We start from the raw sequence: 72,089 nt of genomic DNA on the forward strand, positions 1-72,089 counted from the left end.
ATTCACAAATTTCATGCACCAGGCCTCTAGTATGTAATAAAATAAGTAAAATACAATGTATCTAGCTCTAGTTTGAATCAATCATACAAATGACAAGGGGGAGATTTCCATATAACTTAATAAATAGACAGTGTAAAAATGTTTCTTGCTGAATAAATGCCATTCTAAAGTTTTCTTTCCATCAGGACACTTTCAGAATCAACCGAAATTAAAGACATCTTATCCTGATATAGTATCAGATACAGCATTTTATTAACATTTAATGATGTTCTGCAATCTTTTGCAATATTTATTGCTTTGAAAAAAAATGCAAACATCAAGATTAAATTACCAAAATTTCTAAGAGACTGATTTCATAAATGATATAATAGACATGTTATATATATTAATTTGTCAATATTGATGCATTGCTCATATCAAAAGAACTGTGTTGGGCCCCATGACAATTTTCAGAAATTCTTAAGAATATTTTTCTTTTTCTGACTAAAACGGTCCTAAGAATATTTGGTCTTTTCTATGACAGTTCATTTAACTTAATTAAAAGGAACAGAGAAAAAAAACTGGATGTTTTTGTGGAACTCAGATAATCATAAAAATGCAACGAAGCCCCAACAAAAGCAAAGATAATTAAGTAGAATGTTGCTGTCTATAAGTTTATTAAAGGTTGATATAATACTTCTACTAATTGTTCTATATAACCAGTTAATTTTTAGGAGGTTAACTGGAATTCAGCTAGCACAGTTTTTAAATTTCGGTGGTAAATGTTGTGGCTTCCAACCGTGTGAGAACACAGCAACAACAACCACAACAAATGGCACTAGGAAGCAGGCTCTTACCAGGTATCTAATCTGCTGAAGCCTTGACCTTGGACGTCCTAGCATTCAGAATTATGAGAAACAAATGTCTGTTGTCTATAAGCCACCCAGACTTTGGCATTTTTGTTACAGCAGCCCAAACAGACTAAGACTGCTCCATAAGGGTATGGACTTAGTTTTGTTTACTACTCTATCTCCGGCTCCTACAGCACTTGGTATGTGGAAGACAAACAGTAAATACCTGTGAATGGATGAATGTAAGAATTCACAGTTGAAAAGATGATTTATTTTTATTTTGAAATAGATGAATCTGGATCAGCGAAATCTATTCCGTAAGTTATCCGTGCCCTTCTGCCTATTTATTGAGACGATAAAGCTCATAACACGGGAACCAATTACATTCTCACTAGTTCTTATAATGTTTAAAACAGGCGGTAGTGATCTGAGAGGCCCTAACTGACGGATACCAAAATGTTATTGTATGGCTTCCTCATGCTTTCAGCAACAGGAACAAAAGAAAAACAAAACAACCTAAACCACCAACAAAAAAGAACACAGAAACTCAGGCTGGAGGAGGTAATACCTGTACTTAAAAGACGATCATATGTTTTGTGATATTTTGATCTTTATAGCTGAAAGAACTGAAAGAAGAAAAAAGGTATACAGGCAGTCCTCGGGTTACATCGGACTTGACATACACCATTGTGGTTATGTCACCATGTTTATTTAAAAAAAAAGTTCTGTCATTTCGATGTATGAACATATGTGCTTTATGTTTTTTTAGTATTTATTTATTCATTTGCCACAAGGTCAGGAGTTATCTTCCTTTTAAATTTTTGTTACTGTTTCACCTCATTACTGCTGTGTATGTGCTCCCTGTGAGTGATGTAGGTGCTTATGTAGGTGGGTTCCGACTTACGGATCTCCCACGTAACCCAAGGACCTCCTATTCAAAATATAATCATAAACTGCTTCTTACCATTTAAGTATACCTCCCATGGTAACTATATGATTTGACTTATGACACAGAATTATTGTTCTGGCAGAAGTAACAGGGCTTTGGCGAATTAGCATCATTTTTCTAGCTGAGATGGAAAAAGTCAAGGTGAACAGGAGAGGAAGAGGAGGCACATGCTTAGTAGATGGGAAGAGAGTCTGGCCTTCAGCACACTGCACTGTAGCCCTGAGCACAGAGCATGGCATAGGCGCTGATGCTCTTCCAGGCATAGGCGCAACATCAGGCTCTAAGGAATGTACCAACCCTGCTCCGAGCAGTGCCCACTGGCCAAGAGGACCTGCATACAGATCAGCTTTTCTGTCAGTTAATGCTGTAGCTATGAACACTCTTCTCAGGAGTGAAGTCATTTGATGGCAACTTAACTAATGATACACTGGAAAGAAGAGGTCAGGAGACTTTCTCATGCCTCTGCACCTTAATTCTCCAATTTGCTAGAACAAATGGAAAGTTCATAGATGTTGTCTGTATAAATAAGGCGGTACCAAACCAAAGTTCACTTGGAAGTAAAACTAAAAAGTGAGGTGGTTTAAGTAAGTAAATTTGAAGCTCAGACTATGGTATTCATTGTTACAGTTCCCTGTAAACTAGGCCAAACATTAATCGCTGCAGACAGCCTCCAAACTATAACAATGCAGTTAGTAAATAAAATTTTAAAAATACCCAGTTTTAATATATACTTCCACCCTAGAAACTGTTTCAACATAATTGTTCCCTCCTTCATCTCCACAGAACTCTGACCTCATGTCTTTGCCCTTGTGATTCTGTTAGGAGTATTAGAGAATGACTATGTTTAAAGCTTTTGTTATAATGATGATGATTTGTATACCTACAGAAAATGACAGAACTGGTAATAGGAGAAGGGAGGGCTAGAGACAGCTATTCCATTAAGCAATTAGTCATTAGCCACCTGCTATGTGTACTGCTCTGAATGATCTCAGGGACTCAATGGTAACTAAGTCTTTATCCAAGAAGTTTTACAATAGAGTAGGAGGAAAATGACAGACACATGTCTGATTATAATACATCTAGGATGAGATAAGATATGTGACATAAGAGAAGGGAATTCATAGGATCTGAGGGTTCAAAGAAGATGATATTGCATGTATCTGTGGAGTCCAATATGAGAAAGGGACTGTAAGAATGGCTATTATAGTGAGAAGGAACTCCAGAGGCAAAAGGAAGAATAAGAAGGAACAGGAAGAAGTTCAGCGTAAAGATCACAGGGTATATGCAGCAGAGCAGCAGTGGACGGACTGAAAGGACATGTTGTAGAAGGCCACGGATGTTAAGATGCTACATTTGAACTCAATAGGCAAAAGTCAGTATTAGAAAGAATCTAAGCAAGGTAAGGGTATCACTGTGTTTATTTATTATGAATGGCAATCTAATAGCAATGAGGATGAACTGAGATGGGGGAGTGAGGATATAGGATGGCTCATTAGGATGCAATCATCATAGTCCAGTCAAGCTGTGATAAGAGTCTGAATAAAGTGATGATAATCAAAACGGGCAGGAGCAACAGAATGAAGATAGAATAGAAACCTGGATTTGCAAAGGTTTGGCTACAGGGATACCGGAGAAGGGCACGCCAATGACAATTTTGCAATACTGAGTTTCAGTGAACTCCACACCCTCCTAAGCACTTTATGTATGTCATTCATACATTAATAGAACAAATGAAAAACAATCCTATTTATTTTTTTTTTTACATACGAGGAAACTGAGGCTTAGAGAAGATGAACAAGTTGTACTATAGTAAGTACCAAAACTGGGGTGTGGATTGAAAACTACTCAATTATATTATACCTTTTAGGAGGATAAGCATGGTTATACTAATATTAATAGCAAAACCATATTTTTTATTCCAAGGTTGTTCCCTGATATTTCCAATTGGTATCAAATTTTCAAATGCACGGATTTTTAATCTATTAACCTTATTTATTTAATTTTTCTCACTTCTATAATACACAGTTAACTGACAATGTTATAGTACAAATAAGATTTTGATGCAAATCAGGCATCAAAATAAATTTTAAAAAATAAAAAGAGAGGGAAATTTAATCAGAAATATATGATATAACAATACTCAAAATCAAGATAGGAGGACAATCTAGGGGGAAATGTAAAAGTTATGTTTCATACTCTGGTGTTTTCTACATAGATGAAAACAATGAAATGAGAAGGTTACTTGACATATTTTCTAGAGTTCTCCCCTCAGATGACAGAATTTGAGGCAGAAAAAAAGACATATTTTAATGTTACCTAGGGATAGAATCTCAATGAAATTGTGTGACTTTCAGGCTACTGTTTCTATAGGGAAATGATGAAATCTGCCTATATTTTCTGACTGTATTGCTTCCAAATATCTTCCAATAAGTGTATCAACAGGGCTAGAAACTAATGAGACATTACATTATGACACATCATAAATTTTAACCTGAAACACGTTTTACATGCTTACCTTTTATAAATTGATTTCATATGAACACACAGACAACAGAATGAAGAGATATTCAGAACACTGTTCCTGACCTCTAAGTAATGCTACTGGAATAAAATGGACTTCTTATTTGTTTCTGACTTAATTTACATTTACTTTCCTTCTTTGGGTCATAATTTACTAGACATACTTGTTAAAGGAAGACAAAGATTTAGAGACTTTGTTGGTGACTGAACTAAGCACGTATATGGAAACCGTCATCTGTCCCAAGTAAGTTAATGGGCACAGGAGGTGACATGATGTGGAAAGAACACAGATTCGGGAGCTGGTCACCCAGCCTCTCTAATCCTCCATTCCCAACCAGACTAAAGAATACCCACTTGGCAGTGCTGGGTGAGGAGTAGGGACTTTGGGAAGGCAGCCGGCAATGTGCCTGGAACACTACAGGCCCTCCAAAAATGCCAGCTATTATTTCTGTTAGCTTCCTAAGGAGGCAACCACCAAGCTGGATTGAATTAGAGGCAGAGAGACATTAAGAAGAGAAGTGTAGCCGACCAGAAGTGGCTCAGCAGCTGAGCATTGGCCTCTGAACCAGGCGTTCACAGTTTGATTCCAGGTCAGGGCACATGCCTGGGTGGTGGGGTTGTGGGCTCAATCCCCTGGGCAGTGGTGTGTGCAGGAGGCAGCTGATCAGTGATTTTCTCTCATCCTTGATGTTTCTACCTCTCTCTCCCCCTCTCTGAAATCAATAAAAACATAGTTTTAAAAAGAGAAGAGAAATGCAAAAGAGAAAAAAGTGTGTGAGAGAGAGACGGAAGAGAAAGATCATTTTTCATATATTAAAAGTTCTGGGATTAATAGCAGAACTTATTATGCATACCACTGATTAAAAATCATAAAACACATTGGTGCAGTTGGTTCTCAAGCAAATCCATACCATCAGCCCCATGTTTACTTTTTCTGGAGGTTATATATATTTTGGGATGCCTCCGAGCTTATTTTTCATTTTTGAGAAACATTTACAGAAGAAGATGGGTGCATGGTTTTATCCACATGGATCTCTCTCTGGCTTCTGCTTGTGGGCATGATAATGCTCTGCTGATGGGTGGGGAGAGCCATACTAGATATCATGTCCGAGGATGTTCAATGCAGCCCTAAAGATAAATCAGTTCACTAACTAAATAGAAGGGGTGATTTTGGCCAGTAAACTCTTCTCACAAGAGACAGGAAAACTTATAGCTGAACACTGTTCTCACAGCATGGTGAAATGTGAGAGTGTTAAAGATGAAATAGATAGGAGACAACAAAACCAATGGTTAGCTACTTGCTAAAATATTCCTTCTCAACATGCTCTTGAAAATGCTGCTAGACAAGATGTGGGGAAATCTGTCAAGTCCAGAATTGGGTTGTTGCTTTAAAATGAGGTCTTGCAACTGAGGAGTCCAGGAAAATTTTGCTTGTTGTATCTTTGAACGCAGGGGGACATTGGAGTATTTCTGTCATGACCAGCCCAATTGGTTCATCCAACTCATCACATAACTTTTAAACTATAATTCTGTCTCCCATGTAGTTCTATTTATACAGAGAGAATGTACTGATCACATGGAATTGGTGTTTCTGTTCGCATTGACAGTGAATTCTTAGAGATTCAAAAGAAAGCTTCTATCTGTAATTTATTTTCTTACATCGCTCAACAATAATGAGCTATCACTAAACTGTGTAATCATATCCTGTGAGGTAATTCTTCATTTAAAATAGTAAATTAGCATTCTAGTAACTAAAAATAATTATAATTATATATACACAGAATATATATACATACTAGAGACCCAGTGCACGAAATTCGTGCACGGGGGTGTGTGACCCTCAGCCCAGCCTGCACCCTCTCCAATCTGGGACCCCTCAAGGGATGTCCGACTGCCCATTATCAGGCCTAAACTGGCAGTCAGACATCCCTCTCACAATCCAGGACTGCTGGCTCCCAATTGCTCTCCTGCCTGCCTTCCTGATTGCCCCTAACCACTTCTGCCTGCCAGCCTGATCACCCCTAACCACTCCCCTGCCAGCCTGATTGATGCCTAACTGTTCCCCTGCCAGCCTGTTTGCCACTAACTGCCCTCCCCTGCAGGCCTGGTCATCCCTAACTGCCCTCCCCTGCAGGTCTGGTACCCCAAACTGCCCTCCCCTGCAGGCCTGGGTCCCCCCCAACTGCCCTACCCTGCAGGCCTGGTTTCCCCCAACTTCCCTCCTCTGCTGGCCTAGTCACCCCTAACTGCCCTCCCCTGCAGGCTTGATTGTCCCCAACTGCCCTCCCTTGCTGGCCTGATTGCCCACAACTGCCCTCCTTTGCAGTCCTGGTCCCTCCCAACTGCCCTCCCCTGCTGGCCATCTTGTGGTGGCCATCTTGTGTCCACATGGGGGGCAGCCATCTTGTGTGATGGAGTGATGGTCAATTTGCATATTACTCTTTTATTAGATAGGATATGTATGTATATATATATATATGTGTGTGTGTGTGTGTGTGTGTGTGTGTGTGTGTGTGTGTGTATGATTATAAAGAGACATCAATAAAATGTTATCCTTTGGATAAGAATATCTTTTAAAAAATGAGTTTGGCCCAGCTGGTTGAGCATCGACCTATTAACTAGGAGGTCACTGTTCAATTCCCAGTCAGGGCACATGCCTGGGTTCCAGCTCAATCCCAAGTGGGGTATGCAGGAGGCAGCCGATCAGTGATTATCTCTCATCACTGATGTTTCTATTTCACTCTACATCTCCCTTCCTCTGTGAAATCCATAATAAAAAATTTTAAATGAGTTTGTGCATCTGAGCTTTTGGGATCCTCAGAGCCCTGGTTTCCATTAGAGCTTTTGGCACAACATCCACAGTTTTCACAAATTTCCTGATACTGACCTCAGCTGGGTACACAACTTTCAGTTTTCAACAGTGCATTTCCTGCTCATTATTTTCTGATACTTGCCCAATATAGTTGGATTTTGATCCACACAGTCTGACTTGAAGTCCATTAGCCTAGGTTCTCGAATTCTACTGCCAAAGGAAAAAAGAAAATATTTGCATGGCTCTAAATGCAGTAGTATATGCTTTAATGAGATCTAGCCTATATTCATTCTCTAACCCCATGCCATCTTCTCCTTGAAATGTACACATGTACTTGGGCAAATTACGTTTCCTCTTAAATACTCCTGGCCTCAATTTCCTCATCTGTAAATTAGGTATAGAATTGTAAAGGTAATACTAGAAAGGACAAATTAGTACATAATACATAGAAACACATTTAAATTCCTTTCTTCCCAAGAGTGCTAAATTTTCAGTGATCAGCTTCGTATCTCCATAATACCCTCTCAAAATGACAGAAACAATACATTCACACTATCTTTGCAAATTATCAGATAAATCTAATACATCTTTGTTTAGCAGATTAGCCTTGTCAGGCCATGAATATGTGTCATTCTCACCCTTCAGACATGATTGTATTGACATATGGAACAGCTGACCATGTTTTGGAGACATTAATTGAAATTATGAAAGGAGAAGCTTTGATCTTCCAGCCTACAGTGTGTCTGATGAACAGAACTGATAGCTCTGTGCTTCAGTATGTGTGGTAATTTTTCCTAAAAAAAAAAGTTATGAAAATAAGTCTTTATTAAGTATGTTGAAACTTCAGAAGAGTTATACTAAATGTGTATTTGTCCTGTGTTAAATTTCTGAATATAAAAAAGGTTCTTTTAGTTCACAGAATTCCACTGTACCCATTAAAATCAGATGATTGCAAAATTATTTAAACTATGTAGACCAGAGAAAAATCTTTTTTTTAAATCCTCAAATTATTTTCAAGGCAAACAAATATAATAAAAAAACAGATAACTGTAATATGAGTATTAAGATATATCAACCTCATATGTAGAATCAGAGAATATAGAGGCAGAATTTATTTTAATTATCAAATTGAATGCAGTAATGTACCAAAAGACACTTTTAGATACTTCAAGAGAAACTGAAACTCTTGTTCACAATTGGAGGGAATGTAGAATGGTACCACCACTATGGAAAAAAGTATGGAGATTCCTCAAGAATTTAAAAACAGAACTACCATATGGCCCAGCAACCCTAATTCTGGGTATATATCCAAAAGAATTGGAAAAAAATGTCTTATAATATAAAAATTGATCATAAAGTCTTATAAGGTTCACTCATATCAATTTTAACAATGTGCTTTGCTTTTATATGAAATTTTCTCTGGGTTTGTTCTTCCTGCAAACTTGAAAAAACAGATTTTTGAGATTTTCATGGCCTATTGAATAAATGTAACCTTAAAAAAACATCATTGCATGTTTATAGATTCCTGCTATTTATGAAGTATCTGAAAAAACTATATATATATTTTTAATTCCATAATTAGAACCTTACATGCTTATAGCTCCTTAGGACCTATTATAAGCTATAAATAAATAATATATACACTGGAAAGCCCTAGGTTACACTGTCCAACAATTATCATATACACACACAAAATAAATAAATCTCTAAATTACAGGCCTGTTTTATATTAATTATAAGGTGCTAAGTCCCTACTGGTACGGAGATTCTTATTTTAGGAATCAGTGAGCTCCAAGTATTCTGTAAACCCTGATATTGTATGAAAGCATGTGGTAGACATTTTTCCAGACAGTGGTTCCACAGCTTCCCTAGATTGCTAACCATCCATCACACTGCCCCATCGAAACATAAATAAAAGAGTATCATACTTAAACTACAAAAAATATTAGGAAGAAGATAAAGAATTAAATGTAACAATTGTAGTCAGAAAGTCAAAATTAGGTACTTCAATATGTCTATCTCTCTCCACTTTTTTTTTTTTTTTTTAAGAACTGAAATCAGAGTTATTTATAGTGCCAATGTGTAATAAGACTTATTCCATTAGAGGAGAAGGCCATTGAAAGACACCAGCTATTCTCAAATTTAAGTGTGCTCAGTTACCTGGGGTTTCTTATACTGGGGAGGTCCCGCAGAATCTGCCTGCTTAACAAGCACAGGGGGTGATGGAGATAATGGAGATATAAGTAGTCAACAGAACACCTGCTGAGAAACACGGCTTTCCTTCCAATCCATCAACAATTTCTCCTTAAAAGATTTGTGCTATGTTGTAATTTGTAAATCAGGCACCCTGGGGCAAGATTCTGTTTGTTGCATTTTTTTTCCCCAAAAAGCAACCAAAGTTCTTATAGTACCTATAATAGAGAATAAATATATAAAAAAATAAACACTTACATGCCAAAGCTACTTTCAATATTTTTCAGAACATCAAATGACTAGAAGCTGGTGCACAAAATTTGTGCAATCGGGGAGGGGGGGGGTGGGGAGCGTGGGGAGTCCCTCAGCCCGGCTTGTACCCTCTCACAGTCTGGGAGCCCTCGGGAGATGTCCGGCAGTTGGACATCCTTAGCGCTGCCACAGAGGTGGGAGAGGCTCCCTCCACCGCTGCTGTGCTCACCATCCATGAGCCCAGCTTCTAGCTGAGCAGCGCTCCCCTTATGGGAGCGAACTGACCATCAGGGGACAGCTCCTGCATTGAGCGTCTGCCCCCTGGTGGTCAGTGCATGTCATAGTGACCAGTCATTCCACCATTTGGTCGATCTGCCTATTAACCTTTTATTATATAGGATAATCTCAAAGGTCATTTTATTAACTATCAATCACTAAAACAGTAATAAATAAAAACCAGATAATCCAAAGTTTAGATATTACGTAATGTGAGATTAAAGGTGAAAATATAAATACAATTTATTTGATACTAGAGGCCCAGTGCATGAATTCGTGCATGGGCGGGGTCCAGCCAGCCCGCCCCTATCGGAGCCAATCAGGCTGGGCCAGCTGGGGGCAGGGGACCTGGGAGGTTGGCTGGCCAGCCCCACCCTTGATCGGGGTTGGCCGGTCGGCCTTCCCCCAATCAGGGTGGTGTGGGGGGCGGAGGGCGATCGAGGGCAGGGCTGGCCAGGGAAAGGAGTCGCGACTGGCCAGAGGAAGGGGCCTCGGGTGTTTGGCCGGCCAGCCCTGCCCCCTGGTCAAAACTCCCTATCAAACTCCCAGCAGAGGGGACAATTTGCATATTAGCCTTTTATTATATAGGATTCCAGACTATGCCTCAGTTTAACAAGAATATTTTTTACATCCCTAGAATGTTGGGGTTATGTAACCACTAAGTCTTCAGAAAAATTGTGTGATCCCTTATTAATTCTCAAATATTCAATTAGCTTTACATGTCTGGAAAAAAAAAGAGGTTTTATTCCAAGGTCTAAAATAAACAGGCCATATAAATTTGACAGCTCATTATGATTTGTGAAAGAGTAAGAAATCTAAAGAAATCAGTGATATAGGGTAACATTTTTAACCATTATTTCCAACTTATAACAGGTCATTTGTAACTATAAAATCTTGAAATATATTATGAAAGGTAAAATGTACTTAATTTGTAAAACTTCAAATGATATAACCCTGATAATTGCTAAAATGAATTTTACACCCTGCAGGGTACAACTCACAACACCAAATTAAAATGCCTCAAAATATAGCCATCATTCTAATCATTTCCCCATAAGTCTAAGCAATACAATTAATTCTCTGGCATTTACTAGGTGTACCGGTTAATAATGCGGATTTTTTTCAATAGGTGGAGTTACACATATGTTGATATATATGGGATTTGATATGTATGCTATTTTGTTGTATTGACAACAAGCTTCAAAACTTCATATGTCAAATTTGCTGAAGGTGTTAACATCATAGATATTTTTACACTTAAAAATGTCGAATTTCATGCCAAAAAAAAGAGCATTTGCCAGAAGTTTTAATTCATTATTTTGAAGAAAAGTGCTACTGAATACTTCGGGAAGCTTATGGTGAACATGCTCCATCTCAAGATACTTATGAACTCTGGTTTAAACACTTTAAAAGTGATGATTTGATGTGAAAGACAAAGACGTCCAGGTCAACTGAAAAAGTTTGAAGACCAACAATTACAAGCATTATTGGATGAAGATGCGTGTCACACTCAAAAACAACTTGTAGAAAGATTAAACTTTGCCACATCAACTGAACGAAAGACAAACGGAAAACTGAAAAGTCATCAGTAAAATGTTGCTTCAACGGCACGAAAGAAAGTCTTCTTTGCATCGAATTGTGACTGGCGACGAAAAGTGGATTTATTTTGAGAATCCCAAATGCACAAAATCATGGGTTGATCCAGGTCAACTATCAACATCGACTGCAAGGCCAAATCGCTTGGGAAAGAAGACAATGCTCTGCTTTTGGTGGGATCAGGAAGGTGTGGTGTATTATGAGCTTCTAAAACCAGGTGAAACCGTTAATACTGATCACTACCGACAACAAATAATCAATTTGAACCACGCTTTGATCGTGAAACGACCAGAAGGTGCCAGAAGACACGGCAAAGTAATTTTGCTTCATGATGATGCACCATCACACACTTCAAAACCAGTAAAAGACACGTTAAAAGATCTTGCCTGGGAAGTAGTAACCCACCCGCTGTATTCACCAGAACTTGCTCCTTCAGATTACCACTTGTTCCGATCGATGGCACACGCACTTTCTGAGCAGCACTTCAAAACGTACAAAGGAGTGGAAAATTGGGTCTCTGAATGGTTTGCCTCAAAACAAGAAAAGTTCTATTGGGATGGTATCCACAAATTACCTGAAAGATGGGGAAATGTGTAGCTAGCAATGGACATTACTTTGAATAAAGCGCTTTTGATGTTTCTCTTGAAGTTATCGTGTTTTCTTTGATTACAAAATCGGCTATTATTAACCGGTACACCTAGTATGCAAGTTTTCTACAGTGAATTCATATGAACTCAGACATCATCAGGCAATCTTGATGTACTTGGTACACAAATTATCTTGTCACTCAGGAACTGCCTCCTTCATTCAAAAACACCCGCATATCTGTCTCGTTTCCATCATCCTCAGGCATGGCACAGAGCACCGGGACGACGGCTGACAGGGAACTGGAGTCACCCTGGCCGGTCTGCAATAGTCTGACAAGAATGGGTGGCATTTAAGGTCATCTGAAAAGTATGGAGACCCCTAACCAGAAAAGAGTGCTGGATAAAGCTGCTTTTCACACATCACTTCTGGGTCCATGTGCAATAGTCAGATACCTCTTAAGCAGCATGCACATAAAAATACAAACTCAAATGTTTGCTATTTGAATTGGTTTCCAGAATCGGTAGGAAATATGGTGTCACCTTGGCAGTATTTTGCATGTGCCCCCCCTCACCCTGGTTTCTAAATGTCAGACTTAAAACATCCAAGAATATTTTTCCCTACATTTGCCTCAGCCATATGTATTGTGATAGAAGGGCGGTAATATTTGTTCACACTATTTTAATTCATCAAAATTAGAAATGAGATGCTATTAGGAAAACTCATAAATGCAGTAAGTTAAAAACCCACAGCAACGGAGTGATTAATAAGGATTTCAGACAATGCCAATTTCACATAATATATTAAATTTGCTTATGTGAAAGGATTCGTTTATAATATTTCCTAGTATAGCATTCCATTTTACCACTTCCAAACTCATCTCTACCCGACTGACTTTCATTTTAGACCGCAAGGCCATCCGGGACCATGTAGAGGTATGAATGCTGCTCCAGGGACAGGAAAGAGAATGTTTCTGCCTCAGGGGTAGGTCTAGAGCAGTGGTCGGCAAACTCATTAGTCAACAGAGCCAAATATCAACAGTACAACGATTGAAATTTCTTTTGAGAGCCAAATTTTTTAAACTTAAACTTCTTCTAAGGCCAATTCTTCAAAACAGACTTGCCCAGGCCGTGGTATTTTGTGGAAGAGCCACACTCAAGGGGCCAAAGAGCCGCATGTGGCTCGCGAGCCACAGTTTGCCGACCACGGGTCTAGGGCAGGTGAACAGTCACTGAGGTCTGGCCCAGTCCAGAAAAGGTTCAGGAGACCACAGCTGCTTTCGTTCTGGCTCTGTGTCCATCATCTTCTCAGAAACGCCTGAAGATCTACTTAAGTTAATGACCTTATGCTTCTCTCTCAGAAAAGTTCAGGCATGTCACACACCCTCTGCAGGCGATGGAGTTTTCCCCGACGCTTAGACCTTCAGCTGTCCTCCATTAACATCATGGACCTCACACAAGTTACTTGTGGGTACCGTCTCACCTTCCTGGTCCGTAAAACATGGATACTGATCATTACTTTGTAATGTTGCTTTGAGGATAAAATAAGACAAAGTACATAAAGCATGTGACAGTGCCTGGCATAGAAAAAGTGCTTAATTGTAGCAATAACTGTTAACGACTAATGATAATTCTTAGTATTTGAATAGCCATCGTAAGTTTGATCCATGGAATAATCTCCATTTCCAGCAAACAGTCAAGCATTGCTGTGGTGACATTTTTCCTCTATAGAGAAGATAAAGCCAGACAACTTGGCATGTAGCATATGTTCTAAAATTGTATGAAGATACCAAAGGCAATGGGAAAGCAGACGAGAGCATTTTAAAGATTAAAATGCCTTTTGATTGCTCTGTGTTATGTCCTGGGTTGCAGAGAGGCACTGTCAGAATCAGTAGCTTTATAAATGATGTGTTTTGTACAGCATAAAAGGCATGGCGAAGCATATTTCAAATTTTGTTTTGAAAGCACTGATTACCATACATCTTTGAAATTAAATTTTCTCATGGTTCACCTTTAAACTCTTACCCTGCTCTCAGAGAAAAATAAAAGGAAAATTCTTCTTCACCATTCCACCCCAAGTTAAACTGCAGATAAACATTAGAAATCACACAAATGAATTATTTTACCAGTCTAATATCTCTTCACTGAATACTCTCCTCCTTTTTTTGCCATTACTACAAGTAACTGAGTATCACCTGTATATTTTCATAAATATAATGGAAAGGCTAGTGTTTCCAGCAGCACTTTGCTTCTGCTTATCTGGTAATGCAATAATCAAGATTTCATTATAGCATAATAAATGTTTGAGGAGTGAGTGAATGGAATGTCAGATCTAATTCTCTGCTTTTCTTTTGATTAATATTAAATTTTCTATAGTTCTCTCTTCTTTGTGACCACTTCGCTTGATAAATAGTGAGCAATTCTTCCTCAGAAATCTTTTTTACAATATACTTTGCCCGCAGGTTGAAGATACCATTGAGTTTTTTTTCATTGTAGATTCGTGAATTATGTATAAAAAGGGCACTTCTGGCATATGTTCATTCAAGTTGAGTAAGATTAAGGTGAGTAAGATATTTTCTCACAGTTGTAATTACTAAATTCCCACTGTCACAACAGAAACCTTTTTCAAAAGTAAAAAGAACCAACTGTAGTAAAATGATCCAAATATATATATAATATTATTTCTTGTACTGTGTGGTACACAGTATACAAAAAATGTGGGCTACAAAATAATCATGGTGCTCATTTAGGATATATGAATGATGGTACTCAGCATGATAATCATGATACCGATCTACAGATGCCTGGTGTTATCACCTAAGTTTCTAAAGGATGGTGCAACTGGTTTTAAAATTTAACTAATGCCATATCATAGCACACATTTGACTTGTTCCTTGTTTCCAAAGAGTCCTTTGGAGAACCACTTCTAATCGACACACCCAAAATTCCTTACGGGGTTTTCCACGACAATGAGTATGAAAGAGACTAGAAGTGTTTACAGTGAACTCTTGGAAAAAGGATCTCCTACTGAAATACAATGGAGTGTTTCGTGCAAAGAAGAGTTCGAGCAACTAAGCAATGAAAAGGTACCCAGAGTGAGCATGGGTACAAAGTTCTTTGACTGCTATGGGTTCAATGCAAAATATCTTGCCCAGCTGGTATGGCTCAGTGGATTGAGCATCGCCCGATGCACCAAGAGGTCACCGTTTTGATTCCTGGTCAGGGCACATGCTAGGTAGGGGGTGTGCAGGAGGTAGCCGATCAATGTTTCTCCCTCATCTCACATGGATGTTTCTACCTCTCTCTCCCTTTCCCATTCTCTTTCTCAAATAAATAAATAAATAAATAAATAAATAAATAATAAATAAAAATAAACAATTATATGTATTAAAAAAGATACTTGTCTCTATTGGTGGCACTCACCTATATCATTGGCTCTTAGCTCAAAAAAACATCTATCATATTGGCAACTTGCAAGTGCTATTATCTGCACTTTTCTCTGGTCCTTCCCAGTTATGTAGGCGGATGTGATTTTGCCCTTTTTACTCTGAGGAGTCTTAAATGAGTCCTCTAAGTAACAGCTAATGTGGGTTTCTGCCATTTTTGCTGTGTACCTGAGCCCAGGGAGGTGTTCTACAATGGGAGCCATGAGGAAATCCTGATCACATCCAGTATCATTCCGGGTGCACAGGTGCTGCAGCTTGAAGTTGAGGACCGGCACAAGGTATAAAGAAGCACACTGACTCCACCTGCATCTCAGCCCCAATACCAGCACCTGCAGTTCCTCATTGGAAGGCTGCCCACAGACTGCCAGAACGTCTTTCCTATATCCCCAGAGACAGGTAAGCACCGGGCAGTCATGGCACCTTCCTCCCCTGAGCCCTTACCAAAGGGATGAAGACATGTACATCCTCAAGTCCCATTGCCTCCTCATTGGAACGATTCTGTGGTGAGCCTCCCATGTCTCCAGAGCTGTCCTGCAAGACTGCGTTATGCTACCCCCACTTCCTATGAGATTTTCCTGGATATCTTACTCTTGCTTCTCTTCCTTCCATTCCACGTCTACTTCCCCACCGTGCTCCTGGATTTTGCCAGGAACACTTCCTAGTAAACCTCCTCCACATAAATCCCGTCTCAGGTAGAGCTTCTGGAGACAGGTAACTATTAATAGTATTGCTAAGGGTGATTGAAAATAATACAAAGATAAAAAATAGTTTTCTTAAAAGTTATACAAAATGATAGAAAGCACGGATCAAGCACACTAAGTCCTCATTTAATGCCATCAATAGGTTCTTGAAACTGAGGCAAAGTGCCATATAATGAAACCAGTTTTACCATAGACTAATGGATATAGACAAATGTTAAGTTCCTATAGCATCTCATCAATGTTGTAACAAAATAACAATGAACAAAACGACATTATTCAAAGACCTGCTGTATGGAAACTTAAAGGGAAACAAAGTTGCCAACTTCTCAAAAGGCCTTGAGTGTCAATAAGCTTGTAACTTATTTGTTAGACAGTCATTTCCCATTTGAATGGTTTTAAGTAGGAGAAGCCATAGCCTATGTTTTTAAAAGTTTAGCTTGAATAATGCAGTAAAACTACCACTAAAGTCCTACAACTTTTCTGTTCTTTATGGATATAATGTAAGTGGGACCTCTTCAAAATTAGCAGAGATGCAGTGCTTTGTAATCGTTTCTCTCCAAATATGGTCTGAAGTGTATTGAAGAAATACTGACGACTAGCCAGAATCTGTCTACTCTGAAAGGCAGGTGCGCTCTGAAAGTGAGCACACACACACACCCCTGCACACACACACACCCCTGCTCTCAGTCAAATGCTCACCTGTCCCTACGGGGACTGTGGCCGCGTGCAAACACTCACACTTCAAAGTCATATGCAAGTTGACATTCGCCTGCAGATGACTTCTATCCTCTTCCTTAGTATCCCATTGTTCTGTATGGCTAGCAATCCAAGCTATATGCTCCGGTACACATTTCTAAAGCATCTTTTATCTTTAGACCACAAGATAACAGTGAAATGTTTCCAGGCATTGACATATATATTTTCATGACCACAGTGACATTCTCTTTGAGGCGGCATTTCCAACTTCAGCTAACAGTACCCGCCATTATGATGGCTTTCTGATAAAGGATATTTGCTATTTATTTCTTGCCTACAGATGGAGTTCAGTACTCTAGGGCCTGGAATGTTGCTGCCTGACCATTTATAAAGGTCCTCATGTTTGAAGGACTTGACATTTAAACCGACAATTCTCACCCTGAGTGCACAGAGGAATCAATTGGGAGTTTAAAAAAGAAAATATGAGTCCCACGCTCCATCCCATCCTAATACCTGGCAATGGTTTGTTTTTAAAAGCTCCCTGTGGTTCTCAATGCAACCAACACTTTAGACTGGTAGGTCTGAATCTGAGTTACATCGTGTTTTTGGTTTTTTTTATCCTTTCCATTTCTTTCTTTATAAAAACAACAACCGTTTTCATGTTGACATTAGTGCAGGAGTCCACCTTCTCCCCTGACTCGATTTTAATATTAAAATTGAGAGTTGGTCCAACAATTAAAAACAATGATACATTTGTATACTTCCTATCAGTTTATGAAGTATTCTCACAAATATCATCCCTATGAGACAAAAATAGTATTTATTTTAATCATTTTAAAGAAGAGGAAACAAGTCCTAAGAATGTGTATGGGATGTATGGCAGGCCGTAGAATAATAAACAGAGCCAGATACAACTGCTAATTCCAGGCACCGAGGTCCATCTATCAAGGAATACACCACCTGGTTTGATGCTTGGAAACGTAACAGTCTAAGGGGAGGAAAAGACGAATTGGTGAAGGACAGAGGATTTTTAGAACAGTGACACTGATCTCTATGATCCTATAATGGGGAATACATGACATTAAAATGCTGTCCAAACTCACAGAATGCATAACACTGAGTGAATCCTAAAATTAACTATTATGGACTTTGGGTTTTATGATGTGTCAATGTAGGTTCATCAATAGTAACAAATGTACCACTCTGGTGGGGGATGCTAATAACAGGCAGGATGTCTATGGGCAATCTCTGTACCTTTCTCTCAACTTTGCTGTGAACCTAAAACTGCTTTAAAAAAATTGAGTCTCTTGGAAAAAAAAGTAACATCCTTCAGACCCGCTTTGTTGAACCGTAAAACAAAGGGGTCTGGAATGTTTTAATGTGAGCTAAGGAGAAGATCATTATTACTGTAAGGTTTAATCCTTTCCCACCATCTTTCAGCAAATTGGCATCCATATATTGAGAATTCTCCCAAGTCAGCTTGTGATAAAAACCTTCAAAGACTATAGACTATGTTTCTCTTGTACGTGTTCATTATGTGGGTATAATTGTGCACCAAGGTGGATACAAAGGCACTGATAATGGTAACCCAGGCTGATGTAGAAAGAGATGCAAGCGCTTTTGGAAAGTATTAGCCTTTTCGCCAAGGTACAGAACTCCAAGGTAAAGAATGTGTGCCTAGTCAACAATGTCCCTCAGTTATTAACCACCCTACACAGTCTAGACTAAACAACCCATAAGGGCATATTCAAACTTGTGTCCCCACCTCCAATTCAGTGCCTGGCAGAGAGTGGGCACACACTAGATATTTGGAATGATGGAATAATCAAGGTGTGTGTGTGTGTGTGTGTGTGTGTGTGTGTGCGTGCGTGTGTGTGTGTGTGTGTGTGTGTGTGTGTGATGGAATGGGATAGCCTCTAGGAAATAGATTTCTAACTGTATTTTCCATTAGCATCCTCACCAGGAAGCTGAGCTTTGAAGAGTATTGAAACCATGAGTCCATGCAAATATTGCTTGCTACCTTTTTTTCTCCGAGGAATCCACTGCTCCCCACATCCTGTACCAACCAAATTTTCCTTTGATGCAAAGTCGCTATAAAAATCATTTTTATCCCCATTAACATCCCACTTGTTTCATAACAATTGAGATAATATCACCTCTAAAAGGCAAAATATAGAACACAAAGGATTAGAAGCCTGTGCAACAGATGTCTACAAGTTAGACAAGATAATTTCAAGAAAAACCCATGAGGTAGAGATTTCAAATAAAAACAGCAGCACAGCTACATACATGTCTCCATTACTTGGCCCCCTGTTCTGATAAGAATAGAAGCAAGTATTGAGCTCACTTTTTTTTAGGGCGCTGAGCATCTCTTAAAGTTGAAAAGCCAGCGTGGTATCTGCGTTCTCTTCCAGGATATGCTGAAGCCTTCCCAAGATGAATGGAGTAACATCCGGGATGCCACGGAAGCCACCCTGGCCTTGGAGAGGAACCTGAACCAGGCCCTTGTGGAGCTGCAGGCCCTGAGTTCCACCCGCACGGACCCTCATCTCTGTGGCTTCATGTAGAACCACTTCCTGGATTAGGAGGTGAAACTCATCAAGAAATGGGTGACACCTGACTAAGCTCTGCAGGTTGAGCTCACCTTTTAAGCAGTGAAGCAAAAGCAGGGTCTTAATAGTGGCAGGAGGAGGAATTAAGTAAGCAAGGAAAACCATTTGTTCAAGCCAGTTTCCCAGCCCCTTTTACCACTTCTACGTTTAATACACCTAGAAATGACAGGAGTGAAAGACTAACTCCGACTCAGCATATACACACTGAGTTCTGCTCCAAGTTTAACACATCAATAGGGCAAAAAAAGTAGTTTCTTTCTAGTTAGGGAAATATAAGCTGCATATAAAACATTCATGTAAAAATGCAATTATAAAAGTACAGTTATAAGAGTAGAGTAGAAAGAATGAAAAAAAGAGAGATTATCATGAGTCACAAAGACTTGGTAAAGCTTTCATAGAAAAAGAAAGAAGAGTGTTTGAAGAGGCTGAAGAAAAAAGAAAGCAAACCAGTTTATATATAAGTTAAACATAAAAACCAAAATTTTACATAATTTTATCAAACAGTCTTTTTATTTAGAGCCTTGTATCATCACTGATACGGTGTCTTCTCTATAACTATCAGAAGTATGAGTTATATAATAAAATCAAGAAAATGAAAAGCAACACAAAATGTGCAATTCACTTGAGATAAATAATACAGTATTTGGCATAACTATAAAAGGAAAATACATCACACAAGACAAAAATGGTTAAATCTCTACTTCTCATGCCATTTTTCTATCATTCTTTTTGATGACTGCATGTCTACTTATGAAATGTTTAAAAATTATTACATTTTGTTTCTGTCAAAAGAATTCTGAATTATTTGAATTTCATACCTTTTCCTAAACCATAACATCTGACTAGATTCTTTATATTATTGAATTGTTGTATGTTATCGAAGATATCACATTGGACAGTATTTGCATTCAGACCTAATTCAGAAATATAGCAAACTATCAGCAAAGAGAAATGAAGTACATATATTGATTTTATTCCAAGTATGTAAACCTGTACAGTTGACCCTTTAACAATAAGGGTTTGAATTCGTGCGAATCCACTCATATGCATATTTTGTTCAATAAATTCTGTAAAAGTACCTTTTTCTTCCTTATGATTTTCTTAATAACATTTTTCTCCAACTTAACATATTTATTATACAGTATAATATGCTAATTAGACCAGACAGCCTAACGACCTTCCGGACAACCTTCCAGATGAAGCCAGGGCTGCGAGGGCCGAGGCAAGCCACTGTGGCTGGGAGGGCTGAGCCTCTTGCACGAATTTCGTGCATCAGGCCTCTAGTAACATATAAAATACGTATGTGTTAACTATTTATGTTATCAGTAAGGCTTCCAATCAGTGAGTGGGCTATTAGTAGTTAAGTTCTTGAGGTGACAAAAGTCGTACCCAGATTTTCAACTGCGCAAGAGTTGGTGTTCCTAATCCCCACATTGCTCAAGGGTCAACTATAATCAGAATATTCCTCTTCAACACCTCTATTTAGTCTCAAAAGCCTAAAATGGAGGTGGGGAGGTAGAGAGAGGGTAAAGAGGGGACCAATGGTGACAGAAAGAGATTTGACCTTGGGTGGTAAGTGCATAATAAAATATACAGATTATGTATTACAGAATTGTACACTTGAAATCTATATAATTTTATTAACCAATGTCACCCCAATAAATTCAGTAAAATTTTTAAAAATTAAAATATATAGTATTTTTAAAAGCCTAAAATGCCCCTCAAAAATCCAAAGGTATCTACTCAATTGAAAAATAAGCTCTTTCCAATTAACATGTTAACACATATTTTTTCTCGGATAATGTTAATTATTTTAATATTCCTCTGTCAGTCAAACTAAGTAATCTAGTTCAGCTTCACTTGTTGAGATTTACACACAGGTCTGCCTACAAGAACAAATATCTCCTCAAATAATTCCAAGTTGGAAATGATTCTTGAGGAAGCGTATATCTCTAACACTGCATAAATATGGAAGCCATGTGGTGATATAGAAAGAACTCACACTTGTACCTTAGAAAATATCACATCTGTTAGACTTATACAGCCAGGTTGGAATTAATTAATTCTATGCCATTAGTGTAGTTTTGATAAACATGTAAGCTTTGACATCAAATCTAGATTTGTAACTTTTTTCAGACAATATATTTCACGATCAAACAATATGTCCATAAGGTCTGATTAGATCTTGTCCACTACCTCCATACATCTGTCCTGGTGCTCATCTCAGCCTATATGGCCTGGAAGTTATTTTGTCTCTTTAGAAAACTCATATATGCGTTAGCTACCTCAGAACGGTTCAGGGGAGGCAAGTAACAGAGTTTTGGTAGAGACCAGAAGCTAAAGGGGATTTGGGCAGCAGTTGCCGAGAGTGGAGAGAAATGGTCCTACAAAAATGGTGATTCAAACTCAGAATTCCAGTATCCTGAAGCTGTTAGTCAAAACCAGGTAGAACTAATAATTCCTCCCTCACAACCGATGTTTTAGCCAGACATTTAGCCCTTCAAAATGCCCTGAATATTCGCTTCCTTCTGCCAGAATCACTCCTCCCAACCTTTACTAACTCTTCTTCATCTTCAAGACTTAAAGTAATTATCATTTTGTTTAAAAAACATTATCCAACTCTCCAAGTCATGTTTGGCTATCCTATTATCCTGTTATATTATCCTGTAACCCCCTCCTTATTTTAACATTTAGTATACAATACTATATTGAAATTGCCCATTTATTTAGGTATGTTCCACATCAGACAGTAACTAGAAAAATAAAATAACCTAGTTGGCTATCAGGCATACAAGGTATTAGTGTTACATCAAGAAAGGTGTCTAGCCCAATGACTGGCCAATAGGAGAACAAGGAAGTATTTGTTATCTGAATAAGGAAGTTTAAAAAAAAAAAAAAGAAATGTGTCCCAGAAAACCAGTAAACTAAGGCATGGATTGTAGGAATGAATACATAATACCAAGACCTTGTTAACAGGTTTAGGATATAGGACTAGACCAGAGAAGAGGAAGGAGGCTCATTGCTGGAGCCCAAGGAGAAATTCAGAGCAAAAACTGTAGACACACTTAAGGATTCACTAAACTACTAGCATAAGGGCCCTTAAATGTCCCTAGTTTCTGAACAAGAATGATTCTCCAGCATGGAGTGGAGTTAATCCTGTAACTGGGGATGAAATTTTGAACTGCAGAAGAGAATTTAATTAGTCATCATTGCCAAGGACATCCCGATCCTGAAAGTGGTGACGTTTCCGAAAAGTCCATAGTAATAGATTTAGCTAATTATTTATACACTGCTATGGAGTGAAAGTGTGCATCCCCCCAAACTTCATATGGCAAACCCTTAATTCTCAATGAGATTGTATTTGGAGTCAGGACCTTTAAAGAGGTTATAAAGGTTAAATGAGGTCATGCGGGGGCGGGGGGGTCTAACCGGATAGAACTAGTGCCATAGGAAAAGGAAGAGACACCTTATCTGTCTCTTTCTCAGTGATGTGAGGACACAAGGAGAAGGAGGCATTTACAGTTTAGGAAAACCCTCACCAGGAACCGGGTCAGTGTGCATCTTGGTCTTGGACTTTCCAGCCTCCAGAACAGTGAGAAATAAGTTAATTTAGCCACCCATACCGGTTGTTGTTACAGCGGCCCCAGCAGACTAATATATATACCAAAATTAATTTTTTATGTATACTATCTCAAAATAAATTGAACAAAGTGTATTTGTCCTGTCAGCATTATTTTACCGCCATGCAGGAAGGGAAAAAGAGCAAACCTGGATAGCTACTGCTGTCGGTAAACAGATTGTACTCCTAAACTCACAATGAGCTCATTAACACTTCTATTTCATCTGCTATGGAATTTGCCCATGATCTGCTAACAGCATCCAACAGTTTAGTGGCCAATACAGCTGAACTTGCAATGAGGCTTTCTGGGCCCATCCTGCATCTGTCATTCTGTAAAAGTCATGATATAGCTGTTCCCAAAAATGCATGACTGATAAGGTTACCCAATAACTGATCCAAGAAAGCACAAGCCAAGGTCTTAACGATGATAGAGGATCTCTTGGCTGTTGCTACTGCTAGTCTGGGTTGTTGTTGTTTTCCTTTTGCTGATGAAAATGACTGAAATGTCCTAAAAATCCTCAGCCACCTGGGTGTGGAGGGTCCTTTAGGACAGTCTCAGCAACTATTGAAGCGAAGTGGTTCCCTTGGTTCTAGGTTGCATTACTGTCTTCATGAGATGGAAGCCCTACCCAGAATGTCACATCTGGGAAACCTTTTCAGACTGTGTAGAGCCTTGCTGCTGCCGATGGATGAATGCCATACAAGGAAGTTATTGAGATGTGAATTATCCTTGTAACTGAATTACTATTCCCTGAAGCTGTAAGAGCAGAGGCTGTCTGGGTTCCAGAGCCGCTGTATCATATATAGCATTATAAAGCAGGCCCTTCCCTTCAGCCTATTTGTTATGGTTAAACAATCATACACTATATTCCGACATCTCACTATCACAACATTCACTATAGGATAGGGTTTGGTATCGGGTCAGTTTATTTTGGACTCCATCCAAGAGAATTTAATTACAAATATCTAAAGTACCTTCTTATGAGATGATCTTACCGGTAAATTGGTCCCAAGGAGAGTGCTGTGTTAAAGTTCCCAAAGATATGGCCCAAAAATAAAAAGGAGAAATTTAAGTTTCTTCTTTTATTTATGTACATATGCTGCTCTACCCATACCTTTCAGCCTAAGCAACTTTCTTAGAGTTTCAAGATTTTTATTGGAATTGCCACTGCACTTAAAACATACAAAGGGGCCCTGGCCGGTGTGGCTCAGTTGACTGAGCATTGTCCGTTGAACTAAAGATGGCAGGTTGGATTCCCGGTCAACGCGCAGGTTCTATCCCCAGTTAGGGCTTTTGAGAGGGGCAGCCAATTGATGTCTCTCTCTCTCTCTCTCTCTCTCTCTCTCTCTCTCTCCCCCCCCTTTCTCTCCCTTTCTCTCTCTAAAATTAATACAAAAACTAAAATAATAAAAAACATACACAAACACACAAAGGGAAGAAGTCCTACTAGTTTGCAACCTCAGCCAATAGTAAAATGGAAAAAACAGTAATAATTCTAAAAGAATAATTCATTTTTCTTTTGCATAAAGCTAGAAAATCCTATCTAGAATATATTCTAAATATTTTTTCTAACTGCCTTATAGTAAACATTCAAAAGAGGTACATAAAGTATTAAAGTACCAAATAAAAGTAATGAAGGGGTTCTTTCTACCACATACAAATCCCAGGATGCTGAAATAAAGTTTTAATGCACACTCTTTTCCCTTTTGGCACCCAAAACCAGGGTAAATTTTGGATATTAAAAAAATATCTGTATAATGCATTTACTAGTATGTTTTTCTAAGTACTATAAAAGTTTAATAAGGTATATTTCAAAACTGGAAAACGTATCTCAAATACATCTTAGATCTTTCACATCAATGACTTCTTTGTTCTTTATTTTGAGATTTATATCAATTACTAGAGGCCTAGTGCACGAATTCATGCACCAGTGGGGTCCCTTGGCCTGGCCTGCAGGATCGGGCGGAAACCTGCTCTCTGACATCCCCCGAGGGGCCCAGATTGCGAGAGGGCACAGGCCAGGCCAAGGGACCCCACCAGTGCACAATAGGGGCCAGGGAGGAACGCAGGAGGTTGGCCAGTCAGGGAGGGCCTGCAGGAGTGCTCCAGGACATGTCCAGGCCATCTCACTCAGTCCTGATTGGCCGGACCCCAGCAGCAAGCTAACCTACTGGTTAGAGCATCTGCCCCCCTGGTGGTCAGTGCACGTCATAGCGAGAGTTTGAGCAGCCTTAGCATACCATTAGCATATTATGCTTTGAATGGCTGAACAGACAACCAGCATATTAGGCTTTTATTATATAGGATATAAACAGTTACTTGGAATTATAAAAACATAATCTGGTTAAAACAACTATGAGTTCACCCACAATCTAACATAACTTGTGGCATAAATATGTGAGACTTTGCTTAGAGTTTTGCAAGCTTGAATATACATCTCTAAATGAAAGGAAAACTGTTTCATTTTTCCCCCTATGTGTTGTATAATTTCTTGGCACAAGAGATATAATTTATATGCAAATTTTATGAGTACAACTTTCAGAGTTTAAAAAAGTAAATATTTTTAGTAACATCATATACCCATATAAAGAGTATAGCATTTGCCTAAGTGCTCTTTGGATAATAGCAGTAATTAAACATACAAAAACATATATACTTAGGCGCACACAAAGTATTTGTCAATTACAGTTCCTGCTATATTTACTGAATTCTACAGATTATAAAGAAACTAAGGAAAAGTTTTAGAGTTTATTATGTTATCCACAATTTTATGTCAAAAATAACACCTATTTAATTAAAAACATGGAAAACAAAAATTGTAACCAATTTATTTTTAATCATGTCCAGCTATAGGGACAGTTTTTGAATAGTTGATTTATTTTTAAGGGGGTTATGCTTAGTATTTTTGTTTTATTTTTAATTTTTTTTTACTTATGACTTGAGAGAGAGAGAGTAAAACCAAGAGAGAGAAAACATTGATTTGCTATTCCACATATCTATGCATTCATTGGCTGATTCTTGTATATGACCTGACCAAGGATCGAACCCGCAGTCTTGGTGTATCAGGACAATACTCTGATCAACAGAGCTACCTGGTCAGGACCTCAGTATTTTTTTTCTTGACATATGAAACATTTTTCAAAGTAAATTTGCTTCTATCTTTTAAGAGGCCTTCTGATTTTGATAAATGATATTTTGAGCATAGGAACATCTTTCATAATCATTCCTATAGTATCTCTGTTATTAAGCTTTCTATAATTACCTTGCAAAATAACAAAGGAGACTGGAAATACTAAAACTATTAACAGCAGTGCTAAGAGGAAAAAAAAGCAGGGTGAAGGGAGGATTTAATGGCCAATATGATAATAAATCTTGAAAGTTAGAAAAACAATGAGCCATTAATGGTAACAATAAACGGTATAAACTTTTAAAATATGAAATAAAACAAAAATATATATGCTCATTTTTGCATTATTTAGGTGTAACCTATGTGAAGGACCAGATTGGAGTGTAATCTCTCTAAACACATTTAAGCACCTAATGTTGTCTGCTACCAACATTTGCATAAATGGAGAATTTCTCTAAATCAAGTCAAAATAAAAATAGAATTATTACATAGGAGGAGTCTGTAAAGCATTTAAAATAACTTCATTGTGTTTTTCTTAAATTGCTAATTACATTATAGTAATTACAAATGTCACAACTTGGATATATTACTTTGAAATTGTCACTTAATTTTGGGGTTTTTTTGTTGTTGTTTTTTTGGAGTATTCTGGTTTTGAATTCTTATGACCTTTCATGACCCTTTGCCGGCTGCACGTTTAGGATGTGAGAGTGTGCTCTGTCCTGCCAGCCTCTTGAGCTGAGCAAACAGGACATGCAAAGGAGCCTGAGCAGGACAGGATGGTTGCTGTCCTGGGTTCCTGAGCTGCTCCCTCCCAGGACTTGAAGCGCGACCAGACAGCTGAAACTGCAATCCCTGCATGAGTAGCAATTCTGCAGGTTAAATGGTGAGAGAGGATCTTCACCCACATCCAAAAAAGCGCACTGCTAGCAGCATCCTTATGCGTGCAAAGGAAGAAAGAATGAGTTCTCTAATCTAACCTTGAGAGGTAAATTGCCTTTTCCTAGCACATAGGGTGAACTCGCACACTCTTTGAAAGACACTTGACTTCCAATGTACATTTAAAAGGAAATTGCCCCTTTAATAAAGATCCCCAGGTTCCCAGCTCCATTCCGTAGAACTGTAATAAAAACACTGCTTTAACATAATGATCCCTCCACGTGCTGTGTTTGCTTACTGTGTCTCTATTGACAGGCTGTTTTGCCTGAGGCACATTTATTTTTACTCTGTGGGAAATGAAATAAATATATTAGTTATTTCTTATCAAATGGCATTTTACAGTGTGTTGTTGTGTGTGTGTTTTTTTTTTCCAAATATAAAATCAAACACTTTCCAAAGAGTAGAACTTTGACATAACTCAAATAAAAAATGACTACCTTCATTCAGCCGGCAGCAGATATGAATAAGATAACTTTCATATCAAACACTGGTTTAGTGCTCTCTTGATCAACAATGAAAGGACAAGGACACTGTTAAATTATATAAATCATCCCTCAGAATTTATGAGGTAATAAAAGCTGAAAATATAGGTTCACAAAAAAAGAGTTTGTAAAGTAGGATTCAAACCCACTTCAGTTAATGTATCATATATATTAGCAACAAAAAGTTTGACTTCAGGATTTTAACTTGCACTTATCATTTATTAGGACATCATATTTATCTTAATGCAGTTCTATTTATCGTAAGATAAAAGAGAAAATCAAAATTCACTTAATCACTTCAGCATTCATGAGATAAACTTTGGGCATTAGATTTCTAATCTTTTATGGAAAATACTATTTAGGGTATACTTTTCTTCCTATTATATGCCATTGTTTCAAAGTCTTGCTTTTTTCTTAAGATCCTATTGGCCAGGAATAGTTGTATAACTTCAAAAAAACACACAAACTTGTCTGCTTTCTCAAATCAAAATCAAGTTCCATCTATAAAACTGCCCACAATTAGTGCCATTATTCCCACGCACAAGGACTTCTAGGAAAGAATATATTGAAAGGCAGTTTTCACATCACTTTCCATTGAACAGAATGTTCCACAGTGGAACAGTGGTTAAAAACTATCTCAGATTTCCTCTAAGTAAGAAATAATCCAACACTAAAATGAACAATAGTAATGGAAACTTCAGAAAGAAAAATGGCAGTATAGAAAGAATTTTGGTGTTCTTCTGAGTAATAAGAGAGGTAAGTGTAATTTTAAATGGAGGAAATACATACTTTTTGTTAATATAATCACTCAAAATACTGTGTTAAAGATAGACTGTCACCTGGGTAATCAAGTAACCATGAAACACATATTTACCTTTCATTTATTCCAAAACTATTGATGCCATTGTAATTGGCTAATTATTAATAACAGGAAAGGAGAACAGGGAAGGCCAGATATTATAACCATGTTCCCTGCAAAACACCAGGGGAAAAGGACTGGACAAAGGGATGCCCAGTGAAGTTGGCATGACTACGGAAGGTGTTTTCTGTCAGTCACACCTGGGAGCAGAGGTCATTGGCCAGAATGGGTGTGGTCACTATAAGCCAGTGCAAACTTTGGAATACACAATCCCCTAAACAAAAAAATTCTGTCTTTTGGCTCTTGGTTTTTGGCTTTTGGCTCATGGGGCTCTCTCATTCCTGCTTCCTTGCATTCACCTGTGATTCCTCCATGGCCATGTGGCTCTGCGGATCCCACATGGAGTGATGGGCTGCAGCGGGGAACACAAGCTAAGCTGGCCTTCTGCTGAACTGGACTGTCCCAACGTGGAATGGAAACTCTGAACACTGACTCTGATTCTAGCCCTATTAAAGCCACAGCTACACTTGGAGGGACAATGGGAAATGGGCCCTTGGAAACTCAGGGATATAATTCCACAAAATAAACTCATTCTTCTGTGCATGTCTCAGAAAATTCTTTTTCTTGTGAGATCTTAAGAATTCCACCCCCACAAGCAATAGTGGGGACATGGACCTCTCCCCACCAGTAAGATGAGGACTTAAGAAGAAAATCTAACACAACCATTACAGTTAAAACACAGTGTAACTATCTTGATATCCCACCCCCCCTAAAACAAAAAAGAAGAAGAGGAGAAGGAAGTTAAATCTAAGTATTTAGATACTCAGACAACTTTCCTCAGAAATTAAAAATAAATGCTATTGCCAAGGAAACTTTTGGGAATCATAACCACAAAAGATTTAAATATTGCATAATATGCATATATGATACTATTCTCAAATATCATAAATATGCATATATGCATATAGATAGATATAAATATTTAGGAAATACAACTGCAAATTATATTATTTCTGGGTAGATAAATACTTCAGAAAGACACTAAGGATATCACTATCTATAGGCTGTCCTACAATAATGGCAACATATGTTGCTAGGAAACCCAGTGAAAAGAAGAAAAATGAAAGTTTCAACCATGTAAAAATGTAATATAAATCTCTAAGCCGAACAAATTCATGTCTGGTCTTTATGCTCTAACCTTTGTGGGACTTGCATTGTTCCATAAAGAATCTTAAATATGCAAGTTATGAAACCATGCAGCTACAAAAATATCTGGGATTGTCTAAATTCTTAAATCAATATCTCTATATACCTGTGGAGATAATGGCCATTCATCCATCAGTTGATAACACCTGGTACACAAAACCATTCATTCACTGACTCATCATTCAAAAAAAAAATGAATTAAACACTGATCATTTGTCAGGCACTGTAATAAAGACAACTGGAGAGAGAAAATGGAGCAATGCACATTCCCTGCCCACTGAGAAAATAAAATCCATTGGCAGACACAGATACTGATCCAATAATCACACAAAGAAATAGAAGATATTCACTGTCCTGCGTGCAATAAAAGAGAAATAGAAGTTGCTTTAAATGGGTAAAGTTGACCTGATGAGGGTGATCAGGAAACGCTCTCCTGAGGAAGTGACACTTCACAATGATATCAAGGAATATGTGTTAACTAAGTGAGAAAAAGAGAAAATAATTTTAGGATGAGGTTCTATGTCAGAAGGCAGCATCGAAAACACCGAAAGACAGTGTGGCTAGAAAAAGATAGAAAAGGGTAAGAGGCTGATGCAGGTAGGAGCCAGGCTACGCCTGTGTGGTAAATCTTATTAAGGAGTTTTGCCTTTATGCCAACAGCAACAGGATGGCTTTGAAGTGGTAACAGCAGGGGGATAATGAGATTAGATCTGCATTTTAAATATTCACTTTGGCTGCTACATAAAGAGGACAAGAGGGGAGCCAGAGGACAACAGGATATTTCCTGGTCCAGAAGACAAGGGTGGCTGCGGGAGAGACATGCGCCCAGTCAATATATATATATACTTAGGGGGTGACATCACCAGGACTAGGTAATGACTGCACGTGGGGTGAGGGAAGAGTCAGGAATGACTCTTCTGGGGCTTTGAACCTCCATTTCCTAAACCTTTAAAGTTGTTTGTTTTCTCCCCAGATTTTTGGTCATTAGTTTGGTTTTCCCCAGGCAAATTATAGATCTCTTTGATGCAAGGATTTAGGGAAAGGGGATGTCAAATGCAATATGTATGTCTCCAGCTCAAGCAGAAATGAGGCATTCTCTGAAATAAGGAACAACGGGAACAGTCCAGGGTTCATCTGTCTACTAGTATTTGCTTGCCTGGTTGCTTACTTTGGCGACTTTGGGAAATTAGTTGAGTTTTGGTCATGTTGAATGTGTCAGAGATGACTAGCTGTCAGCCAAAGATTTACACTTGACATTTCATAGTGGGGAATTATTGTGGAAATTTGCTGATTTACCAAGTACTGTATTTCCCTAGCCTCCCAGCTCCTTTGCATCGAACTGGGACCAAGTAGTTGGTTCTCACTAATAGAGTACAGACAAACGTACGAGGCCAGGGAGCTTAAGAAGTGAGCCGTGTTTTTTCCATCTCCTCTTTCCCCATCCACTGGCTTCACGCAAAAATCTACAAGCCTTAAAATAGGGTAAGCTATAAGAAGGATGGAGTCTGCTTCCCTAAATGATGATGTAAAAGGCCAACTACCAACCAGAAACCCTGAATTGGGCTGTTATCTGAGGAAGATATCAAGTTTTATTAGGCTACAGCACTTGAATTGTGGACTATGTTTGTTACAACAGCTAGCAATGTCCTCACTAATGCATAGAGGTTGATGTGCCTTTGAGACATTCATGGGAAACTGTCAGGTGGATGAGATAAATAGATCTGGAGCTCAAGGTAGAACTCTGAAGATTTTAATTTTAGAGTCAACTGGGTAATGATGATAATTAAAGCTGTTGACATGGATGAGATGGCTTAAGGAGAAAATATAGTTAGAAGGGGAGAGACTCTTAGACAGTTCCAAGTTAGAAAAGACTTAACTTCTGCAGGTATAGAAGTAAATAGTTATTTTCCTACTGATGTAGAGATATAGCAGATGGTTACTGGTGTGGAGGAAAAGGGGCCATATAAACCTGGCAAGCTCATGAGAGCCCTACTTGGTGAGCCTTACCAGAGACCAAAAGTAACCACATAGGATGGTCTGAACATAAAACTTCCTAACTAATACCTGTCATGGCAGGTAGTCAGGTTCTTGGCCTATAGCTTCCTTGACAAAGGTCAATCTTTACCTTAAGTGAGCTTGTCTACTATCTTTTTGCACCTAAGATAACATGCCTTTGAAATGTCAGAATAATCCCCCCTTTTCTGACTCCTCAGGGCACAACTGCTGGTACCAGAGCAGAGAACACGGAACCCTTCATTACTATCTTGTTTCCTGAATACCATCTCCATGTGCTGTAAATGTTCATTATTAGCCATCTTGTACCCACCAATGTAAAAGAAGTATGTATTTCTCTATTTTGCCTTTTTATCCAATTCCAGAGATTTCCCTGCTTTGCTTTCTCCTATCTCCCTAATCTACCACCAATGATTTCATGTAACCCTCCTTATCTCTCCTTTTGCTCTAATATACAAAATAAGCTGCAAACTGCCATTCTCCAGAGCATTTCCTCAATCCCTTGAGATTTTGGTTACAGCAATTGTTGTCATTTTGGCTCAAATAAATTCATAAAAATTATCTACAGGTTTGCACATTTCTTACATCAACACTGGTATTCCCAAGTATCATCTATTCAATGATAGTTAAGCAGCTTCCCTATATTCCTGTTTTTACTCCATGAATATTTATTGAGCACTTCCTGTATGTCAGGCACCATTGGGGCACACAGATGCAATGTTTATCAAGTTCTCAGAAATATCACTATGATAACTTGTAACAGTGGACCGCACTGGACCCGAAAGTCAGAGAGAGATTTGTGGAGCATCTTTTAAGCTGAGGCATAAAAGCTTAGTAGGAGCTAAGCTGGCTTCAGTGAGAAGGTGGGTAGACCATTCCTAGCCTGGGGACAGCGTGAAGCTCCTGAGATGTAAAGAAGCTTGAGACATTTTTGGAAGTGAAAGAGTGACAATGTATGTGGTGATGACAGAGAAAGGAGGACCAAAAGTTAAGTAGGGATTATATCACTCAGGAACCCTTAGGTTCTACAGTAAGAGTTTTGGACTTTATCACAATGGATGAAACACAATTTGATGATTTTAAGCAGAGGAAGGGCACAGAATAGTAACACCAGAATTTTGTTCCGTGTTTGTGATTTTAAGTGGACTTTATGAGCTGTTTAACAATCTAAGCACCATATTTTATTCCCAAGGAAAAACTCTTTCACAGTTCCAAACACTTTCTTAAAAGTTATTGTTAACTCAAACTTTTTTGTTATTTGAATATTACTGCTCTTACATTGTGATTTATAGGATATTTGGTCTTCATCCACAGTCCTGGAATCATAGCTCCCAAAACCCTTGGAATCTCTAAGTATTCAGAATGATGAAGATGTATTTTGTTCTGTTAAGGAGATGACTATTGAACCCGACTCAAAAGTGAGGGCCAGTCGCCATGTAATTAGAGGTTTGGGGCTTTCAGTCACACACACACACACACACACACACACACACACACACACACACACACACACACACAGTGATCTCTATGGAGAGGAGAGGGACTGAAGATTGAGTTCAACTGACATTGGCCAATGACTTAGTTAATCATGAATATGTAAGGAAACCTCCATAAATAAACAGGAGGACAGCTCCTTCGCTGACCCTTTGTCCAAAAACTTTCACACTGGGGCACCAAATGCTTCCGGTGCCACCATGCCAGGCTCCATTCTCCATGAGGCCAGAAGCTCCTTTGTTCAGGACCTCGCCCCATGTATCTCCTCTGGCTGCTGATTCCTATCCTTTAATATCCTTTATCTATAAGGATATTTATACTAATAAATAGGGACTATGGTGAATAAATGGGTTTTCTTGGGTTCTGTGAGCAAATTAATGGAGGAAGGAGTCCTGGGAACATCTAATGTACAGCTAGTTGGTCAGAAGTACAGGTAGAAACCTGGGTTTTTGACGAGTGTCTAAAGTGGAGGGCAGGCTTTTGGATCTGAGCCCTTCACCTGTGGAATCTGATTCTCTCTGGGGGTAGACAGTGATGGAATTTAGTTGAATCCTCTAAGAATCACTTGATGATGTGGGAAGGTTTTTCCCATACACTGAAGTTGGGTCTGAGACCCATTTTCAACTGCAATGTATAAATTATCCATATAAATACTTTTCAGCCAGCATCACAGTGTGGCTGTGGCTTCTACAGCGCTTCACCGACACATGTTGGAGCCCTCCTTATGCACCTCAATTACGTTTAACCAATGACTCATACCTGAATGGTTCAGGTAATACAGGGGCAAATGAGTCTTGTTGTCTGCCCTCAAGAAGCTTACTGGTTGGAGGTAGAGAGAGAAAAATAATGATAAGCCAGTGTTACAAGTTCTAGGTATTCGATAAGTGCAGAGGGAAGATGGAGGCCTCAGGGAAGGCAAAGAGGAGATGATATTTGAGCAAGACCATAACGGTTAAACAAAAGTTTAACAGGTCGTGCTTGAGAGAATGGCAGTCCAAAGCAAGGGAAAAGCAAAATCAAATGAGAAATTAAATTTCATGACAATCATAAAGAAGCAAGCACTGAATAGATAGGTTGATTCTAGAATGAAAAGAACTTTACATACTGATAACCCTTCATAAAATGGCACACACAGCAAACTTCATCTCCCTTACCTTGCACTGCTTTTTCTAACATAGCACTTAAATTTTAACATAATATATACTTTATATACGTTTATTTTTTATTCCCCAGTCTTTCCCCATTAGAATGTAAGTTCCATTACCAAGGTTGTCAGTAATCTTCATTGTTCTGTTCACTGAAGTAACTAAAACACCTAATCAGTATGCCAAATGAACATTCTTTGAGTCAGCTGTCTTCAAAATGGTTTTTATCGCACATACCTATTAATTAAAACTACTTAAGTTCACATCTTATATGTGTGCATTGGCTTATTTATATCCATATTAACTTCACTAATATGTGTATATATAATAAAAGTCATGCAAAACAAATATTCTTTAAAAAGAGATTAAAATAATTAGAAATCCTAATAATTTCCTCCCCCACCTCTCTCCAGTATATCACCTCCATCTCAAACCATGATGTCTATTGTCATCACATCCCCTGCCTTGGTGAGAAGACCCACCACTTCCCTGTCTAACCCATTGGCCAGAACTAGTCACAAGGCCCAAGGCCTCCTCCTACCTGAAAGGGAGCCTGGGAAAGGGAGTTTTACTGTAGCATCCCAACTGTCCACAGAGTAATCCCCCCCTCCATCCCCTCCTTAAGACTTGGGTGAGGGAGGGGGGAGGGGGACAACAGGGTCTAATCGTCTCATTCTCATAATGAAGCTCATGCTGCTTGGATTGGTATGAATTACAAATTCCTCTGTCTCTGACCCAGGAGTCCCATGTCTTCTAATAGCAACCATGAAACAGTAATAAGGTAGAAGCTCTTCTATAACTGAATTAAAATTCTATAGTCCTGCCCTTGCCAGTTTGGCTCAGTGGATAGAGCATTGGCTCGGAGGACTAAAGGGTCCCGGGTTGAATTCCAGTCAAGGGCATGTACCCTGGTTGCAGGCTTGATCCAGACCCTGGTTGGGGTGCGTGCGGGAGGCAACCAATCCATGTGTGTCTCCCACATCAATGTTTCTCTCTGTCTCTCCCCATCCCATCCACTCTCTCTAAAAATCAATGGAAAAATATACATTGATTTTTAGAGGAAAAGTGAGAAATGAGGAAGGTAGAAAACATCATGGGTTACTTCAAAGAATGGGAAACTGTTTAAGAGACCGGCTGAAGTAATTCAAGCGTATTATTCTAACATATGCTAAAATACACAATTAAGGTACACTGGAGGGTAGCCAGCAAAGCAAGTTGTTTTTGTTTTGTTTTTAATAGTAAAGACTATTTCTAGGGCTACAAAATTTTTTACAAATCCCTGCCTTACAGTTCCATGGCAAAGTTCAGAAGATAGCTAGAAGATTTTTTAAAAAAAGGACATTTTTTTTCTCCTATTCAAATAGATCTTAATTTTAAATTGTTTTAAAAGCCTAATGGTTTTATCACTATTGCTCTAAACTTCAGAAGTTAGTGAAAACAGGATATTTATGGGTCATTAGTTACAGTTGCTTTTCAGAGTCCTTTCAGTTTTACAGATGCAAGAAAAAGCTTCCAGTAGTAACTTAAAACAGGAGGGTAGCTGCATTAGGACTGCCTGAGCAGCATTTTTTACAAAAGGAATCAAGCCATTCTGCATTTTGAAAAGATTTTAAAAAGAGGGTTGCAAGATTTTTTTTCAGTTTACATCATTATAAATCATAGCAATATATCGCAATTATCTCCTCACCCTTCCTTACCCTAGTGCCCCATTTTTAGTTCAATGTCAAACTCTGCAGAAGATTAGATAAAAATCTTTCCTTTTAGGCAACAGATGAAGAGATAGAGTAGATTTCATTTAGCAAAATGTTGAGCTTCTCCTATTGGTAATTTAAAAATTGGCTGAGGTAAACGTGAGAACCCTCGTTCAAACACTTACCCTTTTGTCCACTGAAAGAGCATTTCTACTCAACAGTTTAAGGAGTCATTCACAAACAAGTTTTGGACATTTGGACATACAGAAACATCCTTAATGACATCTCCATCACAAAACAGAACACGTGTGCACTACATGTTGGCTAGATCATTTTCTACTGTGACAGTATTGAATGCAATTAATTTTGAAATAAAGGGGCGAATGTCTTAAGTTCCAATAAGTGACTTACAATTTTACTTTTTCCTGTAATTACAGTTTCTTGATGAAAATAGCCATTAATAAAATTACACTTTAAAGGGTTTTCCCCAAGTGTTCAGAGAAAAGAAGTAAAACCCACAAATGATAACTCAATAATATATGTAGTTTAAAAATGAAGATAACGTTTTTATTTCTTCTAAATTCAAACCTCTAACAGGAATGGAAAGGCTGGGCCATCAAGCATCAAGTTGAAGAGGAAACATCCCTCTTCCTGCCACCTTTTCCCACGAGGAGCATCAGTGCTGGTGCAATAAGTTACCTTGTACCTCGAAAGGCTATGTATGGGAAAATGCTTTTTTGCAGTGTTTCAGTCTTCCATTAAATTAACCTCCATCCTTATATTCAATTTCAGCCGCTGTATTTGGTTAATTAATAAGATCATGAGGAACAAAATGAACGAGGTTGTTTGGGGAAGTCTCTTCACCCCTCTACACCCTCATAATCTCAAGCATAAAATGAGAGTTTGAATGATCTTTTATGTATAATCAGGATCCAACATCATATTAATTAGTAAACCTTGAATCATTTTCCAAATAGGTGCTTGGGTGGGGGGGAGAGAAAGGACTGACTCAGAGTAAATCGAGTTACTAAAGTTAACAATATCTACTCATACACCTGTATGAAGTTCTCAGTAGTTTGAGCGAGGTGCGGGACCTAGAGAAGGCCCTCCATTCTGGTCAGTTCCCTTTCCTTCCAAAGCCTTTCCCGCTGGCATTTCTACAGACGACATACTGCCAAGTTCAGCGAATATGTAACTTTTTCAAGGATGTTGTCTTGTCTTAGATTTCCCTATATCTTGCAAATTGCCAAGCACTGCCAAGGAATCGATATATGTTCAGACTATAAAGCTGATGAAAGGACCCTTGGAATATGACCCTTACTCCCAGGCCCCAAAGATTTCTGATGGAACACGTCCAGCTCATCTTCCATATCACCAGTTCTGTGCCCCACAACACCTTCCACTGCTCTGCTGGGAAGGCAGCAGGATTGAGGATTTGTTAGGACAACACCAGCAGAACGGGAGGGTGAGCCTGGTGCTGCAGCCTCCTGCCTTCATCAGACATGTCTCCCAGCGTTCAGAGATAACACAACTGGAACTCACGAGGCGCCTGTGTGTTACCAATTCAATATTTTAACACATAAAGAAACCTTTTCAATGGTTAGCAATTTAATATTTCTCCCTTAAACTTCATTCTAGTAACAATTCTAATAGATCTTTGCAATTTAAATGCATGAGGCTGCTATCATCCTGTGATGTTTTGAAAGCCTAACTCTACAGTCCAGAAATTTTTAAAGACAACAATGCTGGGTTGTTGTTTTTTTTCCTCTTCTCTTCCTTTGTTCTTATTTTCTTGTTTTAGATTTAGCCTTTGCCCTTTCAAAATATAAAAGACCTTGGAAAATATTTTTAAGTTCTAGTTTTCACTATGTTAATCATAATACCATCTCATAAAAAAATGCAAACGATACCTTTGTACAAATAAAAGTCAATAATTTCACATATTCCATATTCATCTAAATCAAATTTGTTGAAAAAAATCTCATGTGCAATGTAATAATACATAGTTATCTGATCTACTGGGCAATTTTATAATTCTGGCTGGCTGATCACTAATATCACTAAAAACAAAATCTGTCAGATAGTTGAATTTTATCTTTTTATATAATCTGTCATACAGGAGTAAAAAATATTACAGAAAAAGCCTAAGTTAAGCAAATGAATACCAGTGGCAAAGTCATTCCAGAGTTGTTCTGGAGCAAAGCAGAAATCTGGGACAGAAAATCCATTTGTTTAATTAGCCTGATCTCTCGCCAAGATTATTAGCACTCTTCAAGACCAAGTGTCTAACTAGTTCTGTTCAAAATGACATTTGGGGCCCTGGCCAGTTTGGCTCAGTGGATAGAGCGTCAGCCTACAGACTAAAGGGTCCCAGGTTTGATACTGGCCAAGGGCATATGCCCAGGCTAAGGGCTCGATCCCCAGTAGGGGGTGTGCAGGAGGCAGCCAATCAATGATTCTCCCTCATCATTGATGTTTCTATCTCTCTCTCCCTCTCCCTTCCTCTCTGAAATCAATAAAAATACATTAAAAAACAATAGCAACAAAAAATGACATTTGGGGAGTGCTCAACTACTTTTTACATTTTTATTCTTCAAATTTCCCCTGGCCAATCTAGAAGCAAATGCTAATAAATCGCTCCTTTTGCCTCAGTCCTTGCCACGGATCTGTGGATACTGAGAGAGTGGCCTTCCTGGGATACCTTCTATCAGGATTGTTCTTTTCAAGCCAAGGATACCATGTAATGGGATCACCCCACTCCATCCATGCATTTCAGGGGACACTGAAGGTTCTCCTGCAGCACTGAAAGCAGTCATCTCTTTTGAAATGAGAACATTAATGAAATACAAAATAATATCTATTGGCAAACCACCGCAGTTCTTAGTCACTTTTAATCGAAATCTTACAGAAAAGTGTTTTGACTGATTTGCGTTAGCAGTTTAATGATACTTACTCTATCTCTTGAAATGAGCTGGGCTGCTGTTTGAAAACACATATCATTCTGAACGCTGCATAAGGGTTTTAATCATTGTTTTTAAAGCAAAGGAAATCTTTAAACACACAGTGGGAGATTTTAATAAATGGCAAAATAGGGTGGTTAGCTATTACTGAATTATACAAAGTCAGTTTAAGTGATTTTTCAAACAAACCTCAACTTCAAAGTTTACTTTAAGACAACAGACTGTACCCATATTTCCCCATCCTGAATGCTCTGAAGATCCCTTGAATGGTATCTAAGAAAAGTAGAAGGGGGGAAAAAAAGATTATCCATTGTCAACAAAGAGAATGGTGAGCAATAATTGGCAGGATTGGGTCTGAGAGACATAGCATCCTTTCAGCATTAGGGCATTACACTACTACCTATTTTTGAGTCAAAATAGGTGCCAATAAGTTGGTACACTTTGAAAACAAAATTTTAGATATACCTTATCAATTAGCTAGTACCAACAACCTATTCACCTAAAAATACATTTTGAATACAGTTGCTATTTCACAGAAAATGAAAGATTATCTCTTAAAAATATTGTTTAGCCTTCAAAAAGTATATCATGCACTTTCTCGACTTCTGCAACAAAGCACACTGAACACCCCCCCCCCCATTTCCTTCAGGCAGAAAAGCAGAGAGGCAGCCGCCTGCTGTCCTGCCTCCATATCCCATCTAGTCCTGAAAAGCAACCCCTCCTGTTGCTAACTGGGTTAGGAGACAGTAGCTTGTAAATTGTCAACTACTTCAGCTCCAACAATAATGCCTTTCAAAGGCAAGTCGGGTGAATAGGAGCTGATTTTACCCTGCCTCCAAATGTCCCCACACTGCTACACTTTTTAATTCTTATATTTGATAGACTTATCTTTTGCCCCCTTAGGATGTTAGTATGGAATGTAATTTCATTGCCATCAGTGCAGCTGCCACAAAGCTCCTTCTTTACCTTGCCCCTAAAAACGGTCTGCTGCGGGGTACCAGATAATCATGTCCGCGTCTATCGTGAGCACAGGCAACTCAGTGAGGGCCTGTGGTTGACGCTCATTTGTGGGGTTCATGGGCTTTACCGTACGGACTGTGTGACGTCATTCAGCCTGGCCGCTCAGGGGCCTTGTTCCCTCCTTGTCAGGATCCTATGTTATATTATTATACACATTCAGATTATCAGAAAGGTCAAAAGTGCTTCCTCAATGTGGAAATAACTACTCTCAGTTATGTGCAGATAAATTCTATTCGTTACAAAATGCCAAAGGTCATGCAGCTAATGGCAAATTCAGAACGAAACTCCAAGAATCCTGCCTCCCAGTTCAGAATATTTTAACTTCTTAAAGAAATACTCTATATATTTTGCCTTCTTTTCCTAACTACTTTTCCTAACTACTTTATTCCTAAATCCTTCAAGTGGATTTTCCTCTTTCTAATAAAACTGTTTTATCAAAACTTTTCTGAGTTTTGAATCCAAATGAGACCCCAGCCTCTTCCTTGACTTCCTCTTCAGTGTTTTTCGCTTCTGGATGCTCCTCCTCCCTGTTCTGTGCCATCCCTGGGTGATACACTACCTGATCCCTGTCTACCTATTCCAGTAACAGAAATGTTCTTCTACTCTTCAATAATTCCTTTTCCTCTTCAAAACCCATGAGTAGCATTTCTAAAAACCCAGTCCCCAGCCCTCTTCTTGCTTCCCACTAGTCAGACAAGACCCAAGTCTAAGTTACCATGTTTGAGCTCTCAATATGCAACTGCCTGGGGGACATTTCTGTCATTTTATTTTTTTTTCTTTTAATCTTTATTGTTGAGATTATTATAGATGTCTCTTTTCAACCCCCCCCCCCTTGTTGTCCCCTTCCACTGGGTTCCCGCCCCACTCCAGGCCTTCACCACACTATTGTCTGTGCCCATAGGTAATTCATATCTATATATATAAAAGCCTGAGCAACCGGCCGACTGGCTGACTGTTCTAATGGCTGACCATTCCACCGCTGACCGGTAGCTATGATGCACACGGACCACCAGGGGGCAGACGCTCAACGCAGGAGCTGCCGAGCTGCGGTGACTTGGCAGCTGCGGTTCTCGGGTGATACACCCGGAACCAGAGAGGAGGGAGCCCGATTCTGGGGTGTATCACCCAAGAACTGCCCTCTTGCAATCTGGGACCCCTTGGGGGATGTCAGAGAGCTGGTTTAGGCCCGATCCCCGCAGGCCAGGCCGAGGGACCCCAACGGTGCATGAATCCGTGCACTGGGCCTCTAGTATGCATATAAGTTTTTTGTTTACTAATGTCACTAGTGCAACAGAATTCAAACCAAGCTCCTATCTTTCTCACTTAACCAGATCCCTTTCCCAATTGGATTACCTCCTCACAATATCATCCCTTCTCTCCCTTCCTCAGAACTTTGACTTAGCATCTGCTTAACCACTCTCGCCAACTAGCCTCGCTGTCATTCCATATCAACAATCACTTCTCTAAAGACCCTCTGGTAGCAGCATGTTCCTCTGTTTACCACATGATGGAAGCCAGCACTAAGCTTCAATTTCTTCATACCTGAACTAGAGGTATTGTTGTATCAATGCAGGTAATGTTAGGTCCAAGTATTTGTAAAGAAAACACAGCTTTTTGTTTTTGTCAACATAATTTGTGTTATAGCTTTAATCCTAGGCTCTCATTATCTTAAAACCAGATATTTCTTACTACAGCTTAAAACGTAGGTGGTTAATAAAATAGAAAAAAAAAATGCACGTGGTCTCCCTGGCTGTCACCTTCCTCTAGTGAATTGGTCTTGTATTTTCTATTTTTCCTTAAATGTTACTTGGAACATGTCACTATAGAATAAAGAAGTTATCCTGACAGTATGTTACTTATCACATAAAATTTAAATTCTTTTGTTAGATTTCAAAACTCTTCATCATGACAAAACCATTTCTAACCAATGTTCTAACCATTTCTAACCATGACAAAAGTTGCATTTACTGGGTGCTAACCAGGTGCCAGTGACTATTCTAACCATTTTCCATGCATTTTAATTCTTCCAACAGCTGCATGAGGTAAACACTATTATCATACTCACTGTACAGAATAAGAAGGTAAGGCACAGAGAGGCTCAGTAATTTGTGCAAGGTGACATATATCATGGAGTCAGCATTGGAGAATCTGCTTCCTGTGGCTAAGCTCTTCAAAACTACATTTCACTCTAAAATCCAGGATCTACCTATGCATTCATAACCCCACCACACCTACATAAATATTCCAATCTAAACTGGGGAGTCATGTCATTGATCAATCAAGTCTCATGCCTCTGTTCTTAACTCTGCTGTTAAATCAGCTACATTTTAACCATACATCAACACCTAACTAGACTTACACATCAATGAGCCTTCCCTAATACAGTCTAGCCATTCCAGTATCGCTGACCAGATGGAAGGCTCCATATCTTTATCTCACTTCTTTGCCTTTGATGGGGATCAGAACATGCCACGCCCAAAATAAAGGATGTTGCCCTGTTCAATATTTTAAGTGGAAGGAGTCTGAGAAACCAACAGAAGCAGGGTCACTCTGACCTTCCCCTCACCCTTCTTCCCTAAAATAGGCCAGACCACCCTCATACGGAAGGTACCCTCCCTATACCAGGAAGAAAGGAGCATCCTTATCTCTGAAGACAAAGAGCTACCCAGAAGAATCCTAACCAACAGGCATTGCCAAGGTTCTCCCAGTTTACCACAATTACTGCAAACTCCTTAATCCTACCTAATAATAGACAAATATGCAAATTGACCATACCTCCGACACACCCACAAGCCACACCTACTATCCAATCAGAGCGAGTATGCAAATTAACCCAACCAAGATGACTACAGCCACAGAGAGCAAGGTTTCCTAGGTAACAGAGAAAGCCAAGCTTTCTGCCTGCCCTTGCCAGGCCTAAGCCTCCACTCAAGCTACAAAGTTTCAATTATAGAAGGTAAACAAATTCAAACAGAAATGGCAGCAGAATGGAGCTTGAAAGAGCAGGCCAGGGTTGTCCCCGGCAACAGTGGAAGCAAAGCTTTCCACACACCCTGGCCGGGCCCACCCGCTTAAGGCTACAAAGTTTCAATTATAACCCCAACAGAAATGGCTGCCAGCCGCAGAGGGAGCCCCAGGCTTGGCTCCGCTCCAGGCTACAAAGTTTCAATTGTAGAAGGAAAATAAATTCCAGATACCAGGGCCTCCACTTGGGTTGCCAGGGGGCATGGCCGGCCTGCAAACCACCACAGGACCCTCGATCAGGCCACCCCACGCCCCAAGGGAACGCCACCCTGATCAGGGACACCCTTCAGGGCAAACCAGCTGGCCCCCACCCCTGTACCAGGCCTCTATCCTATCTAATAAAAGAGTAATATGCATATTGACCATCACTCCAACACACAATATAGCTGCCCCCATGTGGTCAAAGATCCTGCCCCCATGTGGACACAAGATGGCCACCACAAGATGGCCAGCAGGAGAGGGCAGTTGGGAGGCACCCAGCCTGCAAGGGAGGGGAGTTGAGAAGGACCAGGCCTGCAAGGGAGGGCAGTTGGAGGTGATCAACCCTGCAGGAGAGGGCAGTTAGGGGTGACCAGGCCAGCAGAGGAGGGAAGTTGGGGGCAAACAGGCTGGCAGCAGAGTGGTTAGGGGGTGATCAGGCTGGCAGGCAGAAGCAGTTAGGGGCAATCAGGAAGGCAGGCAGGCAAGCACTTGGGAGCCAGCAGTCCTGGATTGTGAGAGGGATGTCCGACTGCCCGTTTAGGGATCCGACTGCCCACTGGGTTTGGGCCTAAACGGGCAGTCGGACATCCCTCAAGGGGTCCCATATTGGAGAGGGTACAGGCTGGGCTGAGGGACAACCACCCCTCCGTGCACGAATTTCATGCCTTGGGCCTCTAGTCTATCATATTTCCACATGTGGTGAAGGCTGGGTGAGGGGGTGGGGGGGAGGGCCTTGGTGGAGGCAGACAAATGGGGGAAATGGGGGACATCTGTAATAGTGTCAACAATAAAAAAGTAACTCTTCATCAAACCTAGCATAAATATACTCAGATCTAATTGTTTCTTCAGGGCTTAATTTCCTTATGAAGGCTCCTGTGTCACATGAAACTGATATTAAACAAATGTGTATGTTTTTTTCTCCTCTTCATCTTTGTCCCTTTAACTTTCAGACCTAACCAGGGATGCTAAGAGTGTGGAGAAAATCTTTCTCATCCCCTACCTATTCTACAACATCAAGCTCAGTACAACTTCCATTGTATATATTGAATCAATGTTTATTGACCAAATGATTTATCAACTCCAAAATGTATAATTCCAGTGGTAAAACTTAAAGAACATAAAAGAGAGATCAAGGCCTTCAGAAATGCCCAAAGTTAAAAAGCAAGAAGAAATCGGGGGACAAGAGAGGCATAAAAATAAGTTGTCAGAAGCTTGAAAGTAATGTTTTCACAGCCATTGCATTGCAAAGAATTATGGCATTTGTGAAAATCAGTATCTGAATATGGCAAAGCATCTCATTAAATGTGGTAACGGGGCAAAGTAATACTTTGCAAGCAATAGCTTTGTGTTTTTAATCCTATATAATATTTTGAAACAAATTTTTAAGCAAATAGTTATTTTATTTCAATCTACAGTCACACACAAAAAGTCAAATTTTTTACGTATGGCAGAAAAAAAGTATTCAAATTCAATTAACTGTATGCATAATAACTGACTTCTCTTTTCACATAGTTCAGCCCCTTTATTCTTACCAGCTTTAAGAACAAGATAAAAAAAAATCTGAATCAGATTCTAAAAATCACTTTATCCATACACACATTCAAGGATCAAGGAGATCTTATAAAAAAAAAACAACATATTTTTTTATCTTGCTGGCTCCCTAATCTTCCCACAACCCCATCCCTTGCCTCAATCCTCTCCCCACTATCCCCTTCACACACCCACAGTGGGTTCAAACTATAGGTCTCTTCTCTAGTTACAATAAAAATCACCAGCTTTTGTTACACAACAGAATCTTCCATTTACAAAGACTGCTAGCAGTGAGTACTGGGTGTGTGAGGTAACGTTACAGGGTCTATATCTACACCTACTCTGCAGCTGCACAGTTTTGGGCTTTCCAAGTCTCTAAGTATAATGCAAAGACCGATGCCAGATAAAAAAAATAAGTTTTAGAGCCAGCATGATCAAATCAGGGGACAATGATTCCCTTCCCACTATCCATCTGAGCAGCATCTTACATCAACATTAGTGCTATCAGCACCTGGCCTGCACCAGCTGCTCTCCTCTTCCCAACTGAAAATAAGACACCGGATCTAAAATAGTGAGGACTAATATGAAGGGGCCATCTTTCATTAAAGGGTTATTTTCAACTTCTCAATTAAAACATTATTTGTATCTATTTGTACGTGTGTGTTTCTATTGGCTACATAAATGGATCACTTCTATGCTTTCAGGTTAGTGTTCTTTATTTTCTTCTAAATTGTCAATTTCTATAACGATCCAGTGATATGTGATTGGCTGGCATGTAATATAACTCATCAGAAACACGGTAGCAACAGCCCAAATCCTGAGCAATATTGATATAAACCATCAACTGCTTCGTTTTTGAGGCCAAATCACTGTGAAACAACTATGATGTTTTATCCTGTATGGGTTGTGATATAGTCATTCTATTTGCTTCTTTTTCTGTATCAAGATAGATTTATTAGACTACATGTTGAAAGATGAAAAAATACAGAAAGGATATTCATTGCAACAAGGATCATGATTATCTTACAAAAAGATGATATTTCAGAGTCTATTTGTAATTTTTTTATTGCTAAAAATTACTTGTTCTCATCAAAAACTGAACTATGTGACTGAAATGTAACATGTAATCCCTTTTACTTTTTTTAAATACTGTGTGCTAAGTTTTATTTATTGCAAAACAGGAACACCATACAAGTTCCTTTTTTACTGTTGACACTATTACAGATGTCCCCCATTTCCCCGGTTTGTCTACCTCCACCAAGGCCCCCCACCAGCCTTCACCATACTGTTGTCTGTTTTCATGGCTATGCATATATGTTGTTCCTTCCCTAATTCTTCACCTTCTTTTATCTAGCCTTCCTCATCTTCTTCCCCTCTGACATCCATCAGTCTGTTCCATGCATCTATTGATTCTATTTTGTTCACCAGTTTATTTTGTTCATTAGATTCCACAAATAAGTGAGATCATATGGTATTTGTTTTTCTCTGGCTTATTTTGCTTAGAATAATAATCTCCAGGTCCACCCATACTGTCGCAAAGGGTAAGAGTTTCTTTGCTATAGCTGCATAGTATTCCATTGTGCAAAATGTGTCACAGCCTTTTTTGAAAATACATTTTTATTGATTTCAGAAAGGGAAGGAGAGGAAGAGAGAAAATCATTGATCAGCTGCCTTCTACACACCCCTCTCTGGGGATCGAGCTCACAACCTGGGCATGTGCCCTGACTGGGAACTGAACTGTGACCTCTTGGTTCATAGGTCAATGCTCAACCACTGAGTCACGCCAGCTGGGCACCACAGACTTTTTATCCACTCATCTACTGATCAGCACTTGGGCTGTTTCCAGGTCTTGGCTATTGCTGCTATGAACATCGGGGTGCACACATTCTTTCCAACTGGTGTTTCGGGGTTCTTATGATACATTCCCAGAAGTGGAATTGCTGGGTCAAAAGGCAGTTCCATTTTTAATTTTTTGAGGAAACTCCATACTGTTCTCCACGGTGGCTGCACCAGTCTGCATTCCCATCAGCAGTACAGGACGGATCCCTTTTCTCCACATCCTCACCAGCACTTGTCGTTTGTTGATTTATTGATGGTGATACCTCACTGTCATTTTCATTTGCATCTCTGCCTAAAGATGTGAAGCCTAAAGCTGCAATTTTCATTTAACATGCATTATTTTAAAATAACTTAAAATAAAAGAGGTTTAAGTTATATTTTAACTTTTAAATATTAAGTTAGGTAGAATCTGCCTCAAAAAAACAAAAATTGGTTGGAGGATATGGCTAAATAGCAAAGGGTTGGTAATAATACCCCAATTAATTTCAAAGCAAGTATCAATTTTTTAAAATTGAATTCATCGACAAGACAAATAAATGTACCTCTGGTTAACCCATGATCTACACAATGGCTGGGGGGATGCCGGTCTGGCACAGCCACCTGGAGGCCGGCATGGTTTGTCCAGCTGTGCAGCACCTGCATGGGCAGCCTGAACGCACTGGGAGCATTCGAGTCCCACAGGCTGCACTCTGCAGCTGCCACACCGGTGGGAAACTGCATCTATAAACATGTCCAAAGAAGTGATCACGACTACGCAGAATACAGGCAGCTTATTTTAAAATTTCCAATGCAAATTAAAAGTCCCCTTCTCTCCTTTCTGGTCAGCTATGAAGAAGTAAGTGCTTTATAAGAAACTCTTTGCATCAGTATTTCATTTCCTAGTGCCTGTAGAGAAATCGTGAGTCAATTTGGCTACTTAAGCTGGAGAATGAGAAACTGTGATTTCTCAAATGCCAGACATCCACTGATCCATGTATCTGTTTCATTGGCCACATCCTTTTTTTTTTTTCCTTCTTTTAATACTTTCAGCTTAGTCCAGTAGGTGACACATACAGATGTTTAATAAAATGTTTTGAAACCCTTTTTTTGATACAGCACTGCTCTTAATATGATATGACTATATAAAAAAAACTGACAACCAAAGTCCAGGCTATTAAGGATTTAAGCATGACATCTCATTTAGTACAAGACCTTACATATAGAAAACACACAGAATACTTTAACTACTTTTTTTTTTTTTCTGAGAGGTGATGTTTTTAAGGGCCAGGTAATCATCTAAAATCATATCAGACTTTTCCTTCTCTTTCTGCTGTTTGACAAAGAACTCTTTGAGCCGAAATATAAGACATAATGTCACTGACAAACAGCTTAGTTTAGATTGATAGTGTTTCCTATGCCTTCCAGCATTCCAATGTGCACTCATACTCTAGTCCAAGTTAATTCTGGGGATGGCATGGATGTCTACATCTAAAAGCTAACTCACTGGTGTCCCTTTAATGTCTCTACTGGGAGTGCATCCTAAATAATTATCCCAGTGGTATGGGGCATCTCTAAAGGCATGTCCAGCATCTAGCTTTCCACTGCATTACTTTCCTTTAAAGCAGTAAGTAAGACTGGGAATCCTCCAACTTCAGCTCATACTGGATTTTCTAATTAGATGATAGGAAAACTTTAATTAATAAGATGACCCCCGTATAAAAATCAGATCACACTGTTAAGCACTTACAACTTACAAATTTTAGCAAGCACTGACTTTTGCAAGTCAGCCAACTTTGTTAGTTCTCAACAATCCTTTAATTAGGCTAGACAGAAAGTAGCATGCACTAATGTGTGTCTTGGCGAAATTCCAGTGGGAGATCACAGCAATCTGGCCTATGAAAACTTCCACTGGTTTCTTCTGAATACAGTAGTCTTCTCCATTCTCTGTCTCTATTTCATTCTCCACTGATGCTTTATGAGGGCTCCTGTTTTCCACCCTGAGCACTACAGATATCACGTTAACAAGACCTGCTGAAAACCTACCCACCTAGAAAAACAATGTACTGAGAAGTGCAGTGTGTTCTAAGAAAACTCACAGTCCTCTTCTCATATATAGCCAGCACACCTGACTAAGTCAATTCCTACAAAAAGCATAATTTTCTTCTCTCCCTTACTCCCATCCTACACCCACTACTCTTTAGTAGTGGGTGTAGGATGGGACACACACGCACACATACACACACACACACACACCACTTCCATACACCTAAACATTCATAGAGCCCACATAAATCTTTAAAGATATGTTTTTACTGATTTCAGAGAAAGGACAGGAGGAGAGAGAGAAAGAAACATCAATGATGACAGAGAATCATTGATGGGCTGCCTCCTGCATGTCCCCCATTGGGGATCAAGCCTGCATCCCGGCCATGTGCCCTGACTCGGAATCAAACCATGACCTTCTGGTTCATGAGTTAACGCTCAACCACTGAGCCACACCAGTCCAGCTGGCCCTACATACAGCCTTAGGAGGATTACATATAAATGCAAATTTTAAAAAGCTTCATATGCATCTATTTCTAAGTTTATTAAGGTGTGCGTGTGCTATTTTTTTTTCTTTTGGCCTCTGTTACTGCTATTTTACCCTGTACTTTGTTAAAGAAAAATGCATGAGGTAAAATATTAATTGACTTATATATAAATATGTAGCTGAAAATGCACCTTCTAGCCTGGATCTCCCAGAAAAAGGCATTGTTAAATACAAGATCTAACCATAAAATCAAAGTAAAAGAACCATCACAAAGTCTTGTAATTTACTCCCCTTCCTCCAAGCATGCAAATTAAAGTCCATCAAAAGGCGGAGTTACCACAAGAAATTAAGTTGGGCCAAGAGAAATGATACAGTCTCTTGGATAATTTAAAAAATTAATCTTTGCTGTTTTACTATACTTCTATAGGAATAACTTGGCCTTCTGGTAAAGCAGGATATCAAATATTAAAACACTGTTGAATATTCTTGGGTTTGAAGGATCACCTAAAATATGATTTAAGTATTTTTTAATTAAGTTCCAAAAAGGCAATGTTATAATTTTTTTTTGTGTGTGTGTGTGTGTGTGTGTGTGTTTTCATAAGAGTAAAGAAAGGTTTCCAAATTCTTCAGAGTGTGAAAAAATGATGACTTCTTAATTTACTGTCATAATATTAACTTTTATCCAAATATTTTATTGGATTAAAAGCTCATAATTTGACCCCAAACTTCTCACATATGACTTTCATGTAAATAAGTACATGTCTATCTCATACTTAATATGTATTCCTTATCTGAAATTTTAAGACATTTCATGAAGATACACACATTTACACACACACACACACACACACACACTCACTGCACATTTTAGCAGACTATTGGAGTTGGAAGAGAACAAATTATAAGTGTCAGATACTCACTGACAGTCTTTACTGGTGCCAAAGGAAAGATGACATTCACTAAGTCTTAGATAACAGCCACCTGGCTCAAACTAAAGTGAGGAAAACAGCTAAGAATACAGAGGCTTGGTTGAGCACATATTGACCATAAAAAGTAGCTTTCAAATAAATCTAGATTCAACATTGCCTCTCCAGTTGATATTCCCGACAATGCTTACTCAACATTCCCCTTGCCTGATATATGTCAACCTACATTCCAGTCTCCTGTATTTATATTCAGATCTAACAGATCTTTGCAATATGTAAATAACGTGTATAAACTATATTAAATAAAGCTAGATAATATTAATTTAAAATACATAAATTAGCATTTTTAAAGATCTCACTCTTTTTTTAATGTATATTTTATTGATTTTTTTTAGAGAGAGAGGAAGGGAGAGGGAGAGAGACATTGATGTGAGGATTAAACCCACAAGCTGGGTATGTGCCCTGACTGGGAATTGAACCAGAGACCTTTTAGTGCACAGGATAACACTCAACCAACCGAGCCACACTAGCCAGGGTCATAAATTAACTTTTTTTAAAATGGACCATGATGTCCCAGATTACATAAACAGTTATTTTTCAGCAACACTGATCTTATTTTTATTAAGCTCAAATGTGATCTTACATTAAATAATGAACAGAGAACAGTAAAGCATTTTAGCTACTATCATATTAAGTACATAGTATGGCTAATCTATATATATAAAAGCCAAGCGGCCAGAAGGACGGAACAACCAATTGCTACGATGCTCACTGCGGTGGCCCAATCAGGGCCCCGATCTTGCCCCCGCAACCTCCTGCAGCCCATCCCCTCAGCCAGCCACACCCCAGATCGGCTCCCCCCACCCCAATCAGGGGCGGGGCTGGCTGGCCAACCTCCCACGCCCCCCACCCACCAGTCCCCCCCAATCACCCCCCAGTCGGCGGTGGGGCTGGTGGCCAACCTCCTGTGGCCTGCTCCCTGGCCAGCCCAGCCCTGATCAGCCCCCATCAGGGCGGGCCGGCCGGACCCCACCCATGCATGAATTCATGCACTGGGCCTCTAGTAAATAAATGAATAATAAGCCTCGGGTTGCAATTTGAACCGATCTTCACTTACAACAAGCACTAGATATTAGATCAATTTACGATAGAAACACAGCTTGACATTTCTTCCAGTTAGATCATATCCTAATTGACAAGAGGGTGGAAACATACACTTAATTTATTCAGCACATGTCATTATGCTATTCATGGGTGGACATTTCATAAATCTCACTTGATTAAGCTGATTTAGTAATTACTTAATTTCTTCCCACTGTTTGTTAATTCATTCATTCATTTTAAAACAATCCTAACAGTGCTGCAGGGTAGGAATCAACTCCTGGTTCATTCCTGGAGTCACTCTGGGTCTTCTCCATCTCCCAACACCTCAAGGCAGGGCCCTGGGCACGCCTGGCTCTCAGCACGTGGCTGGCAATGTTCCCATCCCCTGCTGCATCCAAACCACATCAGAAAGACTTTCAGAGAGAAGTGTTTTGTAAAGAAGATGTTTTAATCTCACAGAATTGCTTTTCACATAAGAAGTTGACATTCCTTCTCTAAATTGAGATCCCTGCCTTTGCCAACAACTTTGCTAACATTTATCATCCATGCATTCCTATTCCTATCTAAGTTCAACATGTAACATTTTTATTCATATTATGAAAGATTAAATTAAAAGATGGGCCTAGCAACAGCAAACATGCAACAGAACCCTTTTGCGTGTGAAGTGTATATCAAATTGCTATATAAATCTCAAAAGGAAAAAAAAAAAACTCATCGGGGTTTACTTCTCTCAACTTTAGGGACAAGCTAACATTTCAGGCCATTTTGATACTTCACAAATCCATAGCATCAAAGCAGGTGCAGTCACAGGGCATCATCAGGACTTCATTCTTGTGAAAGGAAGTGAAAACCAATAGTTTCCCTTAAGGATTAGAATGAGAGAGGCATACAATACTGTTGTTACAAGATTTACAGTTGCTAAATGTAAAGTGAACTTATGCCATTTCCCTGATTTTTAGGGCAGCTTTTTTTTAACAAAAACAAAATGAATCTGAGACTATCAAATGGTAAACTGGGAAAGCACTTTCCCATACATGCAAGAGCCTGTGGAACTTCCCATGAATGATTTATATAAAACCAGAAATACGTTCTTAAGCAAACTCTTAATGAATTCAGTCAACTTCACAGTCTTTACCAGAACAGCCTTTAAAAAAGTATCCATCATAAAAAAAATAAAAAATAAAAATAAAAAAGTATCCATCATTTTAGGTAGAGTAGCATCACTTGCTTCTGAATTGTTAGGCATTTACCAGACCCTCACCAGGCCCCCAGTCCTGTAGAGAAAGAGGGAAGCTTTAATACGAGGCCAAAAGAAAAGCTAAACTTAGGTTCATAAATGCTACTGAAGAGCCAGAACTTAACTACCATCCTTCGAATGAATAAATGAAACCATATTTGATGAACGATGGACAAAAATAAAACTTATTTTAAAAACTTAATTCCACCGAAACCGGTTTAGCTCAGTGGATAGAGCGTCGGCCTGCGGACTCAAGGGTCCCAGGTTCGATTCTGGTCAAGGGCATGTACCTTGGTTGCGGGCACATGCCCAGTAGGGGGTGTGCAAGAGGCAGCTGATCGATGTTTCTAACTCTCTATCCCTCTCTCTTCCTCTCTGTAAAAAATCAATAAAATATATTAAGAAAAATAAAAATAAAATAAAATAAATAAATAAAAATAAAAACTTAATTCCTGTCGACACGAGTAAAAAAACACATAATCTGACACAAAGTGCCAATATTTTGGAAAAATCATACATTACAGGTTCACTACCATCAAATTTGTGAGCCAACTTTATTTAAAAAGAAAGAAGGGAAAAGGAGACTCGGACACTCTACCACCTGTGTAATATCAAATTCACAATAGCTTCTGAAGCTTTCCAATAGTTAGCTCGCTCACTGCCCCCAATACCTATAGTTAAACACATTCACTGACCCAATCTCGTTCCTGCACCTCAGAGTAATCAAGTGGAACAAACAAGTAGCGTTGCCATCGGTAGCAAGATATTAAAGGAAGGAAGCAAAGGGAATTGGACATTGTTGAGCCTAATGGGCTGGGGCACTGAATCGGACACTGAGCCTGTTTGCTTCACCAGGAGGCGGCAGCTTCACACAGACTCCAGCGCACTTGGCCCCCGAGGAGACCTAATCCCTCCCAGGGGACAGGAAATCTCCCCAGAAGCACAATCTTGCCCTAGACACCAAATTGTCAGGGGGAGGGGGAGAGGTAGGCCCATGCCCAATAGAAGTCAAAATGGCACAAGGGGGTGGGGCTTGACCATAGAGGCCTGTGGGTCTAACTTGGGAAAGGGATCATTGGTCAGGGTGGACCCATCAAAGCCCAGGAGATTTAAGAAGCTGGTTATTTTGAAAAAGCTCCTGGTCATAACCCCAGGGGAACAGAGAAGAGCTTTCTCTCCAGAGCACACTCGACCATGAGGGCCTAGCAGCCAACCAGGGAGGCAGCCGCGCAGGCTCCAAAGGATAAACTTAAATCTGAAACAAACTCTGCTCACTGGCCTTCGTTTGGGCCTTCATGAAGGCAAGACTGGACTTTTTCAATGGCCGGCAGAGAGAGATGGGACACTGATAACCCAGGGGCCTATTTCCACCCCAATAACTCTTGCCACACCACCGTCTCCCATGGGTGGGACCTTGGAATCCTTTCTTCAATCCCATGAAAGAGCCCCATTTCCATTGGCACCTGGATACACCATATACTCTAGGCCAAGCATGTCAAACTCAAAGGCTAACACGGGCCAAATAAACAAGGTTTAAAGTTTATGTGGGCCACACACAAAAAAAAAACACACACACAAAAGCTTCAATTTTCATAGAAATGTAGGTTTATTTCGATAGAGACATGCTGAATACAAAGGGCTGCAATAAATGAGTAATCATTAACATAAAATAATAGAACATTTTAATAAAAATTAATACTTTTTCTTGAATATTAAGTTACCAGACACTGAATAACTGCACAAATTAATAAACGTAATGCAATTAAACCTATTTTTCTTGTTCTCCGAAAGCGAAATATTTCTTGTTGCGCACACCAAACAAGTCAGTCCAAGACTAATGACGTGGCCATCAGCTGCTAAAATATTCGCTGCCAGTATTAGTGGAGAGAAATGGTGCGCCTGTGCGTAAGGCATGTCAGGGATATGAATGCAACACGATTATAGTAATCAGTCATTAGCGAACATTGTAGTTCGTTATTAATAATTATGTATAACAGGATATTGTAAGAATTAAGTCACGATATTTTTATTAAAACGTTTCTTACATACCGTTATATTGGCTGGACTGCAAAAATATTCGTTGTGGGCTGCGCAGTGGGCCAGGAGTTTGACATGCTTGCTCTAGGGCCTATGATTCTTTTTTTTTTTTAATATATTTTATTGATTTTTTACAGAGAGGAAGGGAGAGAGATAGAGAGTTAGAAACATCGATGAGAGAGAAACATCGATCAGCTGCCTTCTGCACACCCCCTACTGGAGATGTGCCCGCAACCAAGGTACATGCCCTTGACCAGAATCGAACCCGGGACCCCCCAGTCCGCAGGCCGACGCTCTATCCATTGAGCCAAACCGGTTTCGGCAAGGGCCTAGCATTCTTATCTCACAAAGAGAATGAAGTCAGAAGCCCTGTGTCATAAGGAGGAATGAATTCTGACCTCCAGAAGCAAGCTGCCTCCCACCACTGCATGTGCCTTACAATGGGAGATGCTCAAGGACAAGACAAATGAACACCCCCCCACTTCTCCAGGGGCCCAGAACACAGAAGGCAGCACACCGCCAGGCTATGATGCTCTCTTCTCACTGGCTCCTGGGGAAGTCCTCCCCATTTTCTCCCCAGTGCCATTCGAGACTGTCCTTTATGCAAGTAATACTTAGCGAGATCTGCCTTCTGTATCTCCTCTGGCTAGGAGCCATACAGAGAAGGCTCACATGAATCCCCTACCACTGAACATTTTAGACATCACACTGCCTCTCCATCATTTGACACACAGCTGTCAGTTAAAGGATCTGAAACACCTCCCTTATTCTTTTGTGCGATTAGCATCGCACAAATGCATACAAAGACTTCTGTTAACAGGAGAGATTTGATCCCTCCATTCCAAACTAAGACCCATTTGTTTTCAAAGAATGCAACATTGTTGGGGTTTTAAATGTACCACTGTTTTAGAGTGTATGCATTGATTAGAAAACAAAAGAGAGTATGAGGTCTCACTCTTCACCACAAAGATTTAAGATACGATGCTAGAAGAGTGAGGTTGGTTTTCGATGTAGGATACAGACATTGCTCCTCATCACTGCTTTTAAAAGGAAGTGCTTCTTCAGATGCCCTCTGCCAGGTGTTCCGAAGTTCCAAATATCCTTGGAAACTTATTGCACCATGTCATCTACTTTGCTACATCAGCAACGGGACTTGACTTAATATCACTGTGAAGGGTTGTGACTCTAGTGGCTGAAACATAATTTCAAGAAACTCAAGTGCACATAAAAGTAACAGCCACGTATCTGAAAACAAGGTTCCCTTCATTTATTTTAACTGCGTGATAATAATATTCCTAAACATCGTTATGCGTTCCTATTTGTTACATATCTGTTAAGTGGGTTAAAACTCTCCATACTGAACTCTTAGCCTTCAAACATTGTTTAGATCAATGCAGTATTAACTTTTAGACTGTATCATTAGCCTAGAGAAAAATTTTCACTATAAAGAGTATCTGAAAATACTAGTTCCACGGAAGATTAATAGGGGTATCAGCAAGAAAGAGGTTCCTTGGTTCATTGTAAGCACTTTGCAAGTATTCGCAGAGATAAATGGACTTAAGCAAGGGTTTCTTTAGTTTAGGACTTCCTGGAACTGCAGGTATATTTTGTGACTCTTAAGGATGAGGTAGGAGAGGGAGTAAAACCTGCAGTGTTGCAAAACTTATTTAACCACAGAGCTCACGTCTGGCAGAACATTTTGCAGAACTAGCTCCCACAGAACACAGTTTTAGAACTGCAGGCTTGAAGAGAAAGCATGCTGACTGGTTTGCAAAATCTAAGTTTAATTCCTAATGGACACTTAAAGTAGGCACCTCAGACACAGAAGTATATTGTTCTATCGATTTAAACCAACCGCACCTAGTGTTAAAATCCCCTTAGACAAAAATGATGGTGGGCGAAGAAAGCATGTTTCTACAGGAAACCAGTCGTGGCAACGAGGGCCACAGGTCAAATGATCTATCAGCATTCCAATAGCTGTTCCTACTCTGGCTAGAGGAACATTCCTAAAATATTAAACTATTAACAATTACCAAGAGTTTCCAGGTATTGGAAGTAACACAACCACAAAGCCTTAAATTGTGAAGCTCTTTCATGTAAACTTTAAGCACGTTTTCTCCCCAGATGCTCCTAGGTGTTCCATAGGGTAAATAGGTCATGAATTACCTGCCCCACTTTTCAAATGAGGAAATGACACTCAGGAATATAAATGGCCTGAGCAAAGTCACAGTTATTTACTTGTCCAGTGTGAAAGCACTAGACTGGGCAGAGAAAAATCTGCCTTCTCACTTAGCCCAGTGCTTTTTCAGCATATTTCCACCTCTCTCTCTCTCTCTCTCTCTCTCCTCTCTCTCTCTCTCTCCCCCAGGCAAGTGAGAAGCTGTTCCAGAAATTTAGACTGAGGGGCTTGGCTAGAAAGAGAGGCAGATGAAGAAACCAATGCTGCGCCAGCATCGCCAGGCACACAGGATATATATATATATATATACACACACACATACACACACACACTAGAGGCACGGAATCTCAGATTTTTCTATATCCCTACTTATTGCAAAGACGCAAATGCTGTGAAAAGACCTTCCAGTTCCCTTATTTAAACTTCTGAATAGGGACTAAGCTAGAAGTCAGAAATAAGCATACTGGGTCCTAAAAAAATGGTTTTCTTTCACATGAGCAACAGGTCAAATGAAGAAATGAGCTATTTATCTGGTTGGGTTGAAGAATTTCATAAACAGGTCATGCATTCATACACCATTAAACGAAGATCTGTGTTCTAGGCCTGGAGTTCTCAAAGTTTGGTCCCTGACAAGCATCCACAGTGTCCCCTGGGAACTCATTAGAAATGCAAATTCTAGTTCTAGGCCCTTCCTAGACCTACTGAACCAGAACTCTGGTGTGGGCCAACTGATTTGCATAGAAAAGGCCTGCCACTGATTTTGACCTCTTTTGACCTCAGACTCAAGTTTGAAAAGTGCTCTAGGATATTCCATGCATATTTTATTTATTTATTTATTTATTTATTTATTTAAAATATATATTTTATTGATTTTTTACAGAGAGGAAGAGAGAGGGATAGAGAGTTAGAAACATCGAAGAGAGAGAAACATCAATCAGCTGCCTCCTGCACACCCCCTACTGGGGATGTGCCCGCAACCAAGGCACATGCCCTTGACCGGAATCGAACCTGGGACCCTTGAGTCCGCAGGCCGACGCTCTATCCACTGAGCCAAACCGGTTTCGGCTTCCATGCATATTTTAAATAACCTGCACTCGCCCGGCTGGTATAGCTCAGTGGTTGAGCACTGACCCATGCAACAGGAGTTCGCAGGTTCTATTCCCAGTCAGTGTCAGGGCACATGCCTGGGTTATGGGCTCAATCCCCAGTGGTGGGGTGGGGGGGGGGGCAAGCAGGAGGCAGCCGATTTATGTTGATGTTTCTCTCTCATCAATGTTTCAATCTCTCTCTCCCTCTCCCTTCCTCTCTCTCTAAAATAAATTTTAAAAAACACATTTAAATAACTTACTATTCAAGGTCATTTCCAACAATTTAACAATCTCACCAGTAGTAGTCTGGATGGATTTAGGATTTGGGAAACGTTTAAAAAAAAAACCACACACGTAGGCAAATGACATTACCCTACATTAGCCATTCATCATGGAATGGGTTCATAAAGAACAGGAAGTTGAGAAAAATGAATATGTTTCTTCTTCCCATAGAACAGTGGTTCTCAACCTTTATAATGCCACGACCCTTTAATACAGTTCCTCATGCTGTGGTGATCCCCAACCATAAAATTATTTTCGTTGCTACTTCATAACTGTAATTTTGCTACTGTTATGAATCGTAATGTAAATATCTGTGTTTTCTGATGGTCTTAGGCGACCCTGCTAGCGGTTCTCAACCTGTGGGTCGCACCCCACAGGTTGAGAACCGCTGCTGTAGAGGTCCAAAGCTGACTGGCCAGGTGGCTGGCCTTCAACCCCACCCCCACTGAGGAGGCTTAGACTTGTGCTGAGGACTGTGTCCATCAGGAATTAGGAGGTATATGTTGCCTTTGTTAGTAAAACAAATGTAAGCTAGTTGATATATGTTTATGTTACATGGAAAGGATGCTGTGTAGCTCAGTGGCACAAACTCTGTCTTCAAGTCGGACAGACCTGGATTGAAACGCAAGCTCTCCCACTCACTCACTAAGAGGGTGACTTAAGAATCCCTTAAACTTCCAAAGCCTCTGTTTCTTCCTCTGTAAAATGGGGGTATTGATATCTATTACCCATCTCATAGGATCATTAGAAAGAAATCAATGAAAATGACATATATTTAGTATTTAGCCCAGAACAAGCCTCCAATAAATCTCAACAGTTTTCATTATTAAGTACTTTGCAAAACTGGATTTTTAAAGCATAACAAGCTTTAAAAATACAAAATTTAAAAAAAAAAACACACACTATTTTTCAAAGTGCATATAAAAGTTAATCGATTTGTAACTTTTCAAAGTATTTTTAGAGGGATCAAATTTAGCATGTGATCCATAAGTAATTTAAAAGGTACAATTTATTAGCATTACCAAAGTCACACTAATTCCATTCCAGGTTGAAAAATAAGGTCTATAGCTTGCATTAGATTAAAAGTTACAGCTATTTCTGTCCCTTAAACCCAGTGCCTGCTTTAGGGATTAATCAAAAGGACAACGCTGCTTTCAAGAACATGGCGCAAGTAATGCCTTTACACAGTAAGAGCTTCCAAATTAAACACACCAGAAATGTTAAAAGAAGAGAACCAGTTTGTTAATTTCATTTTACACCCTGCCTGGACAAAGAAAACAATATAAATGCCTTCATAACTTTTAAATGTCCTTCAATTTCTTGGGGTTGGTAAGAACACGGTTATTCCCACCCTAATGGAATGAAGTATGTATAGACATAGTACTTGTTTCTGTTGTTGTTACGGGGGGAGAAGAATCCTAGATAAACATCATATCTTGGTGACCTATGTATTTTATTATATTGACAATAAACACTATTAAGTTTCTATGGGAGAGAAAGGGCACCGAAATTGGAAGAGCTCTTTATCTAGATGAAAAACAAAACAAAACAAAAAAAAACAACAACAGACTAGAAACATTTCTCCTGCATGTGTGTTTGATTTCTGACATTCCATTTATAAGGCATGGAACTAGGGTAATTTCCATTATTAGCAATATTTGTTTCAAAGCTACTTTGGGAAAAAATTACATTGAGCTGCTTGAAATTCTACTAAATAACTGAAATACAGCCTTTGACGTTTTAGCCATTAGTAGCATATATAAATAATTAATGCAATGGATGACATGACGTTAATATTTTTATGTATAGTATAAATGGGGAAATATTAAAATGTGCTTCTGTCTCAGATTTTATTTTTGTCAGAGAGAGAGAGAGAGAGAGAGAGAGAGAGAGAGAGAGAGAGAATGCCATTCTGGCATCCTTGACTTGGCAAGAGGAGAACTGGCCCCACAGTAAAGCAGCATCCGGGGGAAAGGAGGCGGCAGTGCCCGTTTGCATTTCTGGGCCACTGCCCACATATGGGCCCCGACAGAGATGACTCTGGCATTCTGCACGGGAAACGCTGCCCATCCACGGCTTTGTTTTACTTGAGAAAGAGGAACATCTCTGCACAGATTGGCTATTGGAAACTTCAGGTGTGTGAGGAAAAAAGCTGCCACGTGGTTTGTGAACCAAGGAAGAGAGCAGGAGCCTGGAAGAAGTTTCTACATCTTCCTTGGTAAACATTAGAGGACAGTAGTGCTGAATTACAATGAAAAAATATACATATATACATATGTGTGTGTGTGTGTGTGTGTGTGTGTGTGTGTGTGTGTGTCAAAATGTTGGGGTGCAAATGTAGACAATGTCTGAAAAGAAGAAAGTAAGTGTACAACTTAGCAAACTCTCCGCACCTATTTACACTATACGTTTCTGAAATGTTACCTGGAAAGTTTTCGTCTTCTCCAGGAATCAGATTGATTAAGGACCTCAAGACTGGATTAGCAATGATATCGGAATCTACAACGCTTAATCCTCTGAGCAGGAGTGTTTCTGACAGGTGAAGTTCTGCCCTTTCGGAGAACTTTCAAGCTTGTGAAAAGTATCCTAGGAAAAGCATATAACATTCTGCCTGCACTTTTCAAGGTTCTGCTTTATTTTCTAAGACGTAACTAACAGGCATGTAAGTGTGCACACGGCACAAAATCACGATTGACACCCCTGAGAAACTCCAGAGTTATGAGTTTGTTTTTATTTAGTCCATCTGTGTACTCATGGCCTTCTCTAAGAAATGTGTGCCTCTGAAAGTGCTTAGTAACTGCAGCAGAAAACAACTGACCATTCTTGCTCAAGTTTCAAATGTGCTTCTTCACACAGCTGCACACGCATGTGTACTAACCCAACTGTTAGTTGCACCTGCTCCAAGTTAGCAATATTTCATGGAGCACAGGCAAGAATGACATTTCCAAGTGCTAATCTGTTGAATGTAAATCTGTGCTTTCTTTCAATAGTTTAGGACTCATGCTTTGTGCCACATAGGAGCCTAGTGTACACAAATGGGGGCGATTGTGAATTTCCTTACTAGAAAAACAAAGCTGTCTTTGACATCTAAAATAAGTTATATTCTTCCATATTATTACTGAGTGGTATTTTTCAATATTTATATAAAGGACTCTTTCATTCAACCAAACATTTTTTTTAAAGCTGCAACTTCTTCAAACTGGTGCAAGTTATAAATAAGACTTTAAATTGTTCTTATCCTGTACCCACTATATCCACCCCTTCAAATGCCATGATGATTTTCGTGACTACCTGAAATCTTCAGTTTCTGAGCATTAAGAACAGCAATGATAAGAGGAAAATTACTTTCTTGAGATTATGAGCTTAAACTCCAGATTCTGGACGTGCAGCAAACCAGTTTCCAGAGATCACACCCCTTTGGGTAGGAATCACCCTGAAACCTGACATTGGAGTAACTATATATAGCTCAGAGAGGCATGAAATGAACGTTTTGTATTATATCTCTGTTGTATGAAATTCTAATGTCTTGTTTTATTACCCGATTTCCTGATTTTCAAAAGAATGTGTATTTATTCACACTTGTATTCTGCCCAGCATTAACTTAAAAACGTGTTTAACAAATTAAAAGCAACTATACAGAATCTTGACATTTATCTCTGCAGGGTTAGTCCCCGTCCTTCACTTGTTAAAAAAGTGACAAATGAGGTTCCCGTTCCCACAACACCAAAAGCTACCTCGCTTTTTATTAAGATAGTTGCAAGTTTATGTAAACATAAATATTTCTTTAAGTCTAATGAAAATATACTCTACTTACAGAATTGGAGGTAAATGTTTTCAAAAACTTAAAGTTACTTAAGAAAGAAATTCAATAAAGTTTCTATCTTTGACTATTATAGTCTTCAATTAATTTTAACAAACTAAAATCTTTTCTGTACAGCCACAAAAAGACTACATCCAGATCTTATAAGGACCCACACTACACACTTCAGAAGTAAACAAGACTAAGGGAACTTCTGTGTCAATCAGTGGTACACAAGTTATAACTTATTCTGGAACCCTGGCTACTTATAAACAATCTTGACTCATAATAGCTCAAAGATACAAAAGTTTTTACAGCTCTATCAAGAGCAAAGGAAAATATATACACCCACCAAATTATTTTGTTGTTTGGGGCTTTGCAACTATTAACTTGCAAAAAAATTCTTCTACTTAAAGTGAACTACTATATTCCTAAGAAGCAACAATTACCAGAAATCTCTGAGGTCCTTTAAATGTGATCATGCCTCCCTATCAAGCCAATGGGATAGTCTTCCTCCTTTGTTTTTTGTTCTGCATCTGCATGAACATGGCTGCTAATTATATTATCCTGGTAGCACATATGTCTGAATGGGAAAACAAAATCTCATGATCCTTATTGAGCATAAAATATTTCCTGGGATTCAAATGTGTATACTTGCTTAGATTGAGCACTCCTATATTACAGTAAATTCTATTTTGTTAGAGACCTTAGCTTTCATTCAGAATTTCCGTCTCATTAGTGATGTAGCACCTTTCCTAAAACCCACTGCATGTAGACATGCATATGAACACACACACACACACACACACACACACACACACACACACACACCTTGAGCCTTATCCTGCTACTTTGTGTATTTAGCTTCCCTATTTGCATATTTATGCTTTTCTTAAATTGTTTAAGTTCTTGAAGAGTTTGTATTCACACAAAACACCATATAGATCTAATGCCTACATTTGCCATAATAAAGCAATGAATAAGCAAATGCATTCTTTTCCAACTTATATGAATATAAAAATGTTTTGAAAATGTTTATGCAATTTGGCATACTTAGCCTAATGTAGTTTAACAAAGTAAGCTCTCTTATTGTTCTGATCAGCTTTATCATTAAGAGTAAAAATCCTTTATTTCAAAATGTAAATTAATGTGTGGTAGGAATAAAATGGTTTATACATCATCAAAAAATATTACATTCTTAAAATTATATTGATATGTCTATCTTCTTAATTCACAGGTCAAAATATACATCATAAGATAACTTTCCTGGAAAAGATAAACATTCTGAGATAATATACAAGAAAAAGAACTATTCAGCTAAATACTAAACAAAGCAATAACAGCAACCACCACTCATGACAACTGATAACAAAGAAGAACACTTAAGGAATTCTATCAATTTCATTAGCAAGTCTTTGCTCTTCTGAATACTTCACTGATTGGACTCTCAGAAATTTCCTTCGGTCTTGTCCTTTCAGCCTTTATGAAACAGTTGTTCGAAACGTAAGTGGCTATTCAGATTAATATATACTTTCCAGGGAAAGCTATTTTATAACAGGAGCGAGCAAGTACCTCCTACTTCAAATTAACCACTTACAGTGGCATATTTTTCACCTCTAAAGTATTTTCAGCCCCTCTTTCTATTGCCCTTAGGAAATTTAAATTCAGAGACATGACACTTCCATTATTGGCTCCTTGCCTCTTTAAAACTGAACAACATTCCTCACAAAGTAGTACATATAATTCTCTACCCTATAGGATCAAACAATGGTACCTATTTCAGGAGCAATTACATGCATAATGTAAGACAGAATATTTTTTTCCTTAGAACTGTTTGTAATAATTGTGAATTGAAGGCTACTGGTTCAGTCCATGGCAATGGTGTTGCTAAGTTCATCTAAGTATTTCTCTTCAATCTACATACTTTTAAAACTCAATGTGGCTTCCAGATCAAGCCACTTTAAAGATACCACCTGCCCTACATGGTGGTTTGTTACAGCATTATAGTTATAAGACAATATGTTCCATGAAAAATAACACGTCAATGAAGAAACAAAGATACTGCAAACATTGGCATATAGAAGAAAAGTAAATATATACACATATATGTATGTATTCCACATTTCTCTGTTACCTGTATAGTAAATTATATGTGACGATCACGTTATTACAGTCATAGGGATGCAAAGCATAAAAGAACAGCAGCTCATCTTGCTTTGCTTAAAGAAATTAAAGACAAGTTTAACCCACACCCGCCAAACTGTCTTCAGAGGAACAGCAATAGGTGGGGGCTGAAAGGCTCACCTCTGTACCACCCTGTGCGTCTCCCTGAAATCATTTTAAATACAGACAATATATCTGTCACCTTTTCTCTTTTACTTTTTCTCCCATTCTAATCCATCGCAGACCCTTTACTGACCCCCCCCCCCGCCCACTATCTCAGAGGCACGTTCCAGAAGAAGAGGACCCAAGTGCCACTTACCAGTTGCATGCCACAGATAAAGATAAGCGTGCACCTGCCATTGCAATAACCCATGGTTTCCGAGACCCCTGCCACAGCCAGACTGTCCCACGTCGGCCACCGTCGAGCCCCCACTTTATCCAATCAGATCGCCGGGAAGGACAGGCAGACCTGCCGAGGGCTCGGGGGCTCCGGGCTGCTGCTGCCAGCGTCCTGGGAACGGACAGGCATTAGGACCTGCAGGCGCCGCGGCGGCGGCGGCAGCTCCAGCCGCGCCCGCCGCACATACCTTCACTCGCTCGGTGCGCACGCCGCGCCGCGGGCAACGCCGCCCGTGGACACGCGCCCGGGGCCCGCAGGGGCAGCAGCAGTGGCCTCGCCGCGCCGCCGCGCCCACGGGCATCTGGCCGCGAAGTTGCGCCCGCGCCGGCTCGCCCGACGCGCGCCAGCCACGCGCTCCCCGCCCGCCGGCTCTGGGGGCGGCCGCCCGCCTCCCTGCGCCGCGCGGCTCCGGGGCGCCCGGATACGCGGGGCCAATGACGGGGGTGGGAGCGGGGGCGCGGCGCGGGCCGGGAGGGGGCGTCCGGGATCGGCGGTCCCGAGCGGGCGGCGGCCGCGGCGGCTGCTGCGCGCAGTGATGCGGGGTCCGCGCCGCGTCCTGCAGCCGCGCGTCTCGCCGCGGCGCGGCCCCTCCCCTCGCCCAGATGTGTTAATCCTCCTCCAACAAATCCTTCAGCCTGCCCCCCGCGCCCCTCCCGAGGCGGCAACTTCTCCCTGCCCGGCCGGCCTGCCGCGCGGGGGCCGCGGTGTCTGCGCGAGAAGGAGCGGCGCAGAGGCGGCGGCGTTGGTGGAGCTGGGGGCCGAGGGGCGAGGAGTCCGGGCGGCATGTCCGCGACTTGCTGGGCTGGTGAAGGTCCTGCGCCCGCAACCGAGGCTGAGCGCTATAAGCAAGCGAGGTGTGTGAGAGTGCGTGTGTGTGTGTGTGTTTGGGGGAGAAGGGTTAGCGGAGGGGGACAGGGTAACGAAATGGGGCATCCCGCCCGTCCGGAAAACCTGCGTGGGGCAAGTCCGAGCCCGGGAGGAGAGGGGCGCCGCGGCCGCCGACGCGCTGCCAGCTGCCTCGCCCCGGCTCCCGGGGGCTGCGAGGGCCGGTGCGGGGAGAGTTGCGGAGCAGGCGCCGCTCTGGAAAAGGGAGCCGGTTGCAGAGGGAGTTGTTAGGGAAATGGGGAACCGGAGGGAGCAGAGACGCAGTGAGTTGCAGTTGCTGCTTCTAACTGTTGTTGGTTTGCACGCAAGAAAGGAAAGGATCAGACACCCTGTTAGCACTCAAGCACTGGGGCCTTCGGGGCCGTCCCGGCCGGGTGAGGATTCCTGGAGGTCGATGCTGCAAATGCAAAAGGCGCTGGTGAGCGCCAGCCCGGAGCTGCGCGGCGGTTCCCAGGACCTGCGGGGACGCGCTGGGAGCCCGCTGCTGCCACCTGCGGGCGGAAATCAGAAGAGCGAAGCAGTCTGTCCCAGGTGGCGGCCCCTGGGGCCTGAGTCTTCAGGATGCCAGGGTCCAGTTTCCTTGGTAGCACCAGGCAGCTAGCATTCCTGATGAACTGTCCCAGGAAGTGAAGATCTGCTAGGGGACTGAGTCATTGCAATGAGGTGCGAGACTGGTAAGAAATGAGAAAGGTTCAGGCAACTAACAAGCTATCATCCCAGATCCCAAATGATTGCTTTCTTTGAATAAATATTACAGTGCATCCGAATAACCAAACCTAAAGAAATGGAATAGGACTTACGGACCCCAGTCTCCAGAAGCCGAGTACTGAATTTTCAAAACTTTTTTGTCAATCATAGAGAGCCAAAAAGGAATTTGATTTGTTAAGTTTATGCAATGCGAATATTTTACTAGAATGAGAATGCCTACTCTTACACTCTTTTTTAAAAATATATTTTTATTGATTTCAGAGAGGGAGAGGGAGATAGAAACATCAATGATGAGGGAGAATTATTGATTGGCTGCCTCCTGCACACCCCCCACCGGGGACTGAGCCCCTAACCCAGGTATTCCTTTACTGGAATCTAACCCTGGATGGACCCTTCAGTCCCCAGGCCAACGCTCTATCCACTGAGCCAAACCGGCTAGGGCAAGAATGCCTACTTTTAATCACCCCGTTTGTAAATGGACTCTTCTCTGAAAAATACCTTTTAATGTTAATGAAATTACAGAAGCCCAAACCTGCTCTTACCCACTGTGGGCCTGGTAGGTAATAGCTCCACAACTCCTGGTGAAAGTGAAGGCAGAGGTATCTAGTGGCAAATGTTTCTGTTAGTTCTGTCTTTACGCACGGTAGCGGTCCAGGAGCTGCTGGAGAGGCAGGTGTCTTGTATTGCCAAACAAAAAGAAAGCTGCACACTGATGTTGAATATTAAAGAAGCTGTTGCCATACTGTGAAAAGCATCCTATTATTACTTTGTTAAAATCCATAATTGCAATAATGCATGTAGGTGGGTCCATCAGTAATCCTGCAGTAGTTGCCCTGTACCCAGCAAGAGTCTGAGTGGTCCTAGGCTGTCTAGGTTAAAGGGAAGCATAATGCTCTCTGTAGCTGACTCTCAGTGCCCTGCCCCTCGTCTAGGGCCTGATACTTGCCTTTCAATGCATGCCCATCTTTCTGCAGTCACTGGGGACTGTCTGTGGGCTTTTTCTAGCCACAAGAGATGCTTGATTCAAGCGTCAAGTCACAGCCCTGAGAACAACTCTCACCCAATAATGGATGGGAGTTGATGGATAAATACCCCAGCTTCTCAACCCAGAGATGGGAGCCCCTGGGACATACTTTGGTCTACACCAGTAACTTCCCCACCAGGGTTGAGCCCATAGTGCCCACAGTTGCCCAAAGTGATAACCTGCTCATTCATGCACTCTTAAATGGTTTCCTTCCTCCCCTTTCCTCGTTTCCCTTCTCTTCTACCAGTGCTTCCTGAGATCACCTCCAAAATAAACCACGTCACTCAAATATTTGTGTCTGGGCTGCTCCTTGAGAAACCAACATAAGGCAGTCTGCAAGGGCTTTTATTCCTGATCTGGCATCATTGGCACAGTGGTCTCAGAAGAGGGAACAGTCCCTGATTTATATAAAGGTGCCATAGTTAGGAATTCAGTGCTACTCCTTAAGGTGGCTGGACCCTTCTTATTTCATTTCCTATTAACCCTGGAGTCTTAGTGAAAAAGACGACAAAGAGAGTATCATCTTTCCCATAGAAGTGTATGAAGGAAAGACCTCACATTGGAATGCCAATTGCGCTTTTATTTAGAAGTCATATACGACTCAGTTATATAAGACTTGAGTTGCCTAGTCTGTTGACCTAACTATTGTTAATTACCTTGTTTCTGTGGGGAGAATGTGTTACATAATACACATCTCCACCTGGCTGACCTTAGCATCCTGCTTTAAAGCACTCTTCAAGGTTATTTCACGCCTATTATCTCCTATATCTCCCAGAACAGTTCATGGAATGCAATAGGTACACAGCCACCAAGTGAATAGCCGCCTGCTGAACACGGTCATTTCAGCAAGAGCAAAGCTCAAGCCTGGCTTTGTAACAACACTGATCCTTTCACTCTGAGTTTTACTTTGTTCATTATAGTTTTTAAAATGTCAAGACAACAATTATCTTTACAGTTACCAAAAACAACACATGTAATTCATTGGGATGCTTTTTTGGGGGGTGGAAAATAATTTTCAATATATGTTTTAAAAAGAAAATAAGAATTCATAATTTTTCCACCTAGGGATAATCTCATTTTTTTCACAAACCATTTTTTGACAGAACTAGAATTATATCATACAGAATATATTTATATATAATAAAATATCATTCAGAATATATTTATATATAATAAAAATGAGAATATCCTACCTAATAAAAGAGTAATATGCAAATTGACCACACCTTTGCTATGCCCAAGCCACGCCCACCAGACAATCAGGGTGAGTATGCAAATTAACCCAACCAAGATGGCGGTTAATTTGCATATCAAGACAGTGTAGAAAGAAGCCACGAAGCTGCGGAGAAGCAAGCAGGCGGGGCCGGCGGAGAGCGCAGCAGGAAGCCCTATTGCAGGAATACACCACCCACAAAGTACCAGTCCATCGGGCCAGGGAGGGGGTGTGGGATGGGCAGCACCAGACGCCACCTGAGGGGTCCAGGTCCATCACAGGCCCCGGGAGGGGCAGCGGCCTGCCTAGCCACGCCTGTGGGGCCCTGGGAACATCGCAGCTCCAGGGGGGAGCTGCTGGGCCTGCTTAGCCGCTCCCGTGGGGCTCCAGGAACATCACAGCCCAGGGGAGGCATGGCCAGCCGGCCTAGCCACTCCCATGAGCCTCCAGGAACATCACTGCCCCAGGAAGGTGTGGCCACCTAGCCACTCCCGTGGGGCCCAGGGAACATCGCAGTCCCGGGGAGGTGCAGCTGGCCGACCTAGCCACTCCCATGAGGCTCTGGGAACATCACAGGAGAGGCATGGCCGACCTACCTAGCCACTCCTGTGAGGTTCCCGGGAACATCACAGCCCAGGGAGGCACGGCTGGGCCCTGGGAACATCACAGGCATGGGGTTGCTGAGGCACAGACCGGACCTCTGGCCACAGATTCACAGCTTCGCAGAGACCAAGGGCAGAGATCTGCCTCACTGCAGAGAGAGAGAGGTTCTGCAGTGGCCCCAAAACGTGGGTGGGCCAGGCCAGGGATCAAGGGGCATGGAAGGTAGCTGGGGGGGGGAGGGGCAAGGACTCGCAGCTCTGAGGCAGGGTTGAGGGGCGGTGCCACCTCATTGGAAGGGTGCTGCACTGTAGGGTACCAGACTGACTGATGTGATTCAGACAAGCTCCCAGTGCTAACTGGCCTCGCCCAGGCGGCCTTCGCACTTCAGAGGCGGCAACTCCTGCTCCCGCCTGACCCAAAAGCAAGATCACGCCACCCTGACCCACGGCAGAGCATGCCTTGGCAGTGAGTGCGAAGCCTTCTACCTGCTCCAGAGACCCGGGGGCGGGGGGTTACTGAGTCAAGTTCCACAGCCAACTGGAATTGGCCTCAGTATCCTGGTCTGTAAAATGGATTAAGTGTGTCCCAGTGCCTTCACTGAGCTTTGATGGCCAATTGAGATACTATATAAGGAAAGTGATGAAGAAGTGAGAAAGAAAAGGAAAGGTGAACAACACAAAAGAAAGACTGGAAGGAACCTGTAAACCCATTGTCACTTAAATAGGGAATATAGTCAATAGTGTTGTAATGATGGTATGATGCCAGGTGGGTACTGGAAATATCGGGGAACACTTTGTAAAGTATATGATTGTCTAACCCAGTGATGGGCAACCTTTTGAGCTTGGTGTGTCAAACTTCGCCAAAAAACTGAGCATAATTCGGGTAGTGTGTCACTTTGAGGGAAAAACATTATTTTGCAAATGTTTCATCCTCAGGAGCAGCAAATGTTTCATCCTCGGCATGCAGCCGCCTCAGTGGCCACATGTCATCAGAAATGGCTACACGTGTCAGTGGTCTAACCACTGACATCACTGGTCTAACCACTATTCTGTAACTAATATAAAACCTGAAACCAATACAAGATAATATTGAATGTAAAGAAATGAAAATTGGAGTGAAATTTTTATAAATTTCAAAGTTTAAATAAAGGCTGTAAAGAAAGGAAGGGGGAGAATAAAAAAATAGTGTTTTTCATTTTACCACTTTATTGTCTTTTCAGTACATGAAAAAGACAGTTGTCTTTATATGGTGCTTTTATACTTTTCTAAGTCATTATCTCATTTTAATTTCAGGGCAACTTAAAGACAAGATAATTATTCCCTCCACTATTCAAAGAAAGGAAACCTTGGTGTCTGGATCCAATGATTCAATTGTCAAGCCCTTATTGTAAAGCAGGGTTAGTAAAATTTTCTGTGAAGGGTCATATCTATAATAATAAAAGCCTTGGGGGTGATCAGGCCAGCAGGGGAGAGTAGTTGGGGGCAATCAGGCCAGCAGAGGAGCAGTTAGGGGGCAATCAGGCTGGCAGGTGAGCAGTTAGGAGCCAGTGGTCCCAGATTGTGAGAGGGACGTTTGACTTCAGGTTTAGGCCCGATCGGGATCGGGCCTAAACCTGAAGTCAGACATCCCCCGAGAGGTCCCAGATTGGAGAGGGTGCAGGCTGGGCTGAGGGACACCTTCCCCAGTGCATGAATTTCGTGCACCAGGCCTCTAGTGTTAATATAATCTCATTTTTTCACAAACCATTTTTTGACAGAACTAGAATTATATCATACAGAATATATTTTAGTCTGCTTTTTTCCCCACTTAACAGTAGATCAATAACATGTGTTTAACTCATTAACTATTAAACTCATTGACTCTACAGCCAAATTAACGTCATATGCCAAGCTCTCTTGTTAAGCAACCATGTAACCTTGGGCAAATGACTTAGCTCTCTGTGCCTTGGTTTCCTTATCTACAGAGGGGGTCCTGGGAGTAATAATGCAGATATGCTAGGGTTGTTGAGAGGATTAAGGAAATGTCAGTATGTGTGACGCTTTTAGAACAATGCCTAGCACAGTTAACATTTTAAAATACTTAATTACCATTATTCTTCATACAATACAGCTTTCATTACCATATAACGTTTCAATGTAAAAGTGTATCACAATTATTTCACTATAGTCTTTTCTTAGACATACAGGTGTTGTGGTGAGCAGAATAATGGCCCCTCCACTATGGCTACACCAAATCCCAGGAACCTGTGAATATGGACCTCATATGGCCAAAGAGACTTTGACTGTGTGGTCAAAACTTTGAGTTGGAGAGAGGAGCCTGGGTTATCTAGGTAGTCCCAATCTAATTGCTTGAGCGGTTAAAAAGATCACCTTTTCCAATGCTGGGGGTCGGGGGAGAGGAGAATGGGAGAAGTGGAAGAAGGGCCAGGAAGATGCCCAGCGAAAAGAGCTTCGACCGGCCATTGCTGGATTTGTAGATGGAGGAGGGAGGTCCTGAGTCAAGGAATGTAGCTGACCTCTAGGGGCTAGAGACGGTAGGGGAATACCCTGTAGCCTCAGAAAGAATGCATTCGTGCCCACAGCTTGTTTGTAGCCCACTGAGACCCATGCCGGACTTCGGACCTATAGAACTGTAACAGAATTCCTGTGTTTCATTTCAAGCCACTGAGTCTCTGGCACTTTTGTTATAGCAGCAATAACCCATCAATACAGTTTGTTACCAATGTTTCCATATTATACATTTTATAATATTCAATCTTGTAGGTATGTTTTTGCCTATGGTTTGATTATTTCCTTCTGATGAATTTCTAGAAGTGCATTTATGCGTCAAAGAATGAGCAAAATTATGATACTTTTGGTAAATAATAGCAGTCTATACCTAGGAATGTGGTTTCCATTTTCCCTATGCCAGCATCAGGAATGGATATTAATCAACTTTTTAAAAAGCTTTTCCATCTTGCATTTTTAGTTGTGTTTCCTTTATACAATAAGTGCAAAGATGGACTGCGGTCTCTAGCTATATCACATTGTCTCTCACCTTTCTGTGATGATTGCTCTTGAAAGTTCAATTCCATTTCTAATAATATTACCCTATGACAGATTTCATACATAAAACCTTAGCAATAATAAAAGTCCATTTATCTATTTAACCAAAATGCTGGAGTTCAGAGAAAATTTTGCAGATATGTTGGTAAGCCAAGAAGACAGATTATGCCATGATAATGACCAGAGCTATAGTTATGATCATGCCTAACCAATCATATTTTATATTAAGTACATTTTGTGTTATAGCTTTCTAAATTAAATTATTGTAATTTAT

Source organism: Eptesicus fuscus, chromosome 10 (genome assembly GCF_027574615.1).
Source record: "Eptesicus fuscus isolate TK198812 chromosome 10, DD_ASM_mEF_20220401, whole genome shotgun sequence".
NCBI classification, from domain to species: Eukaryota; Metazoa; Chordata; class Mammalia; order Chiroptera; family Vespertilionidae; genus Eptesicus; species Eptesicus fuscus.